The sequence below is a fragment of the Erpetoichthys calabaricus genome, chromosome 11 (genome assembly GCF_900747795.2).
Source record: "Erpetoichthys calabaricus chromosome 11, fErpCal1.3, whole genome shotgun sequence".
Lineage (NCBI taxonomy): Eukaryota > Metazoa > Chordata > Cladistia > Polypteriformes > Polypteridae > Erpetoichthys > Erpetoichthys calabaricus.
Window position 1 is genome coordinate 160,528,006 of NC_041404.2, and position 72,089 is coordinate 160,600,094.

Below are 72,089 nucleotides of genomic sequence, written 5' to 3' on the forward strand. Positions count from 1 at the left end.
TTCTCATTCTGTTTGTGTTTTAAAGCATTTTTCAGCCTCTTAATATGATTTGACTGTCTGGAGTAGTTTAACATGTCATAATTCATTTCCACCCGACAATTGAGAAACATATTCAAATTGTTAAAGCGTCTGTGAAATTTGTGCAAGGCTTGCAAGTTCACTGCTGTTGGTCAGGAGAATAAATAAGCAGCTGAGACCTGTGGTATGGAAATCCAAGATAAACACAGAGGAGCGAGTGACCAAGGTAATCGAGAGAAAGGCTTTCATTTTAAGGTAGTAGTTCTATTATTTTGACTGTTTTTCATAGCAATTATTTTCACTAGGGAGAAGCAAAGATGGTGGCAAAGTGGTTGGCAGCTACAGGTATCGGGATTTAACTCCTGCCATTCTAGAGCGGGCACACTGCCCTTATTGTTTATTGAGAGTTATTCCATGTTAAATTTAGTGGCCTTAAATTGGTTCTGCATGAATGAGTGTTTCCTACAATGCCCTGCATCCCCTGCAGAGTTGGTTACTTCCTTGTAACCAGGGCGTGAAATCAGCTAGAAGCTGTCCATTTTTCGTGTACTGACAGAAAATGTTCCTGCTCTGACCTTCAAGGGAGACCCCCTACTCTCTGATCTAATGTATGAATGTCATCCTGACCAACATTCCAAGGGTAGCACCCTGGCACCCACTTTAATGTATGAATATCATACTGATCAAAACCCACCCTGCTCGATTAAAATACTGGGTAAAATTTGCGATACATTGGGAGGAGTACCAAGAAGACAACAAAAGAGTTTTTAACTTCTGGCACTGCTTGTAACCACTAAAGGGTCCAGCTGTCAAGTCCTTACAATGAAGGAAAAAAAACGAGAGAAATGGATAGACAATGGAAATGCAAAATTGACAGGAAGTGGACTGTGGTAGGCCTACTCTCTTCCGTCATGTCCTCACCCTGAAAGAATAAGAAGAACTTCCACACTATCAAAACACATACACACATATATACAGTATATACACACTAGCTGTGTAAACCCGTGCTGTAAAAAGCCTGGAGTCCCAGAAACTATTGAAATCGTCAGAAAAAAACTGAAATGTAGATATATCAGGAAAGTATCAACTCTGGGCATCTCTCTCCTAGGAGGATTCATTTTGCCAACATTCTCACCTTGCTTGTGTATAATGTGGCTAAGCAAGTGTCTCTTTCTTCGGGGGTTTCGTTTTGCCGATGTGCTCGCCTCGCTTGTGTATTAAGCGGCTAAGCAAGTGACTCTTTCTTTGGAGGTTTCGCTTTACCAACGTGCTCGCCTTGCTTGTGCATTTCCTTAAGCGAGTTCCTGTTTCCTCGGAGGTGGAGCTCTTACCCCGACACCACGTCTCACTTCCGGGCTGGACAGGCAAACACACTTCCACGCGCAGACGTTTATATATAAGTTGCTCCAGAGTTACGATCAAGGCCAGAGTGACAAATGATGAAATGACTAACAAAAAGGAGAGGGAATTGGGACATGTCTGCATTCAGCTACTCATCAGACTTTTCTCATTGCTTTCCCAGAGATTTTTCGTAGTAGATGCATCTTTGTGCATTATTTGTTCTTGCAGGCAATGTCTCCAAGTGGTTAGATTAATGGAGGATATGTGTAAAGGGATCAAGAACCATCCAACACCAATGTATTTGATGTCACTTATGTACTGTTTCTTTAAATCTTCTTAGGCTCCTGGTATTTTGTAGTAGAGTCCCAAGATGCGGGCCCACCCTGAAGTCAATGCTGTTTGATCCTCCCTGTAGCTGGAAAAGGCTGACAGCTGTTGAGGTTCATTGAAGTGTGTTGGAGTTTTACGTAAGTGTTGTTTTCTTTGCTGATTGCTGATTTACAGACTTTTCCACTGTTGTATTTGTTTTAGTCTTTGGATTAGTGGATTTCTTAGGATTTCTTTACCTTGGGCTACCTTTGTGGCACCTCTCTTTCATTCATCATTTTTGTTATTTTTCTTTTTTTTTTTAAATAAATGTTTATTTTGTTTTTTTCAAATTTTTATTCATAACGATTTCCTAGTTTCTTTTCCTTCATGGGGCTTGTTAGTTATTTTTACACAGATCAAGCGATTTCCCTATTTTTTGGGCCTGCTAGGCCAAATCCATCAGGTAGTAGTTGGGGTCCAGCCAGTGGCGTAGCTAGCTTGCTGAAGGCTCCCGTGCAAGCGCCGTGAGATAGGCCCCTCCTGTCTAGCATAACTGATTCTAGGGGCCAACTGGACAGTAGCGTCCACGACCGCGACACTATCAGATCACACGCTGGTGACAAAAAAACACGGTTCTCTAAATGGAATTTGTAATAACTTTTTAAATCGCTTTATTAGAGCAGTTGTAAGTTAGAAAAAATAAAACAAACTTTGTGAATGGAGTGTGGGAGGTGTGGGTAGTAGTACAAAAATATATGTAAGATGTGGACCCGCTTGCTTTTCCAAGACAACTTTTTGAAGGAAGATGATTAAAATGTAACGTAAGCTCGAAAGTAGAAACTGTTCTGTGCTATAAAATGAAGCAATTTCAACTTGTAACAAATTAAAATGACAACACCGGCTGACAGGATACACAATCAAACTGTTTTACACAAGTTCTGAGAACATAGACATCATAAAGTGACGTGTCAATGGTTCCAAGAAATCTGCTTTGTTTGTAGGAAATCGCTTGGTCATATGTATTACTTGTTTGTATTTAGTAGTTTCTTCATGTTTAACTGTTTTAGCAGATAGCACCTGATCTGAAGCCATTGTATCGCTACTTCATGACTCGGTAGTTGCAACCATTTCATTCACTGCACTGTCTGCATAACCTGCTTGTGACCGTTGCGACGATTCACCAGCATCAGTATTCTCAGTTACCACCGCTGGCCCTTGCTTAGTTTTGAGAAGGGTAGAAATCTTGGTAAGCTCAGTGTTTTTCAAATCCTGTTGCAGGCGCGCCTTACGTTTAGCAGCACTACTCTTACAATGTTTGCCAGATCCGCTGATAATGGCTGACATGGTGTCGTTTGGTTAGAGTAAGCGTCAAATTGTTCAAATATTTTGCATTTACTGACTAACGGGGACGATAACTTAATCACAGAATTGCTATGATTTACTGTACCATTTACAAGTTAGAAAACTGTTGACATTAAATCAAAGTAAAAAAGTAACTATTATTTACAATAATAATTTATTTTTACATTATTCATGTGACGTCCTTCAAAACTTCTTCCGTTCACGTCTGCTATGGCACGCCAAAGGTCGCCAAATTTGGAAATGTACACTTCAAGACTAGGATGTGTTGTGCCTCCAGTTAGGCTCTGAGCCTCCGAAGTCTAAATTCGTGTAAACTGTGGGCCTGCCGATTACATAATATCATCATGGATTGGATTGGACTTCTCTGGCGATGGTGTAAACTTGTCACTGAAACTGTGAATTAATAACGCAATGAACTGTGCAAGTGATTTAAGTTATTCAATTATTTTTATATCTATATGGCCCCAAAGTGGGCCCTTGTGTTTTGCACCTTCTGCACAATCCATTGCTACACCACAGGGTCCAACTCTATCTGGGGTGAGCATCTTCAGGCAGACCAGAGAAGGCCCTGGCATGCCCCTGTTGGGACTTTTGGAGAATGTAGTCCTTTTTGTCATGTCTGAGACTCTTAAACACAAAATAATGTGGAAATTGTGGAAATCAAAAGGATCAAAAACAGAATGATAGTCAAAAATCAAAGTCTAAAGTACAAAAGAAGAGTTTAAAACCAGAGTGATATTTTAGAAAGCAATTTGTTCCCAAAGGTTTGTGTTATCCGCAGTCTGGGATAGTGAAATAACATTCATTTCCAATCATTTAACATCAAGGACAGACCACTTAGAAAATTGGATTGACATCCCTATGACGAGTACAGAAAATACCAGCACTCAATATCGAAACAAAATAAAGTTAGAAATGACATAATATAAAATAAAATCTTCTTCTTCTTCTTTCAGCTTCTCCCATTAGGGGTCATCACGGTGGATCATCTTGTCCCATCTCTTACTGTCCTCTACATCTGTTCTGTTACACCCATCACCTGCATGTCCTCTCTCACCACATCCATAAACCTTCTCTTAGGCCTTCCTCTTTTCCTCTTCCCTGGCAGCTCCATTTTTAACATCCTTTTCCCAATATATCCAGCATCTCTCCTCTGCCCATGTCCAAACCAACTCAATCTCGCCTCTCTGACTTTGTCTCCCAACCGTCCAACTTGAGCTGACCCTCTAATGTCCTCATTTCTAATCCTACCCATCCTTGTCAGACCCATTGCAAATCTTAGCATCTTTAGCTCTGCCACCTCCAGCTCTGTCTCCTACTTTCTGGTCAGTGCCACCGTCTCCAACCCATATAACATAGCTGGTCTCACTACCATCCTGTAGACCTTCCCTTTTACTCTTGCTGGTACTCTATAAAATAAAATAAAGTAATAAATAAATAAAATAAACTCTTGTGGTCTGTGGAGGTGTTGCAGCACCCCAAACCCCTAGACACACGCTCCTGAGTTCAAATAAAAGGCATTTATTTCAGACAATAACTCAACAGAGTTTCAGTTTTCTTTTTTCTAGACTGCATAACAAGCTATCCGTTTCTCCTTCTACACCTCTCATGCATGTAGTCTTATCCGCCTACTCCCGACTCTGCCCCCTGAATGAACAGAGGTGGCCCCCTTAATGCAGAACCCAGGAATACTTCTGATGTCAAGGAGGAAGTATGGACAGCCCTCCTCAGTACCTATCCCTGTCAGCACCCATGAAAACCAGCAGGGCTGTCCCATGGGACTACAATTCCCATCATCCCCTGTAGGTATAGGAATGGCCATACTTGCCCAGGAATGCTAATATCCAGTGTGCCAGGGGAGCATATACTATTTGTAGGCAGTCCTCACCCATCCATCTACTACACTGGCCTCCCTGCCAGGTAATAATAATAATAATTCATTACATTTATATAACGCTTTTCTCAGTACTCAAAGTGCTATCTACACAGGGAGGAACCGGGAAGCGAACCCACAATCTTCCACAGTCTCCTTACTGCAAAGCAGCAGTACTATCACAGCACCACCTGTGAGGTAAAGGTTGGGGGTTTATTCCGACCAGAATGCCGGTCCTGCCATCCATCACACTCTGTAGATTTGAATTCAGGGTGAAACTAACACCCGAAATGGAAATTTTAACCTTGAAAACCCAAATTTGGTACAAGAAATGCATTAAAATTACACAAATAAGCCCACGCAAATGAATATCTAGATATGAACATAACACAGAGTAGTGCGTGACTGTGAAGTGTGTTCACTTTTGAACTGAAGATCCGCCTCTCCCACACATTCATTGGTCAAGAGCCCAGTCTTCAGTTAATAAAGAGTGATCCCGTGTAAATATGCTTCACAGTCATGCACTACTCCGATTTCACGTCAGTATTCATTTAACAGAATTTCATAGGTGTCCTTTTGATCAGAAAACTTGTTATTTCCATTCATCATGAAAACAGGAGATTTCTGCCATCACTACAAACCACATGAGGTTAGTAACATTTAGAAAAATATGATTTTTAGGAGGAGCATTCCTTTAATAAGCAGCAATGTGATATTTCTTCTTTGATGAAGTAAATCAAGAAAAATGAAAAAAGCTTCAGTTTGTAAACAGCTAGCTAAGTCCCAGAGTGCACCTGAATGTTATGCCGAATACACATCTTCAAACTCATTTTCAGCTCTCTCTTTATATCGCCTAATTGTTGACTTGCAGTTATGCACTAAATACATTTAAACAATGTAAAGTTTCTATATATTACTAAAGTCATCTTCAATTTGAGAGACCCTGACTAAATTAAGAATGTAAAAATGTATTTAACTAAAATGAAACATACGCACCCACAAAATGACTGCTGAGAAGGTACAAGGATAATCGAAAAATGGAGTTCTCACTTTATGAAAATATTAGAGAAACTACGTCTGAATCCCCCATGGCAGGGGGAGTAGCCTGACGTGCCTTTCCGCGCTTCTCATTATTCTGCAGATTTTCTCTGCTCTTGGCCAAAGGTTCAGCGGTGAGGGATTGCCAGGCTCATTAATCTGAGGTTTTGGTTGGTAATACTCTGCGGTGTCTCGTTGCTGACAAAGCAGCCCAGAAGCACATGGAGTTTGCTCCGAGCGGCACGTGCTGCATTAATTACACTGAGTCCTGAAGAATGAGCACCTGGCTTATATATTCCTGTCTTCATCAAATTCCTACTTATTATAAAAGCAAGTTAAGTGCTAAGTTAAGCATTGCCTCTGAATTGAGCAACTTGATCAACATCTACAGAGGATTTGCATGTGTGGAGAGGAATACATGGGACAGGTGAGTTCATTTCACCAGCTATGCTGGCAGGGCTAGATTAACCATTAAGCAAAATAAGCATCAGCTTAGGGCATCAAGAAATTTAACATTGCTGGATTTACTACCAACTGCAAAGGGTGCAGCTGAGCCAGGTTCCAGAAAAAGGGGCTCCCACATTAAATCAATAAAATTACATACATATATATTGTCACACGCGTGCACATAGGGGACAGTTTGAGGGCTCGGATAATTCATCCTTCCTCTGGAAATCCAAAGAGCACTGTTAACTAATGCCTTTTCTTTTCCTTTCTCTGCAGACCAGAAGATTGACAGCCACCTATGATGTCACTTCCGGTTCATGCCTGTCTGTACCCGCCTCTTCCTGCCCAGGACCTATATAACTGGAAGCAATGCCATCTTAATCAGTCTTGGCTACCTGCCCTCTGTAATATGTATAATCGTTCCACTGGACTGTCTTGCTAGTACCCCATGGCATTCTGTTACATTGAATAAACGTGGTATACTCACTCATGGCTGCGGTGGATTAGCACCCTGCCCGGGATTGGTTCCTGCCTTGTGCCCTGTGTTGGCTGGGATTAGCTCCAGCAGACCCCCGTGACCCTGTGTTCGGATTCAGCAGGTTGGAAAATGGATGGATGGATACTCACTCATGGAAACACAGTGTCTGTCACCAACATCAGGACTTGGTTTTCCTCTCTCCCTTCTAAAGTATTGTTGGGTACTGTCCCTGCCCAATGTCATCCATGCCTATCTAGATAACCCTTGAACCCCAGGCAACCTTTCATTAAATGCTACACAATATGCAAATTAAAAAATTTACAAATATACATTGTGATGGAAGACAAGGATGGATTGGCATTCTGGCAAGGATAGAAGCTTACTTAACAGGTCAAGATTGTGCTGAGAAGAGATTGACCAAGTGAATGGCTGGATGGGTGATGTTACTTTTCTCAGAAGGATTTCCACCTGCTGCCATGTGTTCCTCCGATACACTGGGTGGCAGCATCCTGCTGATGGAGTTCCCATTTGTACATCTGCAGGACAGCATGAGGGCCAATGAGCAGCCCTGTTAGAGTACTTGAGTGCCACCAGGGGGGGCTGCCATGAGGATGCTCCCCTGTTCTATAAGTTCCACCTGACCTGAAGTACTTCTAGGTGGCAGTGCTGTCTCAGCGCAAGCACTCCCAGGTACAGGGTGAGAAGGAGCTGCTGTGCTTCCCTCAGGTGAGTTGGAGTCGGGAGAGGAGGAGGACAACACTCACCTGAGAGGAGTGGAGGAAAAAAAGAATTGCGTTTGTGTGAACTCTGCGAAGAAGCCTGGTTGAGGGTATTTTTTTAAATAAAATATTTATTTGAATTTGGGACTTGTGTTTGTGAAGTTGTGTGTTGGATTTGGGGGTCAGATGCTAGCTCCTATTGGTCACAATATATATAAATTTACACTACCTGTGGGTTCAGAATGTATTCAGACTCCTTACAATTTATGCACGTTATTGTTTTATATATAATTATCTTGTATGTATATAATTACATATTGTGACAAATAGAGGCACTGTCGACCTCTTGAACCCTCAGACCAAACGTCAGACACCAGATAAAAATCCAAAATGTTATTTATTGTAATAATAAATGTGCACAAAGCACCCTCCACTCCACTATACTCCAATAAATCAATAATGAAATAAACAATCCTCCACTCCCAGACACTTAGCCACCCTGCCTCCCAACTCAGCTCAGCGTCTGGGATTTCCCATCATCCTTTTATAGTCCTTGACCAGGAAGTGTTTCGCCTTCTCTGTCCACATGACAATAAATCCTTTTTCTTCACTCCGGAAGCACGTCATTCCTTGTGTCGCTGTGATTAAGACGCACATCCGGGTTATGGTGCAAAAAACAATCCCTGGGCGTCCTTGCAGCGACTCCTGGCGGCCAACGTGGTATCCAGCAGGGCTGTGCATTAAAAGTCCACTGTCCATAATTCCATGCTGGCATTCGGGGTGCCTCCATGCTGCAAGGAGGGCTCCATCTGGCGGCCTGGGGGTATTGGCCGGGATAAATAACTGGCCATATCTCACAATATATATTATATACTGTCGATTTTTATTTTAAATGAATAAATTTGCCATTTCTGTCCTCTGATATACACTCAATAACCCATAATGACAAAGTGAAAATGATTTCAGAAAGGTCTGCAAATGTATTAAAAATCAAAAAACAAAATCTCACACTTATATAAGTATTCAGACTTTCTAGAAGCCCCTTTGGCAGCAATTCCAGCTTTGAGTCTTCCTGGGTAAGTCTCTACAAGCTTTGCACAACTGGATTTGGGCAGTTTACCCCATTCTTCCTGGCAGATCCTCTCAAGCTTTATTAGATTGGATGGGAAGCATCTGGAAGTATCTGGAAAGTGTCAGTTCCTGGCCTCTCCACAGATATTCAAGGGCTCTGGGCCACTTTAACTGGGCCACTCAAGGTTAATCAGGGACCTGTCACAAAGTCATTCCAGAATTGGGTCCTTGTCATGCTGAAAGGTGAACCGTCACCCCTGTCTGATGCTGCGTGCACTGAGCAGCAGGTTTTCTTCAAGGAACTTCCTCCATTTGACTGCATTCACCTTTCCCTCAATTCTGACGAGCCTCCCTGTTCCTGTTTCTGAGAAGCAATCCCTATAGCATGAAGCTGCCACCACAATGCTTAACTGTATGGATTATCTGTAGGTAGATGATGAGCAGTGCCATTTCCATCAGATGTAGTTCTTAAAGTTCTGTCCAAAGAGTTCAGTTTTGATCTCATCAGACTAGACATTCTTTTCCCTCATGCCATCTATGTCCTTTTAATCGTCATTACAGGCCTTTTACTCAAAAATGGCATTGAGTCTAGCCTCTCCACCATAAACACCTTTCACTTAATTTTCCATCCATCCATCCATTTTCCAACCTGCTGAATCCGAACACAGGGCCACGGGGGTCTGCTGGAGCCAATCGCAGCCAACACAGGGCACAAGGCAGGAACCAATCCCAGGCAGGGTGCCAACCCACCGCAGGACACACACAAACACACCCACACACCAAGCACACACTAGGGCCAATTTAGAATCGCCAATCCACCTAACCTGCATGTCTTTAGACTGTGGGAGGAAACCCACGCAGACACGGGGAGAACATGCAAACTCCACGCAGGGAGGACCCGGGAAGCGAACCCAAGTCCCCAGATCTCCCAACTGCGAGGCAGCAGCGCTACCCACTGCGCCACCGTGCCGCCCACTTAATTTTCTTTATCCTCAATTCCTCCTCAGCAAGCTTTATTGTTTCCCTTCAAAGTGGAAGGCTCTCTTTTAAACCTGACCTGGGAGTACTTCCAATGCCCAAATCAGGTGGAAACCCCCTGGAACAGAGAATGCATCTCCCACTAGCTCACCCTGCCATTCTCCATGGAACCCAACAGGACAGTCCCATGGGATCACAACTTCCATGCTGCTCTGCAGATGTCCATACAGGGGTTCACCAACAAGGGATGCTGCTGAGATGTTCGTCCTTTTGAATTATTCTCTCATCTCACGTGAAGACTGCTGTAGCTCTGTTATGTTATGAATGACCGATTTTAGTTTTTTATTTTTAATAGATTGTCAAACTTTTCTGAAAACCTGTTTCCACTTTGCCATTATGGGTTACCGAGTGTCGTGTGAGGGGGTATGACGTTACTGAAGTGACTAAATAAAGGTCAGCGCACACTTCTCTTAAAGTATCTCAGATTTAATAAATTACTGTGTTGTTTAGTGATGGTTTTAGAAGTTAATTTTAGTGATTTCTTTCAGAAGGTATTTTCTTTTAGGTCACAAATAACATTTCTGGCTTACCAACTTTGATTCAGCAGGCCATACCACTTGTGCTTTAGATCAGGTCATCCTCCTGAAGGTTCAGGTGCGAGCAGTACTTAGAAGGGAGACCATCCAGATCGGTGGTTCTCAGGCTCGATCCCGGGGACCCACTGTGGCCGCAGGGTTTTTATTCTGTTTTGAATTGGACTGCTAGCCTAATGAAGGGATCTGTTGTTACTCAGTTTCTGTGTTTTGGAAAAACTAGATTTGGTCAATTTGTTTTAAATTGTACTAAGCAGTTATATGAGAAATGCATTTTTTTTTTACTTTTGAACAATATTTCCATCCTGCTTTTCATTGTTCTTTTCCGGGTTTTCTGGTTGTTTAATCCTTTACTTACTAATTAGCGAGTCTGACACTAAAGTCAGTTGCAGCCTTTCATCATTCCGTGTTGTTTTCCCGGGGTCTGCTCTGCTCCCTTTTAAAATTTCATTATTAGGACACAATGAGAGAAGCAAACTACACAGAAAAAGGTCAAAATAACAGGAAAAAATGAGTTAAGCATTTAAAGATATTGAAAAAATAGAAATACTTCCAAATATTTTATAACTGTAAAAATCATACTCTATGTAGAATAAGAGAAGAGAAGAAAGAGCAGCTAATTAAATGAGTTCAGTTCTTATCACTGCAGCCATAGACGGTCCCCAGGACTGAGTTGGAGAACCCCTGAATTTGAATACTAAATTGTCTTATGACTCAGGTGCTGAAGACCCTCCAAAGTAATCGAGACAGCACAGGAATTTGACGTAATGATAAATGAGCTCTTTGTGTTTTTAGACAGGTTGATGAAGAATGGAGGAGTGACAGCAGGTCGAGTGTCAATGTTAATGATCAGGCCCTTCACCCCCCATGATTTGACATGTGAATGAGACAGAGGACATTTATAATGAGAGAGGACCTGGACATGTGCGCAGTCAAACATTGAGCTGATTTTGATAACCGGAATGTCTTTTGTCTGAACCAAAACGCTCATATTAATAATAATTAATTACACTTATATAGCACTTTTCTTGCTGCTCAAGATGCTTTACATAGACAGACGGGAACCACTTCAACCACCACCAATGTGCAGCACCTTACTCTGGATGATTCGTTGGCAGCCATTATTGTGCGTAGTAGCCCACCATCTAGCATTCCAAGTGTACAGTACGTTTATACTGGACAGCTTTGTCCTAAGTCTGGATCCATGAACAGTTTTCATTCCAGATCTCCAAACAACGCCCTCCAACATCTCCTCTGAAATGTAAGCAATGAGTTTGTCTCATATTGTTTGATCACCACATTCTTTCCCACCGCTCGAAATACCCATTCAAATATGTTCAAAATAATGAACAATTGGTAGCTGAGAAGATGGCCGAAAGTAAGCCGATAATCAGGTGGGGTCCTGCTCCTCTTGAACACTCTGTACACTGAATTGCATGTTTTTTGCTTTCTTTGACCTTTCTTATTAGAGAGCAACAAAATGCAATCTAAATTTGAAGCCTCATGGCCACTTGAAATATAATGGGCATTAATCGGCAAATCTGAATATAGGCAGCCTCAATCTTCTATCATTATTCTGCACGAAGAAGCCATCAGGACTATTATTGATTTGTCATGAACAAAGAACAATGTTCTCATCAGTATTTAATACTGAACTTATCCCACCATGAATGAGGTGGGCACAGGCTAATGTGCACACACACACACACACGCACACACACACTCCAACACCCTCACATGTGTACACACTCTCACACACACACATATACATGCCAGGACTTATAGTTCACACACTCATTTACACACCCTCACATGTGTACATGCACACACATACATGCCGGGACTTATAGTACACACACACGTACGCACCCTCACATGTGTTTACACACGCTCATGCACACACACACGCACACATACATGCCGGGACTTATAGTACACACACACGTACGCACCCTCACATGTGTTTACATACGCTCACACGCACACACACACACATACATGCTGGCACTTATAGTACAAACACTCACATGTGTACACGCACACACATACATGCTGGCACTTATAGTACAAACACTCACATGTGTACACGCACACACATACATGCTGGCACTTATAGTACACACACACATACACACCCTCAAAAGTGTTTACACACGCTCATGCACACACACATGCACACATACATGCCGGGACTTATAGTACACACACTCATGTACACACCCTCACATGTGTACACGCACACACATACATGCCGGGACTTATAGTACACACACACGTATGCACCCTCACATGTGTTTACATACGCTCACACGCACACACACACACACACACATACATGCCGGCACTTATAGTACAAACACTCATATGTGTACACGCACACACATACATTCCGGCACTTATAGTACACACACACATACACACTCTCAAATGTGTTTACACATGCTCACACACACACACATGCACACATACATGCCGGGACTTATAGTACAAACACTCACATGTGTACACGCACACACATACATGCTGGCACTTATAGTACACACACACGTACACACCCTCATATGTGTTTACACACGTTCACGCACACACACATGCACACATACATGCCGGCACTTATAGTACAAACCCTCACATGTGTACACGCACACAAATACATTCCGGCATCTATAGTACACACACACGTACACACCCTCATATGTGTTTACACACGCTCATGCACACACACACGCACACATACATGCCGGGACTTATAGTACACACACTCATGTACACACCCTCACATGTGTACACGCACACACATACATGCCGGGACTTATAGTACACACACACGTACGCACCCTCACATGTGTTTACATACGCTCACACGCACACACACACACACACACACATACATGCCGGCACTTATAGTACAAACACTCACATGTGTACACGCACACAAATACATTCCGGCACTTATAGTACACACACACATACACACTCTCAAATGTGTTTACACGTGCTCACACACACACACATGCACACATACATGCTGGCACTTATAGTACAAACACTCACATGTGTACACGCACACACATACATGCTGGCACTTATAGTACACACACACATACACACCCTCAAAAGTGTTTACACACGCTCACGCACACACACATGCACACATACATGCCGGGACTTATAGTACACACACTCATGTACACACCCTCACATGTGTACACGCACACACATACATGTCGGGACTTATAGTACACACACACGTATGCACCCTCACATGTGTTTACATACGCTCACACGCACACACACACACACACACACATACATGCCGGCACTTATAGTACAAACACTCATATGTGTACACGCACACAAATACATTCCGGCACTTATAGTACACACACACATACACACTCTCAAATGTGTTTACTTACACGTGCTCACACACACACACATGCACACATACATGCCGGCACTTATAGTACAAACACTCACATGTGTACACGCACACAAATACATTCCGGCACTTATAGTACACACACACGTACACACCCTCAAATGTGTTTACACACGCTCACACGCACACACACACGCACACATACATGCCGGGACTTATAGTACACACACTCATGTACACACCCTCACATGTGTACACGCACACACATACATGCCTGCACTTATAGTACACACACTCACATGTGTACACGCACACACACACACACACACATATACTAAGGAAGAACATGATGGCAGTCACACTTATTATGGAATTTAAAGAAGGCCATTTCTACCAAACTCTGAGTTGTTGTTCTCTATATATCCTTTTAAATTTATAATCTGCTTAGCTCTTCATGAAAACAATAAAAAATAAGCAGAAATAAAACAAATAAAACGCTGTTGTGACACACCACAGTGTGTTTTTAGCCCTGAATGTACAGTAGATACGCAGTCAACCATCTATCACAGTTGTAAACTAACATTTTTCATTCTTGTACTGTCCGGAGTGACCAGAAAGCAGTTTGGATTTGTCTCAGGCCCAGGCTCTCATTTATAAGACTTTGCATGGACTTGTGAATGGTAAAAACCAAATCTGATTAAAAAACAACTTGGAAAATGCACGTGTCTATCAATTTACCTTTTTAAATCCCAGTCATCTTAGGTGCTGTGTCTCTTTGGAGAGTCCTTGGGTTCCACTGGTTTGACTTTGTGTTGCTCACGGATTTCTGAATGAGGCAGATGACCTGCATTGTGAGGGAACGTCAGTTACAGCACTACAGCCATGTGGTGCGATTCCAAAAGGGTGATCCTCAAGGTGGAGGTCCCATGTGTCTGAACAAGACCAAGTAACACCTGGCTGCAGCAGATAGAGGGTCTGGACCTCATGTCTGCCTGGGGGGTTGCCAACTGGGATCCCAAGCGGTTTCATCGTGTGGTGGGTGCGTCAACGTGCTGTACCAGTGTTTGCTCCCCGACCTGACCTGACCTGACATCTTGGGATATCTTAGATTAGTCTCTTTGTTTTGAAAGAACCTGCTCAACTAAAGACACAATTGCTACACGTTACATCACCTTCCATTAATCACCTTCTGACCATAATTACACCATCATAAATATAAATCTCTGATTTTGATCTTAGAGGTTTTCTGACTTAGACACTTAACACGTTTAAGTAAATTCTTGATTTTGATCTTGGTTTGAACTCTAACCTCTGACAGAGAATTTTCTTTAGCATTTTAGTCAACATAACAAAACAATAATTCAATTGTCTTTAATTGTTTTTTTTTCCCTATTAATCTGCATCACGTGACCAGCTAAAGGATTTCTTGCCAGACTCAAACACAGAGGCCTTGTTCATCATCAGGCCTATAAAAATTATTCACTCCTTTTAGAAGATTTCAAATCTTACTGTTATACAATTTGGCTTTTTTGACACTGATCAACAGAAAGAAGAGTCTTTAATGTCAAAATGAAAGCAGAGCTCTGGAAATTGAAAACAAAAATGAAATACAAAATAATTGGCTGCATCAGTATTCAAGTTTATACTGTATTTAGTTGATGCCTCTTGGCAGCCATGACAGTCTGGATGGAGTCTGTGTGCACAGCTCTCTGTTAGCTTTAAATATCTCAACGCTGCCGTTCTTCTTTCTTATTTGCCAAACTGCTCAACTGTTTCAAATCCCATGGAGATCGTGAGTGAACAGGTATGGCCAAGTTGAGCCACATATTCTCTAATGGATTGAGATTTGGACTCCGACTCGGCCACTCCAGGACATTCACGTTGTTGTTTTGAAGGCATTCTTGTGCCGCTTTGTCTTTACGCTTTGGAGTCTTTGTTTTGCAGGAAAACACATCTTCTCCACCAAGGTGCACGTTTCTTGTAGACCACATCAGGCTTTTCTTTAGGATTTTCCCATATTTTGCTGCATTCATTTTACCTTCACAAGCCTTTGAGGTTCTGCTGCAGAGAAGCATCCTGAGTGCGTTGTAGCGGGTGCCACATGTGCTATTGTCCTGTTGTCAGTTTGCAGCTCCTTAAGTTGCACTTCAAGAAATGGGTTACTGATAATACACCTTTAAGGGGGAGGTCACAACAGGACTATTGGTGCTGAAGACTTTTAACCAGAAAAGGCCGTCTTGTATCACCGAGTGAGAAAACCAAACTTCTTCCATCAGGTGTATTCTTGGCACAACCTCGTTGCTTCTCCTTGCTCCACCGCACAATATCTCTCGCTCCCTCTTCTTTTCCGGTTAAAAGTCTTCAGTGCCAATCATCCTGTCCGTGTTGTGACCTCCCCCTTAAAGGTGTATCATCAGTAACCCATTTCTTGAAGTGTACCCTAAGGAGCTGCAAACTGACAATGGGACAATAGAACATGTGGCACCTGCTACAACATAATGCTGCCACCTCTGTGCATCACTTTAGGGATGGTGTGCATTTGCTAACGTGCAGTGTAACATGCTGGCTAGTCTGAAGGCCAAGAAGCTCAATGTTTGGTCTCATCAAACCATAGACTCTTCTTCTGCATGACTCAAAGACTCCCATATGTTTTCAAACAGTTTCTTCTTTGCCACTCTCCTATAAACCTGTGACTGGTGAGGCGCCCAGGTGACAGTTAATGTCTGCAGAGTCTCCCCAATGTCAGTCACTGCAGCTTGTAACTCATTCAGAGTTCTCCTGGGTCTCTTGGTGGCCTCCCTCACTTGTCTTCATCTTGCAGGATTACTCAGTTTTTGCCGGATGGCCTGCTTCAGCAGATTTATAACTGTAAAAGCTAAAGTTAGAAAGTCAATGCTTTAAGTTGAATTCATATTAGTGTTTGCTTAATTTGAATACAATACAACTTTCTCTCCTAGCTATAGATGATGGTATAATAATAATTCTATGCATTTATATAGCACTTTTCTCATTACTCAAAGCGCTTACCAATTGAGGTTATAGGGCTATGCTCAAGGGCCCAACAGAGCAGAGTCCCTATTGGCATTTACGGGATTTGAACCGGCAACCTTCCGATCGCCAGTGCAGATCTCTAGCATCAGAGCCACCACTCCACCTAGTGCCTTTTATCCCCTGTAAGTCAACACGAGATAGAATCTGCTCAGCTACATCAGTGAAACAGTGTTTTAATTGTGTCCGTTTTTTAGAATTAGTCTCATTGGTAGCGTGGACTGAAAGACGCACTTGCAGTTTGTATGTGCAGTAGGCTGTTTAGAAATGGTTCGAGTATTTCAAGAAACAAACAAGACGTATAAGCCTTAAGCAGAACTTTTCGTTACTTTGCAATGCCAATTTTTTCTCTATTTTTGTGTGGACTCTTTTACCTTGAATTGCAACTAAAGCTTTTTTAAAAAAAAATGTATTTTGTCTGTGGAATCATTGCTATTGTTTAAATCCCACAAAGCAAACAAAAGCTGCAGAGCTTTGGTCATTTTGGGTAAACGCAGCAGCTGATTTCACTGGGTATTCACTGACTGGCATACTTTCTTGTCTCCATTCCATGACTTGTGCTTTTCCATCGACTTTTCATGGAAGTGAAGTGTTCTTCTGTCTTTATTTGTTCACCATACTGGACATTCCAGATAACGTTCATCTAGACCAGGGGTAGGCAGTGTCAGTCCAGGAGGGCCGCAGTGGCTGCAGGTTTTGTTCCAACTCAATTTCTTAATGAGCAGTCACTTATTGCTTAAGTGATAGTTTGATGTTTCTTTTTAGTAGTCTCGCTTGTTAAGGTACCCCTCCCTTAATTGCTTATCTCAATCTTAAACATCTGCATTCAGTGTGTTAATGGCTCCTTATCTATATATATGTTACGGCCAAAACCCGAAGTTCAGCCAGTTCCCGAATTGACCGGCCATTTCGCATTTTGGCCGCGAGGTGTGGCCAAAGTCCGAAGTACTAGAAATGACCGGCATATATGCTACTTTGGCCAGCCATTTCGCGAAGTGGAGAGAACTCCCTGGTCAAAATCCGATGTGCTGATGTAAGACTGTCCGCTCAAGGTGCGAAGATGCTTAAAAATTTTCAGATGCAGATTCAGAAGTGAGTTTTCCATTCTGCACGAGAAACTGCTCAAGGCGGGTCTTGTTCAGCAAAGCGGACGCCACTTGAGACGGCCTTCCCCTCGCCCAAACACTAACCTTAAGGTCGATAAAATAGGTCCCTGATGTTAAGTCACTATGTTATTGCTAAAATGATAACAGAAATGTTAAATCTACTTATATAGGCCTACCTGATCTTAATTATTGTGAAACAACCAAGTGGCGTCCTCTTTCTGAACATGAGCCGCCAAGGCTACACTCAACAATTGCACTACTAAGTGCGCAACAAATCGCTGCTCATGCCTTTTTCCTTCCAACTTTGGCCGATCGCCCCATGCCATTTCGCAAACTGGCTGGCCAAATCCCGAAATCGAGTAAAAGATCGGACATTGGCCGGTCAATTTACAGCGACATTGGCCATTTCCCGATTTGGCCGGACATTTCCCGCTTTGGCCAATTTCGGGTTTTGGCCGTAACATATATAAAAGTCAATGTATGTATGTATGTTCAATCCAGCATCACTTCCGAATGGCTGGAGCGATTTTCATGAAACTTGGTACACATGTTCCTCATTGGTCGATTAAAAATACTGTATGGTAAAATCTGCCTTAACCTACCCCCTTCTGGGTAGGGTGGGGGTTGATCTTGGGGTCTTGTATGTACTGTATATTATTATCAAGTTGACACTTGGAATGACCACCAGAGGGCGCACTGGAGCTGAATGCCAGCATTCTTTATGTTTGCACGCCCCTGTTGCTTTTGAAATTAAATAGAGTTGGCTGCTTCTGAGCCTTAACTGGATGATAATATACATACAAGACCACAAGACAATTTCTTTTTATTTTTAAAGTTATGTTATTTTTTTATTACTGTATATTTTCTCAAATAATTAAAAAACATAAAAAACACTTTATTTTCCTCCTGGGCAACGCTGGGTATTTCAGCTAGTTAGCAATAAGATGGAAATGAGACAGCGGCCAGCAGTTCTCCATCTTGCTTGTTTCCATGTGTGTTCATCATGCACTTTTTGATTTGATTTAATAAAACACTTAATAGAAAAATGTGACACACTGAAAATGATCAGTTTTAGGCTTCAAATCATATGGATGATACCCATGGAAAGGAAAAAAATCTACAAAATAAGAACGTAACATTGTAGACTAACAAGTCATAAAATTAAATAAGACTTGAGACTGGCAATCATTGGTTTCTAATTAAGCAACTGGTTTGGAACAAAAACCTGCAGCCACTGCGGCTCTCAAGGACCAAAATTGCCCACCCGTGAGTTAGACCACAGGTGTCAAACTTCAGGCCTGGAGGGTTCTTGTTCCAAATCAGTGTCTTAATGACAAGTCAATAACTGCTGATGAAGCACTCATTGCTCAAGTGACATTTTGATGCTTCATTTTAGTGGTCTCACTTGTTAAGGTTCCCACCCTTAATTGCTTATTTCAGTCTTAAACAGCTGCATTCTCTGTTTTAATGGCTCCTTATTAACAATAAGATGTAAATGACAAAGCAGCCAGAAGTTCTCCGTCTAACTTGTTTCCATTTACACCTGTGTGTGTTCATCATACACTGTTTGCTTTATTAAAACACTTAATAGAAAATGTGACAGACTGCAAAATTATCCTTTTTAGGCTTCTAATGATTTGGATGATTTCCTACAATATAAAACCTTACATTGCAGAGCTGCAAGCCATTAAATTAAATAAGCTCTGAGATTGACAAGGATTGGTTTATAATTAAGCACTTGGGTTGGAATGAAAACCTGTAACCACTGCGGCTCTCCAGGACCGACATTGCCCACTCCTGAGCAAACCATGGGTGTTGAACTCTTGTCCTGGAGGGCTGCAGTGGCTGCAGGTTTTCATTCTAACCATCTTCTTCATTAGTGAGCCGTTTTTGCTTCTGATTAACTTGTTTTGCCTTAGTTTTAGTTGACGTGACTCAGACCCCTTAGTTGTCTCTTTTTGTTTAATTAGCAGCCAAACAACAATGAGACACAAAACAAGGTGCCACATGACCAGCTCATCTGTGCCCGTCATACAATATCTGAAAATAAAGAAAGGTGAAGGTTTCAGTAAGGTTGATCTCTCAGGTCACCAAAACATTTTGACAGTGCTCTTAGAAAAAAAACAGAAAAATCAACAGTTTTGGAAATGTCTGCTGTGGCAGAATGAGAGCAGCAACAAGCCATGGAATTAAAGAACGGGTTTAATTAACAGCAAGAATCGGCTTCTCATTATGGAACTGGTTGGAGTGAAATTGGTTGGAGTTTGAAATCCCAGTTTAGCTGGTCACCTGCTGGTTCGTTTCACATCTCATTTCTGTCTTGCTGTCATTTAATGAAGAAACAAATCAATTCACAGGACTGAATCCTTGAAAATGGAGTTGTTAAAATGAAAGGAAGAGGAGACAATTAGCAGTGAAAACTGCACGCTGATTAGGAAAAGGGTTAGAATGAAAATCTGCAGCCACAGTGGGTCCGAGTCTGGGAAGCACTGATCTAAACCAGGGATCGCCAACTTCGGTCCTGGAGGACCACAGTACCTGCTCGTTTTCATTCTAACCCTTTTTTTAATGAGTGTGCAAAGTTATTGTCTGTTTTTCACCTGCATTATTATTATTATCAATCTTTAATTTAATATTATTTATTGTATCAGTATACTGCTGCTAGATAATGTGAATTTCCCATTGGGATTAATAAAGTATCTATCTATCTATCTATCTATCTATCTATCTATCTATCTATCTATCTATCTATCTATCTATCTATCTATCTATCTATCTATCTATCTGTCTATCTGTTTGTGCTGCTAATTTACTTATTGTGAATTAATTTTAATTGAATTGCTCTCTTAAGATTTGTTCCCTTAAATTTCTTCATCGTTCCTCTGAATTGCGTCAATTCTTTACCTAAATGGCACCCAAACAGAAGTGAAATGTGAATTGAGGGAGCTAACAGAAGACCAAAAAAGTCAGGGCCTCAAACTTCAACCAATTTCACTCTAACCAGTTGCTTAATTAGGCTCTGATTCTTATTGTTATTTAAACCCATTCTTTAATTCCATGGCTTGGTGCTGCTCTCATTGTGCAATAGCAGACATATCCGAAATTGTGGATTTTCTCTTTTCTGTTAAAATGTTTTGTGGACCTGAGCAGATCAACATTCCTGAGACCTCCATTGTTCTTTGTTTTCAGATATTGTATGATGGACAGCAGTTGTTTTGGCTCATTTTGTATCTCATTATTGTCTGGCAGCTAATTAAGGAAAAATAAAGAATTAAGGGATCTGAGTCTTCAAGAGCAAGTCAATTAAAATTAATTCAGAAGATATTAATCAGCAGCAAAAATAGGTTACTCATTAAGAAAAGGGTTAGAATGAATACCTGCAGCAACGGTGGTCCTAAAGGCCCACAGTCTGACACCCCTGTTCTAGATGACAAACAATTGACATGCTTAACTAGTGATCTCCATTGATCTGATTCTCTGATTTCTAAAACCAATTGGTTGCACAAGTGATGATTTAGGAATGCAATCAACTAGTTTGTGTTTTATATGTTTAACTTAGAGCACTTTGCAGAGATCTGCTGTCTCTTTGACAGTTAAGAGTCTTTTCCTGTTGATCATCATCAAAAAAGCTAAATGAAATTCCCTGAGATTCGGTGTCATATAATAATAATTATGGGAAGTCTTCCAAGGGGGTGAACACTTTTTTATAGGTATCGCATGTGGAAAACAGTTCAGCTGTGCGCATTCTGTTTCAGAGCCTGAAGCCGAGTAATAGATGTCTTGTTTTGTAAGTAAACTTTTTCTTGACATTGCCTCATACATCACATGGTGATGTGCCGCAGCAGGGTCAGCTTCCCCACTGTCTGCTGTTTCTGACAAATCTCTCCCTTGAACAATGTCAGGCATTCGACAAGATAACCACAGAGCAAGTGGCCTGGGAAACAAATTTGGGTCAGTCTGCCACTGAAGGCGTTGTCAGCAGCCACTCAATCTTGCAACAATTCTCCGGTACCCAGCAGAGTAGTCAAGGCCTGGGGCGTGTGGTTAGTTAAAGGGCAGGACAGAAATGCAAGTGGCAGATTTTTACTGCAAGTGACATGAATGTCCTGACTCTGAAATGGTGAGGTTAATATATAAAAGAGATAACTAGGCAAAAAAGGGGTTCCTGTGATTCTCAGTGCTCATCTACTAATCGAAAGAGCATTTAGTTATTCTCAGCTTATTTATTGAGCTGCCAATCAAGCCATCTCATGAGCGCCCAAATTACAGAAGCTTATCCTGTCAAAATAAGACACAAGCAGTCTGAGCTACCCACACACATCTCACAGCTTCAGTTACCAGGGAGAGTGGAGGAAACCCACAGAGACGCGGGGAGAAAGTGCCCCCCTAGCTGACCACCAAAGTCAGGTCTCACCTCTAGGAGACATTGATGTTACATGATGCACTGTTTTACTTTTGACTCAGTTGTTAAGGACAAGGAAAAGCTCTTGCATTTCACTCCATCATGAGTGTCTATGTCAGGGGTCCCCAACCCCGGTCCTGGAGGGCCGCAGTTGCTGCAGGTATTCATTCTAACCCTTTTCTTAATTAATGACCTGTTTTTGCTGCTAATTAACATCTTTTGAATTAATTTTAATTGACTTGCTCTTGAAGACTCAGATCCCTTAATTCTTTAATTTTCTTTAATTAGCAGCCAAATAATAATGCGATACAAAATGAGCCAAAACATAACCAACATTGTCGAAAGATAAAATAAAGAATGATGAAGGTCTCAGGAATGTTGATCTGCTCAGGTCCACAAAACATTTTACCAGAGCTCTTAGAAAAGAGAAAATCAACAGTTTCAGAAATGTCTGCTGTTGCACAATGAGAGCAGCAACAAGCCATGAAATTAAAAAATAGGTTTAATTAACAATAAGAAGGGCGGCACGGTGGCGCAGTGGGTAGAGCTGCTGCCTCGCAGTTGGGAGATCTGGGGACCCGGGTTCACTTCCCGGGTCCTCCCTGCGTGGAGTTTGCATGTTCTCCCCGTGTCTGCGTGGGTTTCCTCCCACAGTCCAAAGACATGCCGGTTAGGTGGATTGGCGATTCTAAATTGGCCCTAGTGTGTGCTTGGTGTGTGGGTGTGTTTGTGTGTGTCCTGCGGTGGGTTGGCACCCTGCCCGGGATTGGTTCCTGCCTTGTGCCCTGTGTTGGCTGGGATTGGCTCCAGCAGACCCCCGTGACCCTGTGTTCGGATTCAGCGGGTTGGAAAATGGATGGATGGATAACAATAAGAATCGGTGCCTAATTACACAACTGGTTGGAGTTTGAGGCCCTGACTTAGTTGGTCTTCTGTTGGCTCCCTCACTTCACATTTCACTTCTGTTTGGGTGCCATTTAAGGAAAGACATGAAGCAATTCAGAGGAATAAATCTTAAAAAACAAGTCAAAGAAAATGAATTCCAAAGAAGTTAATCAGCAGCAAAAACAGCTCACTAATTAAGAAAAGGGTTTGAATGAAAACCTGCAGCCCCTGGGGACCTCCAGGTCTGGAGTTAGGGACCCCTGGACTATGTACTCTACTAGGTAAGGCTACATTTTACCTCCATAACATCTTAAATTCTCTATGGCAAGGTGCTGGATTTTGGTCCATACTGACTTGATGTCATCACACATTTCCTGCAGGATTTCTGCCTACATAGTCATGGTGCAAACCTCCCTGCATACTTTGTGATAAAGTGCCTTACCATCCTGAATGTATCCATTTGAAAAGGGTAGATGGTGACATGAGGTTCCACAGCTGTTCCGCGACATGCAGTGACATTCAAAAGATTTTCAACTGATATAAACAAGCAGGTGGGCTTAGTTAAGTGGTCGCTGAATGTGTGTAATTGTTCCTAAAAATTCTACAAATCCAGAAAATCCTTGTCCGGTTGGAAAGATAGATAGATAGATAGATAGATAGATAGATAGATAGATAGATAGATAGATAGATAGATAGATAGATAGATAGATAAATAGATAGATAGATAGATATGAAATTCACTATATAATGATAGATAGATAGATAGATAGATAGATAGATAGATAGATAGATAGATAGATAGATAGATAGATAGATAGATAGATAGATAGATATGAAATTCACTATATAATGATAGATAGATAGATAGATAGATAGATAGATAGATAGATAGATAGATAGATAGATAGATAGATAGATAGATAGATAGATAGATAGATATGAAATTCACTATATAATGATAGATAGATAGATAGATAGATAGATAGATAGATAGATAGATAGATAGATAGATAGATAGATAGATAGATAGATAGATAGATAGATAGATATGGAATTCACTATATAATGATAGATAGATAGATAGATAGATAGATAGATAGATAGATAGATAGATAGATAGATAGATAGATAGATAGATAGATAGATAGATAGATAGATAGATAGATAGATAGATATGAAAGGCACTATATAATAGATAGATAGATAGATAGATAGATAGATAGATAGATAGATAGATAGATAGATAGATAGATAGATATGAAATTCACTATATAATGATAGATAGATAGATAGATAGATAGAGAGATAGATAGATAGATAGATAGATAGATAGATAGATAGATAGATAGATAGATAGATAGATATGAAATTCACTATATAATGATAGATAGATAGATAGATAGATAGATAGATAGATAGATAGATAGATAGATAGATAGATAGATAGATAGATAGATAGATAGATATGAAATTCACTATATAATGATAGATAGATAGATAGATAGATAGATAGATAGATAGATAGATAGATAGATAGATAGATAGATAGATAGATAGATAGATAGATAGATAGATAGATATGAAATTCACTATAGATAGATAGATAGATAGATAGATAGATAGATAGATAGATAGATAGATAGATAGATAGATACCACTTTATTAGTCCCCAAAGGGGAAATTTGGCTTTTTACGGAAGGTTAATAAATAAATAAAATGCACACATATACACACTATGATCTGAACACACAACAGAATGACTAAAGGCAATGAAAATGTCTGACTTGGCAGTTACTGTCACAGTGAGGTGATATAAAAGCATTTGAGGATCCCCATTATCATTTCTTGACACACTTCTGAATTATTCTGATAGCCTTCAGTGTTAGTTTGTCAGATATGCAGCATTGTTCATAATGACATTCAGTTTTGTATTCCTTCTCTCTTTCACTACGACCTCCAGGAGATCCAGAGTGTGCTCCATAACTGAGCCTGCCTTTCTAACCAGCTTCTTGATTCAGTTCGCCTCTCTTGACGTGATGTTACTGGCCCAGCACACCACATCATAGAAAATCACTCTGGCCATCAGAAACATGTAAAGGATGTCACTACCCAGATTAAAGGAGCACAGTCTCCTAAGAACAAGAGCCTGCCCTGCCCTTTCTTCGATAGTTCCTTAGTGTTATGAGAACAGTCCCACTTGCCATTAATGTGGACCCCCAAGTACTTCTAAGAATGGACCACTTTTACATCCATATCCTGAAAGGTGACCATATATATAGGTTGTTTGGTGCAGTGACAGTCAATAACCAGTTTCTTAGTTTTGCTGATGTTAAGTTGCAGACTATACTTTGTACATAAACAAGCAATGTTCTTTACCTGAGTCCTCTTCCCTGCCTCGCTCTCCTTATCAATACACCCCATAAGTGCAGAATCTTCTGAGAATTTCTGACAGTGACATGTCCTGGTGTTATATTAATAGTCGGAGGTGTACAGAGTGAAGAGACAAGGTGACAGGCCTGCTCCTTGTGGTGCTCCAGTGTTGCTCACATCCACATCAGAGACACAGTCCTTGAGTCTCACTAACTGCAGTCTACCAGACAGATAGTCCATTATTCAGGAGGACCACAGGCTCATCCACCTGCATGTCTCTGAGTTTTCCACTTAACAGGGATGGCTGGATGGTACTGAAGACACTGGAGAAATCACAAAACATCATCCTCACAGGGCAGCCAGCTTTGTCCAGGTGAGAATAAGCCTTTTGAAGCAGACAGCTAATTTCATCCTCCACTCGTCTTTTTCCAAGATGCAAGCTGCAGGGGGTCCAGTTGTCACTACTGTTTTAGAAAGAGTAACATCCGAGTCAAGCGGGAATCTCACTCCCTCGTGGTACCGAAAGCGGCGGTGCACCCAGCACACAAGACAACACAGAGAACTAAACTCTAAAATAACTTTCATCAAGGGCGACAGTGAAGCCTCATTGGATGCGTGCCCTACTCACCCTTCAGATTCCTCCTGTGGGCTATCTGTCACATAACTCATATAGAATTACTCTTTTATTTTAGTCTCGGCTAAAGGTTTTGGAGACTTACTGTTACGGTTTCGCATTGCTATGGTTACACAGCTTTTCTAGGACCATCAATAATAGCTGCAAAGTGCGTTAGGCCAACATGTGTTTTCTCTTCCTTTTTTTAATGTTTCTCTTTATTGTCTACAAGAAGAAAAAGAGACAGACTCTGTCTGTTTGTAACCCTGGTGGGTACTAGAGTTGTTCCAGAAAATCAGTGGATTGATTGGTGAATAGATAAATATGGATGGATATATACAGTAGATGCAGACCCCTTTGCTTTATACACTTTATCATATTGTGAATTTAATTTTAAATTGATTAAATTGTCCTTTGTGTCTATTAGTCTACAACACATAATAACAAAGAGAAAACATGTTTTCAAAATTGTTTGCAAATTTATTAAAATTAAAATATCCAATTTCTACAAGTATTCAGACACTTTGATGTGGCACTGCAAATTGTGGTTAGGACCACCCTGTTTTTTTTAATGGCCCTTGAGAGGTGTCCACAATTTGATTGGAGTCCACCTGTGGCCAACTGAATCGACTGGACATCGTTTAGAAAGGCACGGGTCTGTGTATATAAGGACCACAATTCACACAGCATGTGAAAACAAAAACCAAGCTATACGTCCAAGAAAACCTCTGTAGGTAGTCAAATTATGGTGAGATACAGATCAGCCACAGGGATGAACCCATTTCTAAAACTTTGATTATTCCAAGAGCATAGCTGCCTTGATAACTGTGAAATGAAAGGAGTATTGAAACACCACGACTCTTCCTAGAGTTGTCCGTCTGAATAAACTTTATAACTGGACAAGAAGGGCCTTGAGGGTGACCAAAATCTCAATCGTCACTCTAACAGAGCTTCAAAAGTCCTCTGCTGAGATTAGAGAACTTGTCAAAAAAGATGACTACCTCATCAACACTCCATCTGTGGCAAACAGAATTGAACGGAATTGAACAAGTGTATATAACATCCCACAATTCATGCTGCATGCCAGAACAAAAACCAAACCGTGAAGTCTAAGGACCTCCTCGATCAAACTGAGGTGAAGCATACATCAGGGTAAGGGGATAGAACCGTTTCTAAAGCTTTGACCATTCCCTGGAACACAATGGCCTGAGTAATTGCAAAATGGAAGACATTTGGAACCACCAGGCCTGTAGTTGGCCACTCTACCAAACTAAGCACTGGGCAAAAAGGGTTTTAATCAGGGAGATGACCAAAAATCCAATGATCACTCTAGCAGAGCTTCAGAAGTCCTTGAGAGAACCTGTTGAAAATTATGACTACCTCATCAACACTCCATCTGTGACAAACAAAATTGACTAGACATTATTCAGAAAGTGAAGTTTAAGGACCTCCTCGCTCAAATTGAGGTGAAGCATACATCAGGGCAAGGGGATAGAACCGTTTCTAAAGCTTTCACTGTTCCCCAGAGTACAATGGCCTGAGTAATTGTGAAATGGAAGACATTTGGAACCACCAGGCCTGTAGTTGGCCACCCTGTGTGAAGATGCAGGTCTGCTCCATGCTCCCATCACTCTTTCAGGGAGCTTCTTGAACCTGACACCTTCGGTAATGTAACCAGATGAGCTGGACAATGAGGACACCAAAACAAAGCAAGGGGAAAGGTGCAAAGTGCAAACAGTGCTTTTATTAAAACAACAAAACCAGTGTCCAAATAAATAGTGCAATGTAATCAAAAATGTCTATAAATAAATAATGCCTTCCGTGGCCTTACACGGCAAGCCAACCACCTTCCGGTCACCACTACTCCTCTAAAGCGCTCAGCAGGAGCGACCATTTCTTGCTGCCCTTGAGTGTCGGCCTAACACTCCCGAGGGGCTCTCCTCACAGCTGCCTGCTCTTATCAGTGAGCCTGCCCTCACTCGCTTACTTGCTTGCTCACTCACGCACTGGCTTACAGCTTTCTCTTCTTCCTCCTCTAACCTCCATTCACTTTTTCAATCTTTCTTCTCCCCCTCCACACTTGCGCTTCTCCTATTTATAATGGGGACGTGGCAGAGATGTGGCGATTAGCAACTCCCAGCATCAATTACGGATATGGACGATTCCTCACCTGTACACTTAAATGAGGAAACGCCCGCATCACGTCACATCCGAGAACCGCTCTGGCCACACTACCATGCCCCCTCTATAAGCCAAGAGTGCGGCGATTATTTATTTAAAAATTGTCCTTTTCTTCTAAGCCGCAGACCCGCTATACCCCACCCTTCCAAACTAAGTACCTGGAAAAAAGGACTTTAGTCAGGAGGTGATCAAAAACCCAATGATCACTCTAGCAGCACTTCATCAATCAGACATTGATTGGTAGAGAGCATTAGGGAGAAGATACTCTAGCTTGATGAGACAAATATTATTATTATTATTAATAATTATAATAGTAATAATAATAATTCCTTACTTTTAAGCAGTGCTTTTCTTACTTCTCAAAATGCTTCAGTGAGTGGGGAGCCACTTCAACTACTAATATGTAGCATCCACCTGAATAATGTGACGACAGCCATTTTTATGCCAGTACACCCTCCACACATTAGCTTGTGAAGTGCTGAGATAGCCAATTAAAGACAGGGGATGATTAGGGGGCCAGAATGACTAGGTCATAGTAGGCAGTATACCAAGAACATTGGTGTACACCCTACTCTTTACGAAGGATGCCCAGGGCTCTTTTATGACCACAGACCTCAGTTTTACGTCTCACTCAAAGGATGGCATGATTCATATAGCACAATGTTCCTGTCACGGTATTGGGGCATTGGGATCCGCATTCAGACCACAGAGTAAGAGCCCCCTACGGGCCTCGTCAATACCTCAATCCAAGCTTTTCATAGATGGTCTCCCATCCAAGTATTGGCTGTGAAGGAACATGCTTAGGTTCAGGTGGGTAACCTGTTCTGAAGAGCATATGGTATGGCTGATCGCAGGGCAAAGGGATAACTATTTCTAAAGCACTGAGTGTTCCCATGGAGCACAATGGCTTGAGTAATTGTGAAAGAGTAGAAATACGGAACCACCAGGATTCTTCCTGTAGTTGGCCATCCTTTCAAACTAAGTGCCAGGCAAAAAAGAGCTTTGGTCAGGGACCAAGAACTCCAAGGACTATGTATGGAAAAGACCAGGCCCTGCTCATAACCTACCAAATACCATCCCTATGGTGAAGCCTATTGGCGACAGCATCAGGCTATGGGGTTGCTTTGCAGCAGCAGAGACAGGGAGATGGGTGAGAATTGAGGGATAGATGAATACGGCCAAATATAGAAAGAAAACCTGCTCCTGAGTGCTACCTCAAGGTGGGGCGACTATTCATCTTTCAGCATACCAACAAGCTGAAGCATACAGCCAAGACAACATTGGAGTGCCTTTGGGATGTGTCCCTGAGTATCCTTGAGTGTGCCGGCCTAAAGCTCAGAGTTAAACCCCATAGAACATCTGTGGAGAGACCTGAAGATGGTAGTTTATGGACACTTCCAATTCAGTCTAACAGAGCTTGAAAGGATCTGCAGGGAACAATGAGATAAACTGCCCAATCCCGGTTTGCAAAACTTGTAGAGACTTACCCAAGAAGACATCAAGCTGTAATTGTTGCAAAAAGGGCCTTCTACAAAGGGTCTGGATACTTCTATGAATAAGAAATTTCAGCTTTTGATTTAATAAATATACAAACTTTCCTGAAAACATTTTCAGTTTGTCATTATCGTTTATTGAGTGTAGATTAATGGGCAAAAATGTCAAATATATCCATTTAAAATTAAATCTACAACACAATAAAGTGTGCTGAAAGTGAAGGGGCCTAAATACTCTCCGATTCCACTGCATGTGGAAAGAATGGATGATTGGATGCATGGGAAACGGGTGCTGAGGCCTGCAGCCCTCAAGGTTTGTGATCTTTAATGTTACGCTCATCCTATGATGTTAACAATCCTATTAGGATTTAGCTAAATTGGCAATTTTGTAAAGTTATGTTTCTTCTTAAAGGACAAGGGTGGCATTTTTGACGTCAAAGTTATTTTTCACACATGTGGCATGCATTCATTTGCCTAGAAAATGGTATCCTTAAGCAGAATTTTATTTATAAATTGGGGAACACATGAAGCCAAGCCTTATAACACGTTTCAGAGAGTAACAGGTTCTGATTTCAGAAAAACATATTTCAGAGAAATGTTTATGACAAAACATTAAATCAGAAATAATTAATTCTTACTGCGGTGGTTTGGCACCCTGCCAGGGATTGGTTCCTGCCTTGTGCCCTGTGTTGGTTGGGATTGGCTCCAGCAGACCTCTGTGACCCTGTGTTCAGATTCAGCGGGTTGGAAAATGGATGGATGGATAATTAATTCTTAGCACGGATTCTTGGCACCGTCTTTCCCGAAGGAAGGACGTGTGTTGGCTTTTCTGTTTACAGCGACTGGCGTGTTGGAGGTTCCATGTAAACAACAGCCAGGAAGCTCAGGTGCAAATCACTGGCACTGGAGTGGAATATTGGGAAGTCAAGCTGTTTAGGGCAAGTGGTGAGAAAATGCACATAACTGGGATGTGAATTAAGATGACGAAACAAAAAGGCCACATATGCTAACAGACTTGCAGTGTGGATGTTGGAGACAACGCTTAGCACACAGAGAGAACCTCCATTTGGGCAGAGTGGTGGCTCTGTGGCTAAGGATCTGTGCTGGTATCCAGAAGTTGCCTGTTTGAATCACTGCCAAAAGAGATCCTACTCTGCTTGGCCCTAGAGCAAGGCCCTTAACCTTCAATTGCTCCAGGGGCGCTGTACAATGGCTGACCCTGCGCTCTGACCTCAAGGGGTATGTGAAAAGTAACAAATTCCTAATACAAGAAATTGTATAAGGTGAAATAAAGAACAAAAAAGAAATTCAAACACAAAGATGGTGTACACAGCACACTATACTGACTATGTGACAATGTTTTAGTGAAACGAAACAGGAAACAAGACAAATTAAAAAGAGGCTGAAACTGAAAAACCATTGGGCCAAACCCAATACAAAACTCAAGAATCTTTGTCAAGAAATCATAGGCAAAAATTTGTCAGAAAAAATACAAAAGAACAAAATTCCTTGTCTTTTAAAGGTTTAGCCGCCAACTCGGATAAATTCTGACAATGCTGGTAATGTTAAGACAATAATGGTGGTGTCCATGAAATCTAATGACAGACACATCTTTCCTACTGTATTTATGTTGACATTTTGGTTGTTACACGTTTCAGTTGCACGTAATACTTTTTCTTGTTGAATGGAGTGAGGCGGCTCCTTATATAGAATACCAGGAAGTGCCCCAGGTGTCCCGTGATCTCCTCCCGGCCGTACTTCCAGATGTCTCCTGCAGAGACTGCAACCCTTGGTGGTGGCCACAGACCCCAACAGGGTTGAGTTTCCATGCTCCAAACCTGTGGCACTGTAGCAAGCCTGGAGGATTGTCCTCTGTCATGCCACCCTGTGCAAGCTCTTTCCCCCTTATGAGGGCCCGGTAGAAGTCCCAGCTGTTTGTTACAATACGTGTTTTATTTCATTTTTTCAAATATTTTTTTAAGGAATCTAATTGGGGTTTTTATTTGCTTTTCTATATTAATTCTACAACAATTACATTATTTTATCTTCATGTCATTTTGCGTTTTCGCGATGCCGTTTGGTCATTACGTGACTTGTGTTGTCACAGTGATGATTCAGTTGCTTTTGTGTGTGAATGCACTGCCATTGGATCTCATAGTTGTCCCACGGGGATTAAACAAAAAGACTTCCTTGCGGCTCTTGGTAGTTTAGCTTATACAAGTTGAAGGGTTCCTATTGGTAGTTGGACTACATTTTCTTTTGGTTGTTCTTTTTAACTTGGTGCTCAGCTTCTTTTGTCTTCCTGTTTTTTGACTTTTGCCTGCCTTTCTCCACTGTGGAGCTTGTACCCTCATCTCCAGGACCCCCTTAAATCTCGTTCTAACCTTCGTGTAGCTGAAGATGCACACAACACCACCATATTTAAATCGACATCCCTCTGCCGCACTTTCAAGACCTTACAGCAAATATGGGACCATCTTCTGGGTGGAGTGTCCCTAATAAGTCAAGCCCTCGATGTGTGATTTCTTCAAATGCTCCAAACCAAACTCGTTTGTCTTCTCTCGTTCTCCTTGATCCCCTGAAGGACGTGATGGAGGAGTTGGCCTCTTTATGAAATGCACCTTAATTTTTCTATTTAGAAACAAAACCCATATATATGCAAAGCAGGCAGCCAATCCGGTTAATCAACAAGGTGGAATATTATCTCAGCACCTCGTCTTCTTGAGCTAATCAAAATGAATTCACATCAATTGTTCCTAAACATAAATTGCCTCTCAAATTACTAAATGCTGACTCAGATGTGGATGGTGGATGTGCATTTTCAAACTTTATTAGAGCTAATAACAGGAAAAGCGTGTCTTCTCATGATACACATATCACTAATCTAGTCTCATCTGCCTCGTCCTTTCATTTTCTTCTTTACAATCTGTAATGCCAGGGGTGTGATGTGGCTGTGCGCTTGATTTAGTCACTTATTTTGCCAAGTTGCACACCCCCTAAACTTTTCTTTTATTAATGACTTATTTCAACTTCACCCTTAAAAATGGTTAAACAGTGCGACAGGGGCTAGAGGACTCGTCCAAGACAGATCAACCACAAGATGAACTCTCAGGTTATTATAATAATAATAGTGAGATTCCAGCAATTGCTTGGTCTGTGCTCTTTTAGTTTGATCATTCGCATGGATGCAGTTTTCCTCAAGTCTCATTTCATTTGCACTTACTGCTGGGTTTTAATTAGCCTCATTTTTGGGGTGTCCATTGCCCTGTTGGGCTGTTAGTGCAGTCAGACAGAAATTCAATATTTTCTTCAATTTATTGAACTTTTACCATGAGTACTGCAGGCGCCAAATTGATTGTAAAGCTGTCAGAGTGACAAGCAGAAGCTCACATCTCAGGTCTGATTCATCGTCAACACAATGTGCTGCGCGCATCAGATGAGTCCCTGGCTCGGCTGGAGAGACTGAGTTCTGTTTACCATGGATAAACTTCTGGTATGATTAGGACCAGACAGGAAGGAGAAGTGGGTTAGGTAGAGAAGGAGCTTCTAACTGGGGTCCTGTCTTGGAAGGTGCAGAAGGTGTGCCTCGTGTCCTCTGCTGCTTTATGGAAAGGGCGTCAAAACAGCCAAGGTTTGAAAAGTTATGGGCACTTGAAGGTGGCCTTCAGCATTGTCTTATTGTGAACTCTGAGCCCCTCGTATAATTTGAAATGTAATTAGCAGGCATTTAAGTCAGAAAAATGTAAGCAGGGACTGTCCAAGGTGTTTTGCTAGAGAAGGAAGAAGGAAGAGGCAGAAGGAAAAAAAAACAAAAACATGAACTAGGGGATCGATGATCCACATTCATAGGCAAAATGACAAGCAAGGAGTTGAATTAGCAAAATGAACAAAAACCCAAGGTGCAAGCCTTGTTTAATAAACTGAAAGTTCCTTGAGTAGGAAAAAAATACAACAAAAAAGAGATTGGCCAACAGTCCTTCAACCATTCTTTAAAACTGGTCCTCTATGAACATGACTTCCAGTTATCCTGCTTTATATGGGGAATGGAGTGGGAGAGGCTTAGCTTCGGTCCTCAGGGTGGATGTGACATAATTGTTCACCCAAAAACTCCACCTTCACTTCCAAAAGATGTGCAGGTTAGGCTAAATGGTACCCTGAAATGTTCCTGTGTGTGTGTGAGTGGGTGCTCTCTTGAACTGGCACCTCATCTGCATTGAACTAGGACCTTGTGCTTCATGCTACCAGGCCAGGCGGTGTCAAAGTCCACAACCTCGAATTTATTTAAGCAGGTCTCAACATGTAATGTTAGGTTATAATAGGAAACAAGTGGATGTGGGTGCAGTTTCTTACTAGCAATTCCTCCATGTCTGGTACTCTTGCCCTTTGTCAAGTTCCCACAATCCATGACAGATTAGTCTCCACAGATAGATAGATAGATAGATAGATAGATAGATAGATAGATAGATAGATAGATAGATAGATAGATAGATAGATAGATAGATAGATAGATAGATAGATAGATATCCTTTGATCCTGAAGTAATTTTGATATTGAATAATAATAATGATGGACTGATGCCATCCAAGGCACATAATAATAATAATAATAATAATAATAATAATAATAATAATAATAATAATAATAATAATAATAATAATAATAATAATAATAATAATAATAATAATAACAAATTAGATTCTTAACAGCAATTTACTGGCAGCTGCTGCTAATCAGGGACCTAAGGTGTAACCCAGCACTTTATGAAGAATGTGAACAGTTCCCATTTGTTTAATCTTCTGTAATTCTTGGGCTTTGTGGTGTCCTGGCAGCTCCTGCAGATTCTTTTCAAACCCTTTCTTGATGGTACCAAGAGACCCGACCAACACAGACTCTAGTCTGTGTGCCCCTCATCCTGCTGATCTCAGCCTCCAAATCTTTACATTTGCTTTGCTTTTTAGCTTCTTTGACTTATATGTCTGTAGTACTAGGGTGTTGTGCCGTGTTAGCCATTATGAATGTAGTGAGAAGTCAAGCAAAATGACACCTTTTATTGGCTAACTAAAAAGACTACAATATGCAAGCTTTCAAGGCAACTCAGGTCCCTTCTTCTTTGAGTAAGATGTTGTTGTCATCTAGGACTTCTTAGTCAACCAGGCATTGTTTCTCTTTCATGTGATGGACCACTATATTAGGACAATTAGCTGAAATGGTAAGGCTGGTTTGCACTGCCATGCCCCACATGTCGGTAGTGTTTCTGGCATGTGCTGATAGCATTTTTCATGCATTTTTTCCACCTAGTGCATCACCGTTCCACCAATTCAGATAGTTGGCAACCTTGTTGTGCCAGTTTATGTATTCAGTAGAATCCAGAATTGTACACCTGGCAATGATAGCGACTGATCATCTTTATGGCCTTGCTGCACATTATGCTCTTACTCAGGGTCTATTCAACCACAACACACTTGTACTTTTGTCCATAAACATTTTATGAAGGCTGCTGTAGTATTGGATGTGCAGTGGGTTTTTTGCAGCAGCAGCTCAATCTTCTCAGTTTCATTGAGGGTCCTGAGTCTCAGCTTCGTCACAGATGGGTATACAGGCTATGTTAGCAAGTACGTGCTCTTAACTTGCTTTGCCATTATTATGAGGAAATATTTTGCTCTGCTGGCCTCATGAGTCTTTTCAATCTTGTTGAAGCTCAAAACTCGTTGTAATCACTCAACCCATTGAAGGCACTGTTGTTTACAGACACCATTCCATCTCTCCATATTGTGGTCATCCAAGGTAATAACAGTTTTGCAACAGAAGAATTTTTGGGGAGCCAACCTGGCCGCCCCCATTTATTTTAAATCTCAACAAAAAACAAACGCATGATGGAATGAAAAGGAAATGAAAATAGTCACCACGTAAAGTCAGTGGCTACCATTAATCTGGCTCCCTAATCTGGTGTATCAGATTCATAGAGCTCCTTAGCACTGGTCAACTCTTGAAGAAGTGATGGTCACCATTTTACAGCCCTGGGACTGGCAGGGGCAGAGTCAGTTGCCTTCACTGGGCAGTTTCACAGCACTGTGGAGGAAGAAAAGGTCCAGACAGTTAGTGGCAGTGCCACCTCTCGGACTGGGGTGGTATCACACACCTTGGGAGAGCTTGGAGGGTGATCCTCAGATGCACATGTGTGACAATATAAAGCTTCAAAACATCTGCTTTTGGATGGTGAAGTCCATGCATGGTCTCCTGATCTTGGTGTCCGTACTGTCAGTCTCAGATCTGTTTCAATAAATAATTCCGAAGTTGTTCATGGGGACTGAGGTCTTCTTCTTCGACTTGAGCTCAGATTATTATTATTATTATTATTATTATTATTATTATTATTATTATTATTATGATGATGATGATTGTTATTGCTATTATGGGTGACTCTTGATGTGCTGGTTATTATTGCTGCCTCCCAGTTCCATAGTCCTGTGTTCAAATCCTGGTCCATTCCTGGAGCTGCCATGTTATATCTGTGTTCAGGTAGGGTTTCTTTATATCCTTCACACATTAGGTTGATTGGGGGCTCTTAACTGGCCATAAGGGTTTATGCATGGCTAACAGACTAGTATCCTGTCCGGTGTTTCTTCCTGCTTTATGTCCATTATTGTTGTGATACGTTGCCACCTCTCTGAAAGTTGACGAAAAGAGTTGAGGATATAGAAGACAGATGGGGTAGATGCCATATCCCAACTGGAATGACATGGGGTAACATTTGTAAAATACATAACGCAGGCTGCTGCCATGAGGCTCACGGTGCTATTTGAAAGTAAAGGTAATTAAGCTTGATCAAACTGGCAACATTTGGATCTGTTTTCGTTTTCTCCATTTTTCTCAATTGAGACAGGTCTTTTTTTTTTTATTTTCTCCTTGATGGAAATTAACTGCTAACTTTCCCTCCGAATATGGCAGGTGGCAGTTTACTTCTCAGTGCCAAGTGATTTGGCTCATCTTTGAAACGGAGCTGCACATGGGCTGCTTTAATTAGCCGTGCTAATATTCACGCTGATAAAGCCAGCCTGATATAACTCCTGTGACTAGCTATCAGAGGAGACGTCGACGGGACAGTCCGGCATCGAAAGTGTTAAACGATGCTTTTCTAACGTCTCACTTAACTGTCACGTCTTCTCGCCGCTCGAAAAATTTATGTGCCACATGTCAGCAGCTCCACTAGGATGACACAGAGAGAGTCAAAGCAGAGATGATGCTTCGTGTCCATATGTCAAGAATGGAAATTAGCTTTACTTACAGAGTCGAGGCGAGCGTGGCAGACTTCTTTTAAAAGGCTAAAGATGTTTATTTCTAAACAACACCCATGAAGCCCTTTTCTAATTTTTTTTTTTATAAACAAGGTGATGGCCGCTGGCATGTACAATGTGTTCATTCACTAAACATTGCAAAAAATAAATAAAGTGAGGATTCACAAACTGGAAGTTTAAATTACGTAGAGGCCCCAATTTTTCTAATCAAACTATCCTATGATACTTCCAGGAGGGCACGAAGTTGTGACATTCTACCTAATGCCTTAGGGCTCACCCACATACTTGGCACAAATAATATGGCAGGAAACCCGGGACAGCTGTTGACTGTGAACTTTGAGTTGATTGAGTCAGGGAGACATCATGGCCCACTCCAGAGAGCCGAGCGTTGAGAACTGCTTAAAAGTGTGCTCTTGCTTTACAAATTGGCTCTACATCTTTATATTTGTTTTATAATGTTGTAACAGAGTGAATGAAGATGCAGGATGCTTGAGGTGCCAACTGGGCAAAAACCCTGTTTAACTGGAACAAAAAAAAGCAATGAAAATTATACTCCTCCTTAAAGAATACAGTTGTCCTCTCTGGGTCTTCTAATGAAGAAGCTATGTCAACATCGGAATGAGACGCTGCCTTACGGGGGGCGTTCTCCTTTTATATCTTGTGGACCGGAAGGGGTGGGGCTTCCTTTGCTTCAGTGACCTCAAAGAGTTGGTTTCTTGAGGCTGTGAGGGGAAAAAGGCGACAAGACTGTTAACGACAGTGCCCCCTCTCATCCCGGGGTGGTACTACCTGGAAGGTGATCCTTTGGCAAGCATGTGTGACATGTGTAGGCTGACTGGCCGCTTCCCTGGGTGGGTCAATGAGCAGCACTGCTGCTTCATAACATCAGGGTTCAAGTCTCATGTGGACTTTGCATCTTCTTTCTGTGTCTGTGTGAAATTTCATCCCACAGAGAGATATGCTTGGTCCCTTAACGATTCTAATACGGATCTGGTTTGGTGTGTGTGAAAGGCCAGTCAGAGACCCTCAATGCTCAGTTTTAGGAATGTCATATTCTCTACCTGAAATAAAGGACAAGTGTCTATGTGTCTGTCTGGTTACTAGAATCAGGAAGAAGAATCTAAAAATAGGCAAAACTTGCAGAAGAAGGGTCAAAAAAATAAAAAATGGTAATAAAAACACCAGAAAAATACAAAAATTGGTCTTATTGGCCTATTCTGTTGTCTGACATTATACTTTTTTTGCATCTGCCTGGGTTACGTGAACCAGGTTTATAGCCATAATGATCATGACTGAAAACTTCACATGTTGGGAATGGGAAGAATGAAAATAATGAAAATAACAATAAATTGATGTACACGTTAGGAAATCAAAGCCACAACATGATTAGAGTCGCTACATCAAGCCGATGGGGTAGCGGACAACGCTGCATTATTCCAGTGTGGTCAGTTTCACAAGCGATGCTGAGAGGAAGTGACAGAAATGGGTGACTCTATTCTAAAAGGGAAAGGGATCAAGAGCGCCTTATTATATCAGAGCCGAAGGATGAAAACTCAGAGCCTTTTGTGAAAGTGTTCATTTGATATTTGGACTTCAGTCTTCACACATCATGTCAAAATTTTGTCGTTAGTACTGTAACATGAAAAATGTTTCTGTTTTAGCTATGTGTTCAACATTTCTTGCCTCACATTTCCTGTCATCCTACACTTACCCAGATCATTGTAGACACGGAACACACATGAAATACATGTGTTCCAAAGAACAAGATATTATTTACCCTCCAGATAAACAGACTTGAGCTGGGAGAGCTTTTTGCCCGAGTTGAGCTGTGTCAGTGGTGGGCGATGGGACAGCAGGCTACTTGCTGCTTGTGCTGATCGACACTTTTACAAAACAAAAGACATAGATAGAGAGGTGCGAAGGAATTTAAGGTGGCCCAGGATTACAAATTTTTTTCGTAGGCTTCAGGGATTCTATTGTTAAGTGACATATGCAGCCACATCGGGCACCATCATCTGAGGAGCACCATTTATGACAGTTAAGGGGCGCATGCTCCACTCACTGAAGGGGGTCCCCATCACCACAAACTTTGATGGTACTGAGTGGTAATGACGTGAACGTGTCTGCAAAAAGTGGCGTCTCCTGCCCTGCAAAAACACTATAAAAGTCGATCAGCCGGCGCGCGCGCGTAGCTGTGCCGGCCTTTGAAACAGTGACTGCGCTTCTGCCTTAAGTGAAAGTAAGCACTTTTAATTTTTGTAGCCTACTCCTTCCCCTGAGCTACAGCCCAGACAACTGCAAACACGGGATCCCTTTTCTAGACCGCGGCAAACTAATATTAAGGCGCTTCGCACTTTCTTTTGCACGTATAGGGTTATGAGGTCACGGGAGGCACGCACAGGAGTGGAGGACCGACAGTGCCATCCCGGCCGGTTAATTGCAGGGCCGTCTCTCCAGTCTACACGAGACCCGCCGTGACGCTCCCCAAAAGGCGCTCATATCGTCAGAGAAGACGTCCTTCTACATACACTATATAAAAGAAAAAGGCAAATGTCCTTTGTTTATGCAATTTTTTCCTTTTATCCCAAACCAAAGCCTTTCTCTTTTAACACTGCAGAGGTCATAAAACTAATTTTCTTTAATTGCTGGCAATGCCAGTAAGTCACATTACCACAGGCAGAACGTTCACATAGAAAATTTAATTTCTATACCACAGCCGTTGTGTAGCGCCTTTCAAAAGGGATCTACTACCGAGAGATGATCCAAATACATTTTAGCTGCGGTTAGTACTACTTACCTGTTGTGTTATACCACCTTTAAAATGTTGTTTACCCGAAACCACCCCAGTAGTGCTCAATGTATCTTTACTTCTTAAAATATTAATGTGTTACTGTTTAATAACTTATAGACTACATTTTATTTTTTTCCTTTGCACTCAGTGAGCGAAGCCACTGGGTAATCAGCTAGTATTACATAAAGAATACCCAGTTGGAATTGTGAAATGCCTTGAGATGATGGCCACTAAGCACTACATGACATAAAGGGTGCCCAATTGTGCTATCATTCTGTACTTGTGAACAGTCCTGGCATGGCATTCACTATAGAGAAAGACACTATATAAAATAAAGGATGAACAGCTTTGCTGTCACTCCGTACTTGGTGTTCACAGTACACTGCATGCGATAAAGGAGTACCGTTCCCTCTACTGAAAGACGCTTTACTTTCAATTTGTATTTGTGAAGCATCACTAACTCGTATTCACTGCAAAGTTGTGCAATATAAAATAGAGCCTTGAGCCTTACCTCAAGATGATGGTCGCTATAGAAAGGCACTATATGAAATATGGGACTCTGAATTTTAGTATCATTTTGCACTTGTAAAGTTCTTTCGCATCCTCCCTAATCAAAATAAAGAAGGATTAGTTTGTCTACGAATCTGTACTTGTGAGTTGTCATGGATTGGTGCAGAATATATAAATGTAAAGATTATTATTACTATTATTATTATAAAGTGCTATAGTAAATTAAGGTTTGTATTAAAAAGAAAATTTCCCCCATGCGTGCAAAACTGTAAACATTTTTAACTGGTATGTGTTATTATTGACAGCTTACTGAATCTTTCTTTCTTAAACTTAATCCCCACACAAAGGCGCATGAGACGATCGTCTAAGGATACGCGCGACACTAAATAAGGAGCTGAAAGAAGATCAGAATTGGACATTTCTCCGGCGATTTTGCCTTTTTCTTCTTTGCCTTATTTCCCTGGTTTTTGAATGTCGGGAAGTGATTTTTTTTTTCTGTTTTTCCGGCTAGACATATTGTTGCGGATTTCTCCCATTCCTCCTCTAAATAAATGATCAAAACATTTGAGTCAGATTCAAAAGGCCGTTAACGATGCACTGACGTTTGAAACCGATAAAAGACAGTCACGGCGCCGCCTCTGTTACCGCTAAACTCACAAGTCACCCACTAAGTAAAAGCACTAAAATATTATACCTCATGCAGCGCCAGAAAAGAATAAATAAATTAAATAAATAAATACATTTTAAAAAATCAGCCACAGGGCAAGCCTGCAGGAGCGGAAGGGACGGCGATAAAGCTCTCGTGTTCTTCCAGCCGGCCGCGGCTCTTTGATACTGAATGACAGATTTGAAATCCGCCGGTCCTGCGATCCTCACAGCAGGCAGCGCCGCACGAGCCGCGCCCACCGCCCCGCGTTACTTTGTGTGACTTTGGCAGGTCTGAGATAGCGAAAGGGGACGAGGATTTTTGACAAACTCAAGCAGAGAGCCTTTCATTTTCTTTGATGGGAAGATGGTGATCACGCTGCTAAAGAACTCGACAGATGGAATTCGGAGAACAAACACGCGCTATAAAAATATTCACAGAGTCCTGGGAATTGTGCAGGCAGACTTTTTTTTTATGATAATACGCCAAGAAGTAATGAATAATAAAATAATAACATTCTCAAACCTTTTTTAATCCAATGCTGGATCATTGAGTGGACTGAGCCTGTCCTGGCAGCACCTTGTACAATGCCTCAGAAATCTCTTTGAGACACATAACGACTGGGCCAACTGGGAGTCAGCAGCTGATGTGTTTGGGATGTGGGAGGAAAACCCACACAGAACATGTAGACTCCACAAGGACAACCAATGAGGCAGTAGCCAGGGCTCCACTGTGTCCCCCAATAATGAAATACAGCTCTGAAGAGTAGTCGCAGGCATTGGGGGGGGTTAGTATGGAAAGCTGAGGTGTACGGCTCCCATTGGTTCCCATAGTGGGTAGTCATCATTAGACTATGACGACCTGGGGGGATGAGGTCCCCCCTCGATATTAGGAGTGCAAGTCCCCTCATTTATAGAGGCAGCCTTAGGGGGTGTGCGGGGCCTAGAGCTGACGCGGGGCCGGTTACGTCAAACGCTGTTACTGGTATGTGTGGACTGTATAAACCTGCGCACAAATTTAATAAAAATAATGTTAACATACATCTGATTTTCTCATTAAAGTATTCAGCTAAATTTTTGCCAGATAACACACGGACTTTATCAAAATATAGCTGGAGAACATAACTTGACAACTCCGTTTGAACGGGACACGCAGACTTCAAAAGCAGAGCCCCCTTAGGTGCAGGGCCTGAGGTCGCCCCACTTGCCAGCCCCAAACAGCGCTCTTGATTGGCACCCCTCTGTGTACAAATTATGGACTTTACTGAGCACATGCCTCTTACCTTTCATAAATAGCCCCCTTAGTGGATTGACTAACTCAGGCTGTAATCCCCATTCTGAATTTGTGGGTGCGGATGCCCCATGTTGCCCTGGGCAGATGTCCTTGTTGCTCATACCTACATCCATTACTGCAACTGTTCTCTAAAAAAGGATTTCCTTGACACTTTATCCATCCATCCATCCATCCATCCATCCATCCATCCATCCATCCATCCATCCATCCATCCATCCATCCATCCATCCATCCACTTAAGGCCATGCCATTTTAGACGACTTTTCCAGTGATTTTCAGTCATAGCCTTAACTTGCATAATCGGAGGCAGTTGTCAGTGCGCTCCCATGAAGGCCAGTCATGCAGTCTGACATTCCCATTGAACAGCTCCAATCAGTCCACGACTCGCCCGTTTTGTCTTTAGTCGTAGAAGTGGGCTCTGTGTGCATGACAGCAAGAGTGCTCATCTGGAACAATAAGTCATATAATTATGAGGTGAATTAGGAACACGGGCGTTTAGGACCTCACAAACAGAAGGGAAGCTCATCTTGTTGTAGCCTTGTGTTTTATGTACCATGACAGAATGGAAAACATAAAAAAGGGCGGAGAATGGGATTAAACTCGCCACACCTGTTTGTTCTTCATGCAGCACTCACTCAGACAGCATGTTAATGGCTGTGAGAAAATGCGGTGAGTACGACTGTTCCGGAAAATCGTTACTCGGTCACTAAACGTGACATACCCAGTGATTTTCAGTCGTTTAAGATGACATGGTCCTGCAACAACTCTGACATACCCTAAGACTAGAAGTATGTACTGTGAAATCTGCTTTAGTTTTTTTTTTTTTTTTAGTTTATCCTGCTTACCACCACAACTCATCACAGAGGTGACACCAGTCCATCACAGACGCAGACTCGGTTTGACCTTGAGGACACGGTAGAAAAAGGAAGTGCGAGTGTGAGACACACAAGAAGGAGGAAAGGAGTAGGAGGCACGCTGAGAGTCGCCTTCAAAGGCAGGGGAGAATTAAAGTGGACAGGAGGCAAGCAAGGTGTCTCAAAATGGCAGAGTCTGAGAAGCAGGCTTTAACAGAACATTAGTAGGATGTCTATGTGTGTGAGTGCAAGTGGTCCCTATGATGAACTACAGTCCTGTCCAGGCCTGTTTCCATCCTTTTTCCCCAATCCTGGTGAAAGTCTTGGCCCCCCACTGTTATGACTTGAGAATCTTAAAGCAGGTAAGTCCCATCACAAATGCTCCACTAGTGAGGGAAATCCCATCACAAACCCTGGCTAGACACAAAAAGGGCCTCATAGAATCTTAATAAATTAAAAGATTTCTTTGTAAAAAATGTTCTTCAATAACAATAAAGCTCCGTGGAGCACAAAGGCAATAGGATATGTCCAAAACAATAAGGCCGACCTGAACAACACAAAGTCCCAATGTGAAATCCCAAGGATATGAAATGTCACAAGTCCTGTAATCACAATGCACATCCGAATTCACAAAAAGCACAAGAGCTCACCAAACTCTTAAGTGCCTTCGAAATGAACTGCCAGGAACTGTGGGAGACCCTCTGGGATTACAGGGCACAGGGGGGCAGCTCCTGGTGGGGACTGGATGGATGGAATTTATCTGATACCTCTGGGGTCTTTCTTGGATGGTCTCTCTGTATGCCAAAAGGGACACGTGAAGTTCTGCGGCTCGGGGTGTCACACGCAGATCATTGACGAGCTCCTCTGCTGACGAACATCTCTGCCTAAAAGCTTTGATGATGAAAACATTTTACAGAATGCTTTATCTTGTCATGGGTGCTTATCTTTTGTAGCTCCAGTTCCTTCTACTCCTGTCTAAAAGTTACGTTTTAGGCTTTCTTGTCATTCTATAGATAACATTAAAAAAATATATATACAAAGCATTAAAACAAAACCAGAAAACGCACAGAGAACTTCACGGCATGGCGGTGTGTTCAGAGAGTTCATTTATGGGTCTGCCTGAGCAAAAACTGTTAAATGAGGCACACTGCAAAATGTTGATTGCCCACTCCAGAACATGGGGTCTGCACATTCTGAGCATGTCTGGGTGGGCTTTGCGCCCCCAGAGACATGTACAGGGGGTTAAGCTCACTGGTGATTCCAAAATCGGCTCTGAGTGTGCAGGACTGGGCCCTGTGATGGACTGGTGGTCCTATTGAGGGATGAGCAATGGCAATCAGTCCTGATTCAGTGGGTTAGAGAAAGGTATGGTAAATGTGACTACTGTGACACTAGAGGGCGATGTCGCTCCTCAAACCATGCAGAGAAACGTCCAGGACACCAAGTAAAAGTACTAGAAATATTTTTAATTTCTTTGCTTTTCGATATTGTGCCACAGTAGACACCACAATCACCCCAATAAACAATTAATCAATAATCACAAATCACAATAAAGATCCTCCTCTCCTCCCAGCAGCTCTGTCACACTTCCTCCCAACTCCGGCTCGGCTTGCTGGGTCTCCCATAGTCCTTTATATAGTCCTTGACCCGGACGTGCTCCTGTCCTTCTGTCCATGTGATTTAATAGCACTTCCGGGTCAGATGAAGACTTGTATTTTTCTTCAGCCCGGAAGTACTTCTGTTCTTCCGTCCCTGTGACTTGGGAATACTTCCAGGCTATAGTGAAAATAAAAATCCCCGCGTCTCCCTGCAACGTCACACGATGGCACCCATGGCATCCAGCAAGGCTTTGAAGCTGAACTCCATCTCCCATGGTGCCCTGCAGGAGTCTGGGGCACTTCCATGCTTCAGAGAAGATGTGTCAGCCGGGATGAGCTGCTGGCCGTCCATCACACTACTAATATTCACTTATCATAAGCCCAGTGTGCAGTGCTGTTCAGTGAGTCCTAATTTAAACAAAGGGTTGCAGACTTCAACTGTTTTTTTATTATTATTATTATTATTATTATTATTATTATTATTATTATTATTATTATTATTATCATTATTATTATTGTTTCACCATTTTCTACATATACTGTTGCCCACTTTCCAAAGGTTTATTCAGAAATCCAATACATGAAAAATCAACACAAGGAGAGCGGGTTACTTTTCTATGAATGAATGACGAAAGGGGACAATTATTCCAACTTTTGTGTTCCATACCAGCACAAAGTGTGCAACCGAAGACAGAAAGAACAAATCATTGTATCCAAGTTTGTCTTCCAAACTAACATACAAAGGGATACATTTGAAAGAATACAGGAACCTCACCAATACAGAGTGTTACATGTTTCAGTCAGTGGGTGAGTGACAGAATGAATCAAAGTTCATTTGCCACACGAGGGGAAATTCTTACATTTTAATGAAAACAGAATTGAATCGGACTTTGTTTCCCACAATTACACGAAGTGCTACATTTCAATGACTGAATGAATAAATGAATACAAATTTGTTTTCTAGACATTGACACAGAATTACCTTTGAATACGTGATGGAATAACTGAACAAATTAATGAAACATTGTGTTCTACACAAGCAGAAAGTGGTTAACATTTCAATAAATGAAAGAAAGACAGAAAGAATCAAACTTCATTTTCCATACAGGTACTAGTATTACATTTCAAGTAATGAATGAATGAGTTAATCACAGTTTGTTTTCCATATAAAATATAAAGCTTTGCACTTGAATGAATGAATGAAACAAAAATCTGCTTTCCACACAAACACTAAGTGTTCATTTTTCCATGAATAAATGAATGATAGAATAAATCAAAATTTGTTTTCCATACAGGTGCATTTCAATGAATGAATGAAAGCTTTAATTAAACGTTGTTTTCAATATAAATATAAATATTTACATATGAATGAATGAAATTGCTTTTTGCTCAAATAAAAGTGCAGCATTTTTCAATGAATGAGTAAATAACAAAATGACTTATAAGAGTCCTTATTTTTCAGTGAATGCATGGATGAGTGAATGAATGAAATTGCTTTGTGCACAAATAAAAATGCAGCATTTTTAATGAATGAATAAATAATAGAATGGCTTACAAGAGTCCTTATTTTTAAGTACTTTTTAAGTATTTTTAAGAACTGTGTTCTAATGCTTTCTCTCTTTCTCCCTCTGCAGAACATAAGATTGACGGCCATCCTACCACTGGCCTCGCTTCTGTTATCCCCCCTCTTAGACCTGCGCCTTCCTGCCTGCAACCCATATGACCAGATGTTTGGCCATTTGAGTTCTGTTAAATTCTGGGTTCCTGTCTGAAAAGGCATTATCCACAAGTTGTTATGTGTGTTTTTCATTGCTGCCTTATTTCAGTTATATGGGGTCACCATGGTGGTGCGACAATACTTTGACTTTGTTTTCTCTTCTCTTTTCAAAACGTAGCCAGCTGCATTTTATATAATGCCGCACATCACAGGACAATTTGGACAAGTAGTTGTATTTCATATTAAACTAACACCTGTTGGAATAAGTTATCTGAAAAGTCAGACTAAGAACATACCAACAATTAAAGGTAGAATGACTCCTCGACACAGGATAGGAAGCAATACATCGACAAATAGCAGTAATGAGCTCAGCACTTAATGATTAAGTGATAAAAATGGGAAAACAAACATAGATAGATAGATAGATAGATAGATAGATAGATAGATAGATAGATAGATAGATAGATAGATAGATAGATAGATAGATAGATAGATAGATAGATAGATAGATAGATAGGAAAGGCACTATATGATAGATAGATAGATAGATAGATAGATAGATAGATAGATAGATAGATAGATAGATAGATAGATAGATAGATAGATAGATAGATAGATAGATATGAAAGGCACTATGATGATAGATAGATAGATAGATAGATAGATAGATAGATAGATAGATAGATAGATAGATAGATAGATAGATAGATAGATAGATAGATAGATAGATAGATAGATAGATAGATAGGAAAGGCACTATATGATAGATAGATAGATAGATAGATAGATAGATAGATAGATAGATAGATAGATAGATAGATAGATAGATAGATAGATAGATAGATAGATAGATAGATATGAAAGGCACTATATGATAGATAGATAGATAGATAGATAGATAGATAGATAGATAGATAGATAGATAGATAGATAGATAGATAGATAGATAGATAGATAGATAGATAGATAGATAGATAGATAGATAGATAGATAGGAAAGGCACTATATGATAGATAGATAGATAGATAGATAGATAGATAGATAGATAGATAGATAGATAGATAGATAGATAGATAGATAGATAGATAGATAGATAGATAGATAGATATGAAAGGCACTATATGATAGATAGATAGATAGATAGATAGATAGATAGATAGATAGATAGATAGATAGATAGATAGATAGATAGATAGATAGATAGATAGATAGATATGAAAGGCACTATATGATAGATAGATAGATAGATAGATAGATAGATAGATAGATAGATAGATAGATAGATAGATAGATAGATAGATAGATAGATAGATAGATAGATAGATAGAACTTTATTTGTCCTCAGGGAGTATTTTGGCGCTTTGCCTGTAAACCAATGGGTGCTTCTTGATTCATCACATTACCATAACGTTGCTGATGAAGACCTCGGCTTACCCAACATAATGATTACAGTACAAAAAACATGAAACTGGGTTGTGACAAATTACAAATCCCATGCCCCAGAGGTAAGTGTCCCAGTAAACCCATTCCCACCAGTTGCTTCATGTGTTTCCACCCTCGAGGTCTCCTGTAAAAGGTGGGCTGTTCCAGTTCCGAGTTTCATAGGCCAGGACACTTCTGTCATTTCTAAAAGAAGGAGTAAATATGACTGTTGTAGAAGAATAAATTATCTTGTCCAATTTGTTATGTCCTTGAGGAAGGAGCCAAGACAGATGCAAAGCACATCCGACCTGACCCTCAGACGCAGACATAATCGTTTTTTGACATGATTGTCCTCCATAAGCACAGTTCACCACAACTGCAAAGCCCTTAGGATTCTGTATAATGCCTCTTCAGTTGTGGTGGTGGGTTTGTTGGGACACTGCTCCCTGGGACGTGGGGATGTCAGGAGTGTAGCCAAGTCTCCCAGACGGGGTGAATCCTTTTTCCAAAAAACTGATTTTTTTTTTTTTTTATTAGCTTACCATTTTGTTATTTTCAATATATGTTACATGTTTCCCTTGCCTTAGAGTTTTTTATGAAAAGCTAAAGATACGAGATGGACCTTCTATAGATACTGAAACAGGCACATTTGTTTTGTATTATGTTCAGAGCACAGCTTTGTCTCTCATTCTAATTATTAAAACTGTCAAATCAGTGTTAATTATAAAGCAAAATGCAGTCGATGTTTTTGTTTAAATAAATAAACCTTGTGAAAACAACAGTAAAATAGACTGTAGTAGAATATTTGACAATACTGAAACACGAAACTGTCATACATTTTGACTTGCAAAGCAGGAGCAGCAACATCACCAACCCAAACGTTATTACATGTCATGAACAATAAGTGACAATTTTCAGCTTCAGTTGTTCCACATGTTGTGTCAACATTTCAACGTGGTTGGCCGGTAATCTCTCTGTCACCTCCAAGACCACTACACTGGTGACCACAGTAGGACCATGGTCTCTGCTGCTACCTGTAGCAGATGTCTACTTTCTTTTCTGTCCAGTGTGACTGAGGCCTGCTTGTTTGGTTTTTCATTCGCTCTTTTGAATGAAACCTGATGACAAGCTTTGGTGTGCCTTTAACTTCAGACATTTAAAAGCACTTAACAAATGGAGAACTGAACAGCACCCCAATGTGTATCGACCCTGTCACTTTCACCTGTGAAGAGAGCACAGCAGACAGAAAAGGCACCATCAAGTCTTGTGCCGTACACCATAAAGAAACCATAGTTTTCAAGCCAACTGAATCTGAACTTGTTTGGGTCCAGCCAGTACGTGGATGGGAGACCAACCAGGCAAAGCATGGTGTTGGTGAGGCCAGCAGAGGGCATTTACTCTGTGGTCAGACTGCGGATCCCAATGGCCCAGTGCAGTGACGGGTACATTGTGCTGTAAAAATGGTGCTCTCCTTTGGAGGAGACATAAAGCTGAGGTCCTGACTCTCTGTGGTCATAAAAGATCCTTGGGCATCCTGCATAAAGAGCAAGATGTATCCTGATGTCCAAACTAAATTGCCCTCCATGCCCTAGTCATTCTGGACTCCTAATCGTCCCCTGTTTCTGATTGGCTATCTCTTTCTCACCACTTCACCACCTACCAACTAATGTGTGGCAAGTGTACTTGGCTGCCGTTGCATCATCCAGGTGGACGCTACACATTTTAATGGTGGCTGAAATGGCTCCCCACTCACTATGTAAAAATTGCTTTGAGTAGTGAGAAATGATAAATGATAATTCTTCTTCTTCTTCCTCTTATTATTATTAATCTTCTTCTTCATTATTATTATTATTATTATTATTATTATTATTACTGGCGGCACGGTGGCGCAGTGGGTAGCGCTGCTGCCTTGCAGTTAGGAGACCTGGGGACCTGGGTTCACTTCCCGGGTCCTCCCTGCATGGAGTTTGCATGTTCTCCCCGTGTCTGCGTGGGTTTTCTCCGGGCGCTCCGGTTTCCTCCCACAGTCCAAAGACATGCAGGTTAGGTGGATTGGCGATTCTAACTTGGCCCTAGGGTGTGCTTGGTGTGTGGGTGTGCTTGTGTGTGTCCTGCGGTGGGTTGGCACCCTGCCCAGGATTGGTTCCTGCCTTGTGCCCTGTGTTGGCTGGGATTGGCTCCAGCAGACCCCCGTGACCCTGTGTTCGGATTCAGCGGGTTGGAAAATGGATGGATGGATGGCTGGATTATTATTATTATTATTATTATTATTATTATTATTATTATTATTATTATTATTATTATTCCTCTTCTTCTTCATTATTATTATCAGTATTATTAATCTTCTTCTTTATCATTATTATTAATCTTATTATTATTACCCACCAAGAAAACTTGTTGGGCAGATGTCATTGTGTCATTAGTTCTCAGTAAGTGGTATTTGTAACTTAGAGTACATTGCACTCTTTGGTTAATGTCTATTTGTGATTTTGTTGTCTAACTGTATAAAATTCTGAATCTCTGACCATTTTGCTACTTTAATTTGGTTTGCATAGCTGAGGAGGTGCACATGAATAACCAGTGCAAATTGCCCATAATAGATAAGTTGATACGTTTTTGCTGTTAAATATGTAGCCATATCAACTGTCGCAGAAGTTTATTTGGGAACTTTATTAAACATTGTCACGTGTGTTCACACAGAGGACACCTTAAGAGCACTGGTGATTGTAATTCCCCTCCGGTCCAGGGGTTGGCGCTGTGTTCTAATGCCTTTTCTCTTCCTCCCTCTGCAGAATGGAAGATTGACAGCTACAACACCACTGACATCACTTCTGCCCACCTGGACCCGCCTCTTCCTGCCGGAAGCGCTTAAGACCAGAAGATCCTCCATTTTAAGGCAGTTCAATTGGTAACTTGTGTCAGGAAAGATGTTTCCGCAATTATTGCGTGTTTTTCATTTTCTTTTTTTGTGATTGTTTCACTTCAGTTATACGGCGTCCCAACTCTTTATTGTGCTCTGTCTGTTATCCTACAACATATATAAAGCCACCTGCCTGTAAGTCTAAACCTTTTGGGCCAGGAGGAACTTGAGATGTCCCTGGCTGATTTTCAAAGTAATCAATGCTTGAAAATGCGATTAAGTGTCAAATTTATATGTTACCTTAATCACAATCCTCATTTAATCAATATTTAAAAATACAAATGTAACAGCATTGTTGCAGTATAACTATTAGCTCAGATATTAACTTCTAATTTAGACTGACTTGATTATTCAACTGTCTCTGTCAGTAGGACTGCCTTGCAGTCCCAGTGAGCTGCCCAACCTGCTCCTGTGGCGTGCCATCTGTGTCAAAATGTGAGAAGAAGAAAAGCAATTATGAGCTAAATAATCACATGCGGAACTGCAGCACTGTATATACGCTGCTCAAAAAAATCAAGGCAACATTTAAATCACACATCGGATCTCGATAAACAAAATTTTCAAGTGGAAAATCTTTACTGAGTAATACAGTGTATTTCATTGACAACAAAATGATGTAACAAAGCCAATGGAAACCAAAATCTCCAACCCATTGAGGGCTGGTTCAGCATCACAACCGAAAATCAAAGTCAAAAACTGAAATCACAGGCTGATCGAACTTGTGTGAAATTCATCATGGCAACTTCTAATGTGACTCAGCAGTGTGTGCGGCCCCCATGTGCCTGTAGGCACTCCTGACAATGTCTGGCCATGCTCCTGATGAGAGGGCAGATGGTGTTCTGGGAGATCTCCTCCCAGACCAGGACCGAGGCATCAGTGAGCTCCAGGAGAGTTTCTCGTGCTACTTGGATGTGTCTGATGCACTGATACGTAATGTCCCAGTGGTTTTTAGTTGGATGCAGGTCTGAGAACATGCGTGACAGTCAATGGCATCAATACCTTCGTCATCCAAGAACTGCCTACACACTCTGGCCATGTGGAGGAACCAGAGCCCACAGCACCAGCGTTAGGTCTGACAATGGCTTTGAGGATTTCATCCCAGTACCTAACAGCAGTCAGGGTACCGCTGCCTAGCATGTGGAGGTCTGTGCGACCGTCCAAGGATATGCCTCCCCAGACCATCACTGACCCACCACCAAACCGGTCATGCTGGATGATGTTGCATGCTGCTTAATGTTCACCACGGTGTCTCCAGGCTCTTTCACGTCTGTCACATGTGCTCAGGGTGAACCTGTTGTCATCTGTGAAGAGAAAGGGGCACCAATGGCGGAGCTGCCAATTGTGGTATTCTCTGGCCAATGACAATAAAGCTGCACAGTGATGGGCTGTGAGCACAGGTCCCAGTAGAGGATGTCAGGCCCTCATCCCACCCTCATGGAGTCTGTTTGTAACTGTCTGGTCAGAGACATTCATACCATTCTGGTCTGCTGGAGGTCATTTTGTACGGCTCTGGCAGTGCTCTTCCTGCTCCTCTTTGCACAACGGAGGAGACACCAGTCCTGCTGCTAGGCTAATGTCCTTCTACGGCCCTCTCCAGCTCTCTTCGTGTAGCGGCCCATCTCCTGGTATCTCCTCCATGCTCTTGAGAGTGTGCTGGGTGACACAGCAAACCTTCTTGCAATGGCACGTATGGATAGCATGTGCCATCCTGGAGGAGCTGGACTACCTGTGTGACCCGAACATGCTGTAGGTACTGCCCTAATTCTACCAGTATTTGATGATGACACCAGCAAAACACAAAACTATGAATGAATCAGTCAGGAAGGATAAGGAATGAGCAATTGTCTGTGACCACCATCTGCAAAACCATTCCCTTTTGGGGGGGTCCTGCTGTTGCCTCTCAAGTGCCCCTGTCATCACTTTCATTTGCATCAAGAAGGTGACGTTGATTCCCAATCACTTATAATTCCTAACTGGACAGATTGATATCCCTGAGGCTGACTTGGTGTTAGACTGGGATGATGAAGTGTTCCCATCATTTCTGAGCAGTGTATAAATTAATTATTAACTTTGGAAACGGCGGCATTATGAATAAAAGATTTATTAAATTGTTAAAAAATCGATGGCTAAATGATAGTTGTCTATGTATTGTGGAAAGCTGCATTAGCATTGTATACTGTTTCAATAGTGTACAGTACATACTTTTAATTTCACATTTGCAAGTTTTATTTCAAAATGGTCCTATTTTCAGAGTGTTAATATTTCACAATAGTTTATTTAATGCCAGTGCAGTTTATTTCTAAAGGTCTTTTCTCATGCTGGTTCTGTTTATCAATCAGTTTTGAATTTTTTATATGCATCGTTGCAGTTTTTCAAACTTTAATGACTCCTTTATATATGACATCCCTTTATCATTTGATTATTCATTTCATAGTTGCCTTTCTATTTATTTCATTTTAGCACAATGCCTTTCCTTAGGCTCCCACCTAATTTAGTACACTTGGCTCAAATATTCCAAAGTTCTTTCTGAATCGCAAAGAACAGACATCCATATTTTAGTGTAGAACAAACAATGACCAGATGTTAGATAATGGCTTCCTCAAATCATAGATGACAACTTAGAGAAGGAGGAGGTTAGGAGCACACGCTGATGCAGAGCATTGCCATACTCACCACATGACAACCAACTCAGGATCCCAGATTAGGACCCGAGTGCAGCCATGAAACGGGTGACACTAGTTCAGATGGAATGGAGCAGTCTGAGGTTTTTTATGGTGGCTGAAGTTACAATTCTCCCACCAACCCCCAGGTTTTTCCCTGCAGGTTGGAGGGCCTACCTGCAGATTAACGTCATAGCCAGGACAGAGCAATTACAGGTTAAGGGCCGTGCTCAAGGGCCCAACAAAGTACTGTAGAATCACTTTTGGTGTTTACGGGATTCAAACTGGCAAACTAGCAAACTTAGCTAACACTAAAAGTCCATTTGAAAGCCTGATTGTCTCTTTTTGATCCTAGGAATAGCTATTCTGTATTCTGGGACCATCCAGCTGACCATTTACGTTTCCTTCTTCGCCACTCCTTTCGCTCCATTTTGAAAAACTACAGATTGCTACCAAGATTCCATGGGTAAACCAGGTGTTTCATGTCAGCTAGACATGTTTTCAGTATTCTGTCATGCGTAGTGGTTTTAGTTTATGCATTTCATTTGTGTGGCTTGTAGTTTTTTTAAATAAAAAGCTGTGTGCTTATTATGCTTTATTTTTTGGACTGCTTGCAGTTTGGGGTAGGAAGAACAACCTACCTAAACCCACCCCTGCTACACCCCTGGATATAATATGTTTCACAACTCTGTTTTATATTTTTTATATGTATTCTTAAGGCAAGATCTTTATCACTAACAGTATTTAATTATGCATTGGTATTGGTGACATGAGGATTCAGGCTTCTATTGGCTTAAATCATGGGGGCGCAGTCTTTTTAGCTCCATTTACCTCGTGGCAACTCTTCAAAGGTAACTTTATACCCTCCCTGTTTAGCTCGGTGATTTGAGTTTATACTTCTACCATAACAAAACAATCGAGCAAGGTGGAAATTTGAATATACTATTATTAATATTTTTATTTTAATTTCAAATAGCGATAATAATAATAGCACATAATAATGCTATTTCATTTATCCAAAAATAACTGATAATAAGTAGAAACAGTTCTATCTATCTATCTATCTATCTATCTATCTATCTATCTATCTATCTATCTATCTATCTATCTATCTATCTATCTATCTATCTATCTATCTATCTATTATATAGTGCCTCTCCCTATCTATCTATCTATCTATCTATCTATCTATCTATCTATCTATCTATCTATCTATCTATCTATCTATCTATCTATCTATCTATCTATCTATTATATAGTGCCTCTCCTATCTATCTATCTATCTATCTATCTATCTATCTATCTATCTATCTATCTATCTATTATATAGTGCCTCTCCTATCTATCTATCTATCTATCTATCTATCTATCTATCTATCTATCTATCTATCTATCTATCTATCTATCTATCTATCTATCATATAGTGCCTCTCCTATCTATCTATCTATCTATCTATCTATCTATCTATCTATCTATCTATCTATCTATCTATCTATCATATAGTGCCTCTCCCTATCTATCTATCTATCTATCTATCTATCTATCTATCTATCTATCTATCTATCTATCTATCTATCTATCTATTATATATGCCTCTCCTATCTATCTATCTATCTATCTATCTATCTATCTATCTATCTATCTATCTATCTATCTATCTATCTATCTATCTATCATATAGTGCCTCTCCTATCTATCTATCTATCTATCTATCTATCTATCTATCTATCTATCTATCTATCTATCTATCTATCTATCTATCTATCTATCTATCTATCTATTATATATGCCTCTCCTATCTATCTATCTATCTATCTATCTATCTATCTATCTATCTATCATATAGTGCCTCTCCTATCTATCTATCTATCTATCTATCTATCTATCTTCTTCCTGTTTCTCTGTCGCAGTGCATGGTGGGTGGTTGCTCTGGCGCGAGTGCTGGTGGTGGGCTCTAAGTTTGGTGAGTGTAGTGTTTTGTTGAATATTTTTTCCTTCTATTTCCTAACTTTTTCTTTTTCTTGGTGAATTGTTTGCAAGGTTTTCACTTTTGTGTGTAGTGGCATCTGGCCACAGCAGCCGTAATGGCTGCGAATTTAGAACGGTTGAGCCGCCGCCATGGGATAAAACTTCTCTGTGATGTTTTTTTCCCCTTAGAAAGTGCGGTGTTGGCGGTAGGCACTGTGATCGGTTGTGAGAATATTAAGTCCGCCTCACGAATGAACGGCTCGATCGTATTATTTTTGAGTTCTGTCGATCTGGTGCAGACAATTGTAGAGAAGGGTGTAGTGATCGATGGCTCATTCGTGCAGGTGTCTCCGTTGGCGGCGCCGGCACATAAAGTAACTTTATCAAATGTCCCCCCATTTTTGAGAAATGAGACAATAGAAAAGGAATTAGTGCGTCACGGTCGTTTGGTGTCAAAAATCCGCTATATTCCTTTGGGGTGTAAGTCTCCGGAGTTAAAACATGTAATGTCTTTTAGGAGACAAGTTTACATGGTACTCAACAGAATGGACGAAAGTTTAAATGTTGCTATGAGGTTTAAAATTGATGGTTTCGATTATGTGATTTTCCTGAGTTCGGATGAAATGAAATGTTTTGGGTGTGGAAGTGAGGAGCATTTGGTTAAAAATTGTCCAGACAAAGTGAAAAGAGCAGTTGCTCGTGATAACCTACATGTAACTCATGACGATTTACAAGATCGACCTTTAGTACTCAATGGTAATGAAAAACCCAAAATACCAGAGGAAGCGCGGGCCGAGGGGAGTGTCAATGTTTCTGAACTTTTAAATAAGGAAAATGAGTTGCTTAATGGGGAGATGCACAGACCAGTATCGATGAGAGTTGCCGGGGATGAAAGTGCAGCACAAGATTCTGCTACAGCACAGGGAAGTGTGTGGGGAGAGATTGAAATGGAGGAAGGGGACGATAACGCCCCTGAGCAATACGATGGGTTTAAACGGCCTGCTAAAAAAAGACAAGCAGGGGAGGAGGAAGGAACCGCGCGAAAACGCAGTAATGTTACGGCTTGTGCTGCTGAGGAAGGCGAGGGTCCCGCTGCAGCCCCACCTGTTACACAGGGCAGGTACGCGGCCCTAGCTGAGGCAGACTGTGAAAACGCGGCTGAGTGAGGGAGATGATGAGGCGGAGGGAGAAATGTCGGATAGTTCAACTGTGTCTGACCTGCAAGAATGTAAAGGCAGAGGGGGGTATAGCGCACAAAGTATTAGAACTTTTGTGACGGAAACTGAGGGCAGAAGGGGAGTAGATGTGACCGATTACTTTCCTGATGTGGAACTTTTTATCTCATCAATACAAAGCCTAAGAAAAGAAAAGTCTTCATCTGTCCTGTTTACTGATAAAGAGCTTCTCAGATTAAAGAATCTGTCAAGCAGACTGAAGAAACAGTTAAAACAAAATAAGCAATAATGGAGAGGACAACTGGAACTTTTACAAGGTCCTGTATATACTGGGATCTGTGGTTTATCTTGAATATTTTTATACTTTCTGTTAACATGGCTTGCTTTAATGTAGGAAGCTTGAATATTAATGGTGGAAGAAATAATAATAAGAGGTTGGCTTTTTTTGAATTCATAAAGCAAAAAGATTTAAAAGTTATCTTTGTACAGGAAACTCATATAGACAGCACAAATCAATGGGAGTGGAGTAGGGATTGGAAAGGGGATATTTATTTCAGTAATGGTTCGAATATTAGTGCTGGAGTAGCCATTTTGTTTTCCAAGAACTGTCAAGTAGCACTTTGTGATGTTGAAGAAATAGTGAAGGGGAGGCTGCTCAAAGTGTGTGTCAAAATTCAAGGCAATTCTTTCACTTTTATTAATGTATATGCCCCAAACGATGGAAACGAGAAAATTGCTTTTTTTAAGAAGTTGGAGGGTGTTCTGACACAATGTGGCACACATGAGGTTCTAGTTCTAGGTGGGGATTTTAATTGCACCCTTGTTACGCAAAAAGATAGGAATAACGGGCTGGAGCCGCACACACGCTCAGCACAGGAATTAGAGAGAGTTGTGAGTGGGACAGGACTGGAAGATGTGTGGCGAAATAAAAATGGGGACACTAGGCAATATACATGGGGGAGGATGAATGGGGGGATTATTTCAATGGCGAGGCTCGATCGTGTTTACTGTTTCAAACACCATATCGGTTTATTTAAAAACTGTCATATTACCCCTGCTGGGTTTTCAGATCACAGTTTGGTGTCTTGTTCTGTGATCTTAAGTGATTATAAGCCTCGTAGTGCCTACTGGCATTTTAATACGCTCCTCCTTCAAGATCAAAGTTTTAAAGAGTTATTTAATTTTTTTTGGGAAAGCTGGAGACTCATGAAGAAGGAGTTCACCAGTTTACAGCAGTGGTGGGAGGTTGGGAAGACCCACATTCGTTTATTATGTCAGGAGTACACCAGAAATGTCACAAAGTCACTATAGTCTGACATGGAAATGTTAGAAACTGAAATAATTCAGATTCAGCAGCTTTTAGAGCAGGGTCCAGATGTCCAATTATTAGAAACCCTTGGGATTAAAAAGAAGGGCCTTGCCAGCTTATCGGAAACAAGGGCTCGGGGGGCTCTAGTGAGGGCGAGATTCCAACAGATAACTGACATGGATGCACCAACCCAGTATTTTTTTGGACTTGAGAAAAAGAACTCTCAATGTAAGATCTTGCATTGCATAAGACAGGATAATGGTGAGGAGACTCAGGACCCCGGTGAGATAAGGCGGGCGGTACGGAGGTTTTATGAGACTCTTTTTGCAACAGAGGAAGGTGAGGCTGAGGAACAGCAGACCTTCTTGAAGGATTTACCGCACTTTCGTGATGCAGACTCCGAAGAGCTGGAGAAGGAGTTGTGCCTAGGAGAGCTCACTGCTGCACTGAAGGAGTTGAATAATGGAAAAGTCCCAGGAATTGATGGCATTCCAGTGGAATTTTATAAAGATTTCTGGGATGTTATTGGTTCCGATGTTTTGGAGGTGTTCATCCACAGTATAAAAACAGGTGTGTTACCTCAGAGTTGCCGCAGGGCGATAATTACACTACTGCCAAAAAAAGGTGACCTACAAAATATCAAAAACTGGCGGCCTGTGTCCCTCCTGTGTGCTGATTACAAAATCCTGTCAAAGGCGCTAGCTAACAGATTGCGAACTGTTTTAGCTCAGGTGGTGCATCCTGATCAGAGCTATTGTGTCCCGAATAGAACAATTTTCAATAATATTTTTTTAATTCGAGACATTTTGGCGGCATCTAAACTCTTTAATTTTCCGATTGGTCTTATTTCTATCGACCAAGAGAAGGCCTTTGACAGGGTCAGGCATTCATATTTATGGGAAGTGATGAAGGCTTTTGGGTTTGGGGACCGGTTTGTTAAATATATTCAGCTATTATATAGTGACATTTCTGGTGTAGTTAAGGTCAATGGTGGTTTGTGTGAACCTTTTGCTGTCAGAAGAGGAGTCAGGCAAGGGTGCCCCTTGTCAGGAATGCTCTACGTGTTGGCCTTGGAACCTTTTCTGGTTAAACTGAGAGGAGTGTTGACTGGTCTATCATTTCCATGTTGCACTGCGGAGCCTGTTAAGGTTTCAGCGTACGCTGATGACATCATTATCATCATTAAAAATCAGGAGGACGTTGACATTTTGCTTCAATGCCAGAGATCTTTTGAAATTGTTTCCTCAGCTAAAATAAACTGGGAAAAGAGCAGTGCTATCTTAGTGGGAAACTGGACTGGTTTAAAACCACCACAACTGGTTGGTGGCCTGCAGTGGTCATCTGGAGGTCTGTTATATTTAGGAGTGTTTCTTGGGGATGAACACTTCATACGAAAGAACTGGGATGGAGTACTGCAGAAGGTGAAGGATCGGCTTTCACGGTGGAGGTGGATTCTACCTCAGTTATCCTACAGGGGCAGGATGCTCATCATTAACAAGCTCATAGCTTCAGGACTGTGGCATAAATGCATTTGTTTAGAGCCTCCTGCACAGCTGCTTCAGAGTGTTCAGGAAGTTTTAATCAACTTTTTTTGGGATGGCCTGCATTGGCTTAGGAGAAGTGTCCTGTTTCAGCCACTGGATGAAGGTGGGCAAGGAATTATAGATGTGGTCGGAAGAGTTGCTGCATTCCGGCTACAGACTATACAGAAATTGTTGTATCCTTCTGAGCACCAACCATGGGTGGATTTTGCACTTCGTTTTTTTGATCACATTGAACACCTGAGATTTGGAAAAACTCTGCTGCTATGCCAGGTGAATAAATTTGAGATGTCGGACTTACCAGACTTTTATAAGAGTCTTTTTAGAGCCTGGCAGATGGTGACAATTAAAGGGGATGAGGACAGCCTGTCATTGTTCTGGGTTTTGGAAGAGCCCATTGTAAACAATCTGAAGTTCAGTAGTTCAGTGGGACTGTCTCAAACTTTTACTAATCATCTTAAAAGTGGAGGCTGTACAAAACTGAAACAGTTTATTGACTGTGAAAATTTCTGTTGGAAGAATGCAAAAGAAATTGCACAACAGATTGGAGTGCGGTCACTGCGAGTGGTGCAGACTTTTTTAACACAAATAAAGGCTTCACTGTCAGCTGAGAGCTCGGCACTCCTGAGAGACATGTTCAATGAATGGACTCATCCACCTGAGGATCCTGATTTTCCACCACTTTTGGTATCTCCTGTGGGTGACTGGACAATGGTGGAGCAGAGCAAATTTCTTTCAGTGCAGAGGCTATTGGACTTGCCTTTGCCAACGGCTACAGGGAAACAAATGTACTGGTTGTGTGTAAAGGTGAGACACCAAGACTCCCTGAGGACGATACCAGACACTCCATGGAGGAGACAGATCAGATGCACAGAATTCTCAGAGCCAGCCTGGAGGTCACTATACAAGTCACCATTGACCAGTAGGGTGGGCGATTTACAGTGGAGGGTCTTACATGGGATCTTAGCTGTGAACTCCTTCTTGTCAATTATTATGCCAGGGGTGTCTGACAGTTGTTGTTTCTGTGGGGAAAGAGAAACTGTGTTACACTGCTTTATGTTCTGTACAAGGCTGGAGCCATTGTTTAATTTAATAGAGAGGCTTGTTGGGGGATTGGAAATGGTGTACACCAGGGTGGGCTTTCTGTTCGGGTTTAAAAAAACAAAAAGAAATGTAAACAATGTAAATTTGGCAAACTTTGTTTTGGGGCAAAGTAAATTAGCCATTTGGAAAACCAGAAAGTACAAAATTGTAGAGAGTGGTTTACAAGATCCAATTGTAGTTTTTAAAATACTGTGCATTAGTCGCATTTTGATAGATTTTAATTTTTACAAATCCACAAAGAATCTTGACAAGTTTAAAGCAATATGGTGTGTGAATAATATATTATGTGACTGTATTAATGAAGAACTGCGGTTTGTTTTTTAGGGGAGTTTTGTGGTTTCAGTTGTGTTTTTCCAAAAATATTTAACATGAAAATGTATTTATAATAATATAATGTGTAAGTTGTTGTATAGTTGACTGCTGTTTTTTTTTTTTTTTTTTTCTGTCAATAAAGTTTGTTTTTAAAAATAAAAAAATATCTATCTATCTATCTATCTATCTATCTATCTATCTATCTATCTATCTATCTATCTATCTATCTATCTGGGAGGCAGCTAAAGGGCTCAAAAGAGGGTAATTCCATGCCGGACCAGAGGGTGGCAGAGTGCACTGGCCCTTTCACTCTTTCTTCTGTAGACCAATCACGGGAAATTCCATCTGGGCCCGATGACATCACATCCAGTTCCAGGTCTGATGGCATCACTACCGGTTCCGATGACGCCACTTCCTCCATCCGGCTTTAGAAACACTATTTTGTTTTGTCACACATCAGTTCTGTTCTGGACCCAGCTCTGTAAAGAGATACTGTTGCCTTTTTCTTTGATTTTCAGCCAGTCTTCAAGTATACGGGGGTGGCTACCCCAAACCTCTATGCAGTGTTTCTCGTTTCATTTGACAATATATATACATGTATGGAGCTAGAGATTCACAAAGGGAGAAAATGAGTCACTGTTTTAGTTTGGGAAAATGGTTCAAAGGTTTTAACAGAAAATAAGCAGGCAAGAATCAGAGAGGAAAGGTCCAATACTTCAATTGTTTACTTGTTCAAATATAATATCAGTTACATACAATATAATAGCAATATACATGCAGATATAGGAATTGTACTATTGACTTACAGTAATATATATAAAGATATGTGATTTATACTATTAACTTACAGTAATACAGATATGTGAATTATACTATACTTACAGTAATATCAAAAGACCCAGAGCCATCATCCTAGACCAGTAGACTGAGGGAGCCCGCGTGTCAGTCTCGTCAGAGGATCAACTCGTGAGCCTGGTCCAATACCGGGCGGTGTGCACGTTCCCCACGGTTGAGCTTCCGAAGAAACTGAGGGCGGAACCTTCCCTTATATACTAATTGAGTGTCCTTACCCAAAATGGCTTACGTGTAAGCAGTGTATACAGAAGTGATCAGTTTCAGCACACACCCTTCCACGGGACGCAGTATTGTTTTTCTTCTACTTGGCCCTCACTGAGATGGTGCCTAGTATCAGAAGACACACAATAACAAGCGTTGCTTGCAATGAAGCCCCTCGAAGTGAAAAACAAGTACATGGCCTTGACTGTATTCCCATAACATTCTGAAACTCTTTATGAGAAGCAAGTTTTTGCACATTCTTTCGCTATCATCCCAAACATTCCAATCTTTGTAGCTGGTTTTGCACTGAAGCGACCAACCCCCCCCCTTACTCCTTTATTTCATCCCTTCTCCTGTTACAGAGAAAACCTTTTTTATTACAGTCACATATCTTAAAACTGTTTTTTATTCCTCAGCTTTCGACAACCTACCAGGAGTCATCATCAGAAGAAAATGATTTAGACATACAGGAATCAAAGGCCGTATATAGCAGGTGAAGGAGTTGGGGTGGAGGTGATTAATAAGATTTTGTTAGGGAAGGTGGTGGTCGTAAAGTCTTTTTTATTATTTGGATGTTCTCTTCCATATGCTGGGTCCAAGTCCAAGTGTCTGATAATGACATTTTCATTAGAGAGTTCATTAGAGAGCCAGCTCTCCGGCACTCTTAATATTGGCCCTGAATTTTACTTATTTTTGAATGTGTGTCCAGTGGAACTTGTTTGTGTATAAATCCGAGACCGTGGGTCTTTCCTTCTGACGGCATTGCAATGTTCCTGCATACGTGTTGCAAGTCTTTTAGATGTTTGTCCCAAGTATACTGCTGGGCATGCACCTCATAGAATTCTGTCTCTGTGGTCAATGTTTTGGTTTTGGCATTGAAAAGGACAGTCCATAAAGTGTTCACCAGTTTATGCGCCATCTTGATCCCAGATTTGGACAGGACGAGTGCTGTACTTTCTAAATTCAGAGCCAAAGAATAAATAAACAATAAATGTTTAAATATTGAGGCAGAAATAGCAAATTAAAGTGTATTTAGTCTGGAATGTCAAGAGGAAGCTTTGAAATGCCTGAAAGCAGTGAGCAGAAGAGACCCCAGTGGAGTGGAGTAATAAGCCTGTAGCTAAAAGTGCTCCAAGAGGACATGAAGGGAATTTTTCATTATGGCGTCTAATTTTACCACCATTCTCTTTTCCAGAACAGCTTCCATTGTGTCCAGGGTTGTACTGTGATGTGGGGTATCAGTACACATGGCACACTAAAGTGTGGGTGACACACAAACAGTCTGCGGGAGAAAGCTGGAGCGGCCCACCTAACCAACTGTCTGCCGTGTCCATTCACCCTAACAGTTGAATTCCTTCGTGTCGCTCATTAGCTTCTCTGAAATGCTTGGATGGAGTGGGCGTGGCTTAAGGCTACATGTGACCTTGCTGATTTGGGTCACTGCTACTAACGCCACCCAGATGTGACACTCACAACATAATGGGGGCAAACTGAATTAAACCAAAGTCTCAAAATCTAGAATAAAGGCAGCAGTGATAGCAGGGCCCATTTCTAAATGTAAATTTATTATTTTTTTCCTGAACGCATTTGCAGTTTTTGGTCGGGGCTGACATGAACCTGTGTTCGTTGACTAAACACTAAAAAGGCCAATTTATTCAGCTATTTTCATGCACTTTTCCAGTCTAATGATTTTGTGTTTTTTTGCTTTTTTTTTATAGTGTACAGCTAATAAGCGAGAATCCGATAGATTTGGGCTGTCAAGACAAAGTCTGCATAGCCCAGGTTAGTGCACCCAATCAGATGGTATACGGCTGAACCTTACTAATGATGATTTGACTCCGAGAATGAATTATTCATTTAATCCGGCACGCGTCCCCAGCTCCCAGGTGAGACGAGAGACAGAACTTCGCAGACAGGCCGAGTTAAATAGAATGGCTCATCTGCGGCACAAATTACCCTCGCCGTTGATTAAAAAAAATGGCACTCGTTAAACTGAAAACGGTACACGCTGAAGTTATGTTGGCACGGACGTGCCGGGCTCCCTGTGCTGTACAATTTGAGGCTGGGTAAGTGGGAAGTGAACGCCTGCAAAAGACCTCGCCAAGTGGGCAGGCAGATTGTGACAGGTGGCAGACAAGTTTTCAATTAGCAGCTCCTAAGGCTTTACTGGCAGTTAGGGTGGCACAAGAGATCCTGGCACAAAGAGAACTGATTCTAGAGATTTGTTTTTGCAAATGGCCACTGGTTTCCCTTCTTTATGGGAGTGCAGAGAACGACGCACCAGTTACAGGGGCACAGAAAGAGCACAGCTGTGGCATCAGTGAAGGATGAAACAACAACTCTCTGCCTTGGTGGTAATAAATATTTTATTTATTTATTTATTTATTTTGCTTAATATCCTCTAGCAAAATACTATAAGCAACATGTGCAGAATAATCCGAGGCCCACCGGCTGCAGCTTCACTTAGCGGGCCGAGATGTAAAGAGCCTTGCGATTTCTCAGGCTGATATATATCACTATCCAACGGAGCAAGAAAACACAATGTAGTTTGTCACATTCTATTAGAGCCGCGTGCGAGGACCTGTCATCCTGCTCCACACAATACTTGTGCAATCTGAAATAAACACTGAAAGTGCCATTTATCCAATTGAAATTGATAGGCGGGCTGAATAGTGTAGTCCCACTTAGCGCCACACGAAACACGTTTACTGCGGGCAGCGGCTGACAAATCGTTCACACTGTCAAGACCAGTCTGGCGCCCTGGTTGTAAAGGTCTGAGATTGGAGGTGGGGGGTGTATGGTTGGGGCTTATCCAGGAGGAAGGCCTGATCTGCACCCTGAGCTTAGGGACGGCTCAAACTAACTGAATCTGTCATCGCTCAAAGCCCAACGCGCTTTCAAGGCCAGAAAATATTCTTTCACTGTCTTGTTTTATCTTCATCAAAAATCTGCCAGCTGATCAAGTCAAAAGCAAATGCTATGTAGTAAAAAAATATGCTTTCTTATTCGACAGACAAGCAGAGTTTCTATAGGTTTTGCTGTCAGAATTCCAAGTTATTGGACTGATTGTCTCTTGTATCATAATTCTGGGATATTTGTTACGATATAATGATGTGGTCTTCTTAAAACTACAAATAACAGGCATCCATCCATTTTCAAACCCGCTTATCCAGAGTATAGTTGTGAGAATGCAAGGCAAGAACAACCCCTGGACAAAATGCCAGTATATGCTGCTAATTTGTAAGGACATAATGACATACCATTCTACAATATGTATCTTTGTATTCACAACCCATTCCAGCAGCATGACACAAAAGGCAGGAGCCAGCCCTGGAAAGGGCGCCAGTGTATTGAAAGGCCAACTGACTCACACACCCTTCTGGGTCACATTAGTACCACACGTTAACCAAACCAGCGTGTCTTTAGGATGTGGGAGGAAAACCGGAGTACATCATAGGAAACACGGAGCCCAGCGCACTGGATCAGTCAGGTACCAACCTTTGTGCTGCCAAAGACTTAACGTTTCAACCAAAATCCAAACCTTCATTGTTTTACCATGTCTCTTTGCTATAAATATGTAGAGAAAAGCCAAGCAAAATGACACCTTTTATTGGCTAACTAGAAAGATTACAATATGCAAGCTTTCGAGGCAACTCAGGCCCCTTCTTCAGGCAAGATGTATGTAATGATCTAATGTAATCTTGCCTTCTTCAGGCAAGATTACATCTTGCCTGAAGAAGGGGCCTGAGTTGCCTCGAAAGCTTGCATATTGTAATCTTTCTAGTTAGCCAATAAAAGGTGTCATTTTGCTTGGCTTTTCTATACATTCATAATGGCTAACACGGTACAACACCCTAGTACTATAAATATGTGATACTGTATTTGATCCCGAAATGCTCTTGTACGCAACTGAAACTCTTACTTTGAGACAAAACCCATGTGGACACAAGAAGAACATACAAGCTACAAATATGAAATACCTTGAACATGAATCCTGGTCTTCTTATTGCAAGGCAGCAGTGCTACCACTTCACCAACATCCATCCATCAACCCGCTATATCCGAACTACAGGGTCACGGGGGTCTGCTGGAGTCAATCCCAGCCAACACAGGGCTCAAGGCAGGAAACAAACCCCGGGCAGGGCACCAGCCCACCGCAGGGCGCACACACACACACACACCAAGCAATGGTATATCACCAATGCACCTAACCTGCATGTCTTTGGACTGTTGGAGGAAACCGGAGCACCCGGAGGAAACCCACGCAGACACGGGGAGAACATGCAAACTACATGCAGAAAGGACCAGGGAAGCGAACCCGGGTCCGCTAACTGTGAGGCAGCAGCGCTACCCACTGCAACACTGTGCCGCCCTTTACCAATATGTCACCCTATATTATATTATATTATATTATATTATATTATATTATATTATACTAGTCATTTAGCCCGTTACAATAACGGGTGCTAGATCAGTAGGGCATAAACATTAGTAGGAACAGTCTATATTAAATGACAAGGGACTTTGACCTCATTCTTTTTGTTGGTCGTATTTTTCTTTCTTTCTGCCTTTCTTTTGTTGATGTTTACTTGCTGAGCTGACCGTTCTTCGTGGGCTGCCACCGTGTATTGTGTGTCTTTAATTTTCTGTGACAGTAATACTGTCTTGTACGTCCGCTGGTTTGTACGTCCGTAATATACCTTTAATTTTCTCTGGCGGTAATACAGGCGTGCGCATCGGTAATATGCCTTTAATCTCCTCTGACAGTAATACTGGCTTGTATGTGGCTGTAATATGCGTCACTGTATTGTGTACCTTTAATTTCCTCTCGCAGTAATACTGGTTTGTATTTCCGTAAAATGCCTGTAACTTTCTCTGACAGTAATATCGCGCATCGCACCGTGCCCCGCGCATGCGCACTTCACCAGAAGACACCCACACACGGACACCTGGACGCACACAGGGATTATATTATATTATATTATATTATATTATATTATAGTGTAGCTATTAGTATATTAGTATATTCGGTTAGTATAGTATTAGTATATTCGTATATTATTATTAGTATACCAGCCACACATACTGTCCTACGCTGTGTATTGAAATTATTATCAGTATTAGGTGAAGGTCAGGAACCAACAATATAATATAATATAATAAAACAAGTGTGAAATTTTGAATAATTTAATATAGTAAGGGTGATCAGTGCTAATCACTACTGCTCCTTTTAACAAAGAATAATATCAATAATATCTACCTTATAGGTTAATCATTTTTCTTTATTATTGTTCATGTCTAACAACATAAATGTTTAATCAATTGTCTAACTATCTAATTTTAAAGTGTAAGGAAGCCAGATGGGTCAGTTTTTGCTCTGGGACATGTACAAATTACAAGTTCAGGATAGAATCTTGTGTTACCGTGCTGTGCCCTGGCCATCTGTGGTCGGTAGGGGTAGAGTTGATCAGAGAGGGCCAGGCGTGCAGGAGCAGTTTACATTCAATGAGATATTCCTCCAAGCTTTCTTCCTGGAGGGGGATGAGGAACAGGTTTTAGATTTATGAGCCTGGCAAATGTGACTGGGACAGGTCATTAAAGAAGAAAGTTGCATAAAGTCAGATGATGAGCTAGCTAAGAAGAAAGCAGATCAGATGATGACCAGAAGAGAGCTGACAAGAGACAATCAAGTATAACTCCAACTTTATGCCCTGCTAGAATCTACTCAGCTAGTAAGTTTTACAAAGCCACATTCTTTTTGCTTTTGTTTATGGCACCTGTTATATTATTTAATGATTAAACCATACTATCTAGAATACGTGAATAAATATGTAATTGTTTTCCTATCTGTTCTAGTAGTCTGTCTGGGGTTACAGATGCAAAAAGAAGTGGGAAATGCTGAGCTACAGTACCTGACAGTGTGATAAAAGTATGTGATTTGAAAAATTCTGTTCAGGCCTACGACCCGGGTTCGCTTCCCGGGTCATCCCTGCGTGGAGTTTGCATGTTCTCCTCATGTCTGCGTGGGTTTCCTCCGGGCGCTCCGGTTTTCTCCCACAGTCCAAAGACATGCAGGTTAGGTTGATTGGTGATTCTAAATTGGCCCTAATGTGTGTTTGGTGTGTGGGTGTGTGTGTGTGTGTGTCCTGCGGTGGGTTGGCGCCCTGCCTTGTGCCCTGTGTTGGCTGGGATTAGCTCCAGCAGACCCCTGTGATCCTGTGTTCGGATTCAGCAGGTTGGAAAATGGATGGATGGATGTTCAGGCCTACATAATGAAGAGTATAATGGGGAGAATAGGGTCACTCAAGGACCCTATAATGACAAAAGAACCCCAAATCAAGAGACTTGTCAGATTAAGCCTGATCTAGTACTATTTTGAATGTTCTCATCATGTCTGCATGTATTTTTTTTTTGTTTTTTTCTTCCACGTCCTAATAACCATATATTAGATTAAATGGTGTATTCAAATTGTCCCCATCTGACTCGTATTTTCATGAGTGTACCCTGTTCTTCCTGCAGAGTGTACTGTGGTGTACAAATAGGCCATAATATAATATCCATCCATTATCCAACCCACTATATCCTAACTACAGGATCACAAGGTTATCTGTAGCCAATCCCAGCCAACACAGGGCTCAAGGCAGGAAACAAACCCCAGGCAGGGTGAAAGCCCACTGCAGGGCGCACACACACACACCCACCAAGCACACACTAGGGACAATTTAGAATTGCCAATGCACCTAACCTGCATGTCTTTGGACTGTGGGAGGAAACCGAAGCACCCGGAGGAAACCCACGCAGACACGGGGAGAACATGCAAACTCCACGCAGTGAGGACATAATATAATATAATATAATATAATATAATATAATATAATATAATATAATATCATAAGAAAGTACAGAGGTGTGATAGGCAGCATTCAAGTTCTGCGCATGGATGTTTTGAGATTGTTATAATATAATACAGTATGCTGTAATAAGCAGAGTCATGAGGGTTCTTTTCCCAGCCATGACACTGTCTGTGCAGAAGGCGGGTGTTCTTGGTGAGTCTGCATGTGTTTGTCTTTGTGTACAGTACTCTGTTTTGTTTCTCTCTGTGTTCATGTTTGTGAGTAAGCCCTCCAATGGATTCGTGGCCAGTCCAGGAGTAATTCCTGCCTTATGCTCAGTGCTGCCACGATAGGCTGTGAATGTAAAGACCCTGAACTGGATAAAGCAGCTTCAGAAATGGTACCAACCTCAGACAGAACAGGATGTCCTGGCCTAAAGTCCATCTATCGTAACTTCTCATTCATCATATATGTGAGCCCCTAATTCATTTCAAGGTATTATTATTATTATTATTAATTAATTTGTACTGGTATTATTATTAGTAGTAATAATAGCACTGTTATTATGAACAATTTCATAGATACTGGAGTCCAGAGCCTCTCCTGTGTCACGCACATGCGCATAGGGAACAGCTTAAGGACTCTGGTGATGGTATGTCCGCGCCACTCTAGGGGTTGGACCTCTGTCATAATTCCTTTTATCTTCCACGTCACAACCAGTGTCCTTCAACCAGGACTCGCCTTCTCCTGCTGGAAGGACTTAAGACTGGAAAACCTTCCATTCAATTGAGAACTCATGCATGGAAAGACCTCTCTGCAATTATTGCGGGTTTCTTTTTTGTTATTCAACCTCAATTATACAGAGTCACCAGGGTGGTGGCCCACATCTTTATGGTAGTGGGTCTGGTCTCTTACACCTGACATCATGGGGTACATAGCTGGCACCAATGAGCCCACTTGGCACATCTTTGAGAAGGACAAGGGTTAAGGAGCACTTAGGACTGGAGAATCTTAAGCTTTCTGTTCTATTATTTTTATTGAGTGTTTGGCTGACATTTTTACTGACTTACAAGACAGAGAAATACAGATTGTGCATTGTGAATGTCGTTTTTATTATCCTGTGCCGCCTTTTTACTCCATTAGCACAATGAAACAAGTGTGGTGAAGGTAAGTGAAGGAGGGCAGACCTTCCAAATCGGGAGTCCCAGTGGTATCTTTCTGATGGGAAACGGCACTTGGTTACGAAGTTTAAGTAACTCTATCACATTGAGTGTGCTATAGTTAATAAAAAAAAAAGAAAACGTATTTTAAATTGTGTATTATATTTATATACTATTACATTTCATTGCATTAACATTATTGTGACCCAGACTGGCATTAGCCGACTGATGAGTGTTTGGACCTTTTTACTTTGTAATACATTTTGTTGGATTATATTTCCCTTCATTGCACTAGTTAAATTACTATTCCATTATATTAAATTTCAATACATTGTATTACATTTTGTTAGATTGCAATTTATTTGATTATACTGCACTTCCTTGTACACTATTTGCATTAGATTGCATTTCAGTACATTATGGCTTATTTTAGTCACATTAGGCTTACTTTGACTTCAGAAACGGGGTGAAGATAATAAAGTGTTGAAATTGTTACGGAGCGCGTTGGCCTGAAGAGCGGCCGTTTGATCTCCTCTCATCGGCTCTGTGATCTCAGACTGATCAGTCTTTGTAATGTGGCAGAAGCTGTCAAGTTTTTTTTTTTCCCATTGAGAATTCACTGATGATTTTTAAAAGTCCACGAACGGCCAGTGCGGTCACCAGGTATAAGAACTGTGGAGGTAATAGAGCAATGCACAATGCATCTCTACATCATCTGTGTTTGTCACTCTTTAACCAAATTCATAAAACGTTTCATTAGTGTCTTGGCAGAGTAGCCTGGGCACCTCCAGGTATAAAAAGTAGTGGATCAGAAGAGCAATGCCTGATGGGTCTCTGTGGCACCTGTTTGTCATTCGTTAGCCTAGAAGAGACCACATGATTGCTAAGAAGGAGTTTGAGAATTCAGATCAGTTTAGTTCAGATGATTTTGTATAGCAATAATTAGGGCTAGAATACTCACAAATATTTATGGCATCTTTACATCAGGCAGTGTAGTGTAGTGCTGAAGGCTTTGGACTTTAAAACCTCAGGTAGTTAGTTCAAATCCTACTACTGAACCTGTGTTGGGAAATCAAAAGAGATGTAATCAGATTGCATCTGTTGTGGTGTGAAATTTTCCATATAAGTTGATAAATATTTTGTATGTCTTTATTTGTAACTTATAACACTAATGTCTATCATTGATAAGAACAGCAATGGTTTGATGGTTAAGAACCAGTCAGTCAGTCATTATCTAACCCACTATATCCTAACACAGGGTCACGGGGGTCTGTTGGAGTCAATCCCAGCCAACACAGGGCGCGAGGCAGGAACAAATCCCAGGCAGGTTGCCAGCCCACCACAGGACACACACACACATCAAGCACACACACTAGGATGGCCAATGCACCTAACCTGCGTGTCTTTGGACTGTGGGAGGAAACCCACGCAGACACAGGGAGAACATTCAAACTCCATGCAGGGAGGACCCAGGAAGCCTTACTGCGAGGTAGCAGCGCTACCACTGAGCCACCGTGCCATCCCTTGGTTAAGAACCAGTTCTTTGTAATTTTTTAAGACAGGGTCAGGGTAAGTGCCTAAAACAAGTTTGGCAAGTGTTTCTCTGTAGGACTCTCGATCAACCCTCACAGGGGGTAGAAACAACTGATGAAAGAACATCTCACACTCCATGAACCAACACAATTGAGAGCACAGCCATATTGAGACAGGCATGTGGCCTGTTCTGAAGAAAGCTGACCAAAAATGAACAAGAGACGTTTAATGTAACTGCAAGTCTGTGTGCCGCCTGAAACTACACATCAGTATTTATCAGGTTGTATGGTTGCCAGTATTCATATGTACTTTGCATATTGTTATTATTTATGAATATTATCAATAATACATTATTTAAGTTGTGCCTTAACTCCTGCTTGTCTTTTACTACACCTAATTGCCTGAGGTTATACAGTCATATGAAAAAATTTGGGAACCCCTCTCAGCCTGCATAATAATTGACTCTACTTTCAACAAAAAAGATAACAGTGGTATGTCTTTCATTTCCTAGGAGCATTTGAGTACTGCGGTGTTTTCTGAACAAAAATTTTTAGTGAACCAGTATTAAGTTGTATGAAATTAAATGAAATCTGAAAAACTGGCTGAGCAAAAATGTGAGTCCCCTTGTAATTTTGCTGATTTGAATGCCTGTAACTGCTCAATGCTGATTACATGCAACACCAA